The 72089-nt window shown below is 43.1% G+C and overlaps 1 protein-coding gene across 3 annotated transcripts; it reads left to right on the top strand.

Moving 5' to 3' along the window:
• The first annotated feature begins 24533 nt into the window (after positions 1-24533).
• On the top strand, positions 24534-58667 carry TMEM222 (transmembrane protein 222). Of its 3 annotated transcripts, none has more exons than XM_077481138.1 (7): positions 24534-24888; positions 39401-39526; positions 41980-42064; positions 47795-47826; positions 47923-48019; positions 53295-53422; positions 54302-58667. In XM_077481138.1, exons 2-7 carry the CDS (start codon positions 39435-39437, stop codon positions 54387-54389), a joined length of 522 nt encoding a protein of 173 aa, XP_077337264.1. In that variant the 5' UTR covers positions 24534-24888; positions 39401-39434; the 3' UTR covers positions 54390-58667. The 3 variants fall into 3 exon arrangements, with proteins under 3 accessions (XP_077337264.1, XP_077337263.1, XP_077337262.1); XM_077481137.1 differs by having other exon boundaries at positions 39356-39526; XM_077481136.1 differs by having other exon boundaries at positions 24535-24888; positions 39298-39526.
• The last annotated feature ends 13422 nt before the right edge of the window (positions 58668-72089 follow it).

The following is a 72089-nucleotide window of genomic DNA, read 5'->3' as shown; positions in this document are numbered from 1 at the left end:
CAGGTTAATTTGGTTGGTGAGTTGAGCTATGGAATTGTCTTTGTTTTATATGCAATAAAAAACACTCTGCGATGCATTTCAAAAATGTGCAGCAATGTATGTCAAGTCAGTGTAACCATTCAGGCTGTGTTTTCATTTACACAATTCCAAATGCACAGCAACCAGCAAAGAAAACACATGCTTTGTCATGATTTTGAAAAATGGCAACACATTCCACGTTTGCATTTCCATTAGTTTGCATCTGCGCACGTCAATCGACAAGAAAACACATGGCGCACTCGCGTTACCATTCATTTACATCTGCGCATTTCCAAATGTATGGCAATCCACAAGGAAATTAAATGCACACCATGTCATGCTTTTAAAAATTGCTTGCGTAACAATACGTTTGCATCTGCGCTTTTCAGAATGCACAGCAACCCACAAGAACATGTATACTTTTATGTGTGTTTAGAAAATTAGTGACAATTCCCAATGTGCTTTCATCACCATTTGCTTGCATCTGCGCATTTCCATCTGCGCATTTTTGGTGCAAGTTACCACGACACTATTATCCCATAGTTTTTAAGATCAAAGATACAACTATGTTGGTGTCCCTTGTTAATTTTACATTGTATTTTTTTAAATGTTTTTAAACTACCTACTCCCAAACTGTAATTTGAAGTAAAACACATAGCCAAGTATTATTCTCCACATTTTTTTTTATTGTGCATTAAAAAAAAAAGAAAACAAATAAAATTAGGTGCTATCTGCCAATAGAACTTAAGCAAAAAGTACATTCTATGCATCCAAAAATATAGAAGATATACCAAATCAAATAATTTTTCAACCAAAAAATTAAAAGCTTCTTGCATGCGTCCTGCTTCTTAACATAGGGGGTCAACAATGGCAAGAGTTGGTGAAAGCAGGGGTCTGTCATCCGGAGATAATTCCGAAAATCATCCAGGTTATTCTCCTGGAGCTCCCGCAGCAAAGGCATATGAAATTGATCACGATTAATGGAGCAACCGATTTTTGGTCAAAAAAATCCTCCTCCTGTTCCTGGCCAGGACTTGGGTCAAAGCAATAACTCCAAGGCCAATAAAAAAATAACACATTATCTCCTCCGATTCCACATCATGGCTGGTCGACGAATGGCCATTCAGAAACTAACCGAAGAGCGCAAAATGAAAAGAGCCAATCAACACTTACCAAACATCTACTAACATGAAATTAGCAGAAGGAGCCCAAAGGGTGGTGCTAAAGAGCAGAAAAAAACGCAGTACGTCACTACGTTCGTGTTTGTAGGCAAACCAAAATCCAGGCACATGCCTTCAGACAAAAGTCTGAGGTTTTGTCTGTGGAAAATCCGATCGTGTGTAGGAGGCTTTAGTGTCATTTAGTTCCCACAAAGTGTCAGTTAGTGTCACTATCGCAGTCCCATTATAAGTCATTGATCACCGCCAATACTAGTATAAAAATAATTCCAGTATATATCCCAACATTGTAGACGCTATAGCTTTCATACAAACTCAATTATATATACTTATTGGGATTTTTTTTTAACAAAGATATATAGCAGAACACATTTTACCTAAATATATATATATTTTATTATTATTAGATTTTTTTATAGCAGAAAGTAAAAAAAAAAAACTTTTATTTTTCAAAATGTTCGGTCTTTTTTATTCATAAAATAAAAAACCCAGTGGTGTGCAAAAACCCCCAAAAGAAAGAAAGGTTTATTTGTGTGAAATTTCTTTTGGGTACAGCATTGCATGACCGCAAAATTACCAGTTAAATTAGCCCATTTCTATATAGCAAAAAATGAACTGGCCATGAATGGGGTAAAATCTTTCAGCGCTCCAGTGGTTAATTAACCTCCTCCTTAGAGAGTTAAGCACTCCAGCCAGATCATAATAGGGATCGCAGACAACCCCATCAATGCTGGGGGTTAATATATAAGCTAGCAACATTGCTGGGTATTATTGTTGGGGAAACTGATGCAAATGCTGTGGGTTGCATATTAAATTATCAAGTCAAACCTAATTCAATTTATATTCAAGGTTTTTTTTTTTTAATTATATGGACTCTTTCTCTATGGGGGGGGGGGGGCAGGTTTTTTTTACATTTTAATATATACTTTTTTTTTTCAAAAAATGCACTGTTACTTTTTTTTTTTTTTTTATCATCTTTATTGCTATGACAAGGGATGGGAAAGAAATAAAGACTACAATGCTAGAGATATTGATGGAAAGAAATTTATACAAATTTATAGGGGTTGAGTTAGAGCTGCATAATTAATTGCAATCTCGATTCACCCCCCCCCCCGACGATCTCTCCCGCTGAGAGTAGGCGATTCTTTCATATAAACAAGTGTAGATATTATCTGCTCACTTGGCTGTCAAAAGAAAGCATCCCAGGCAATCTGCCAAGTGTAGAACTTGAAACATTGTACCTAACCCTTACTTCTTAGATCAAAGGGATAGAACTTCTTGTGTAAATAACAATAATCTGGGCAGTCTGCCAAGCTTGCCACTGTAAATGCAGGAAGTTTAATCACTTAAAGTCTAAATATTTTCTGACACTTGTTTCTTAAGTTAAAATCAATATTTTTTGCTAGAAAATTACTTGGAACCCCCCAAACATTATATTGTTTGTGTGTGTATCGTGCGTGTATGATGATTCTCTCCCGATTCTTGCGGCGTAACATCTTTCACATTAAAAGAAAACATTTTTGCTAACTTTACTGTTTCTTTTTTTTATATATATAAAAAAAAAAAAAAAAATATATATATATATATATATATATATATATATATATATATATATATATATATATATAATTTATTTTTAGCAGAGACCCTAGGGAATAAAATGGAAATTGCTGCAATATTTTGTGTCACGCTGTATTTGCCCAGCAGTCTTTCAAATGCAATTTTTTGGGAAAAAATACACTTCAATTAATAAAAAAAAACGAAACAGTAAAGTTAGCACAATTTTTTTTGTTTTAATGTGAAAGATGATGTTACGCCGCAAGAATCAGGAGAAAATCATGATCTATCTTCTAAACAAAAAAAATCATGATTCTAATTTTAGCCAGAATCGTGCAGCTCTAGGTTGAGTAAGAATGCTGCTGCTGACTTGCTAATAATATTACAAAGAAAGGAGGAACAGTGCAATCTTATGCTGTCTCAACCAAACCGATTTGACGCACTGCTAAACCTGATAATTAAAAACTGGTATGTAATAGACATGTGCATTCGTTTTCGTCCGAATGCATTTTCATCCGAATTTCAGGTATTTTCGTTTTCGTTTTGACAAACGATAACGAAAGTGCAGAATCCGAAAAAGGAAAGATCCGACATAAATAAATGCTTTATTTTCATTTTCGTTGTTACAACAGTTCGATATAGAATAGGAGATTCAACGTGACTCTGACAATAACAATCTGTGTCTATTGAACCTGTGGTCAAATGTGCCTAACCTTACCTCTATTAGTCCAAGATTATATAGAGAAAATATTCGACATAGAGAGAAAAGATTCTAAAGTGCTATTTGTAAAGGCTATTATGCAAGTTACTGTCCTAAAAAGTGTCTGGGGACCTGGGTCCTACCCCAAGGGACATGTATCAATGGAAAAAAAGTTTTAAAAACAGCTGTTTTTTCGGAAGCAGTGATTTTAATAATGACTAAAGTGAAACAATAAAAGTGTAATATTCCTTTAAATTTCGTACCTGGGGGGTGTTTATAGTATGCCTGTGAAGGGGCGCATGTTTCCCATGCTTAGAACTGTTTCTGCACAAAGTGTCATTTCTGCAGGAAAAAAAGTACTTTAAAATCACTCGCTGTTATAATGAATTGTCGGCTCCCGTAATACAGAGAACACTCATTAAAAGTCATTAATAAAAGAAAAATCTAAAAAAATAAATAAAAATGTGGTGTTCCCCCAAATTCAATTACCAGGCCCTTCAGGTCTGATATGGATATTAAGGGGAACCCTGCGTCAAATAAAAAAAAGAATTGATGTGGGGTTCCCCCTAAATACCCATACCAGACCCTTCAAGTCTGGTATGGATATTAAAGGGGTTGTAAAGTAAAAAATTTTATTTTTTTAAAATAACAAACATGTCATACTTACCTCCACTGTGCAGCTCGTTTTGCACAGAGTGGCCCCGAACCTGCTCTTCTGGGGTCCCTCGGCGGCTGTCTCAGCTTCCTCCCGCAGGTGCTTCTCACGTTAATGCGAGCTCCCTCGCATTGGTGAGAAGCACTGCGGGCGCGCTCCCGTGATACAGCCGGCGGCTATAGCCGCTCGCTGTATCACAAGGTCCCGCCCCCCGGCGCGCTGCATCATTGGATGTGATTGACAGCAGCGCGAGCCAATGGCTGCGCTGCTTTCAATCCATCCACTCCAGCCAATCAGCGGCCAGGCTGAGCGGCGAAGAGGACGGCGGGGGCGAGCGCGGGATTTTCGAGGGGTCAGGTAAGTAAAAAGGGGGGACTGGGGGCACTGGCAGTGTCAGATGTTTTTTCACCTTAATGCATAGAATGCATTAAGGTGAAAAAACATTTACCTTTACAACCCCTTTAAGGGGAACCCTGCATCAAATTTTTTAAAAAAATTGACGTGGGGTCCCCCTAAAAATCCATACCAGACCCTTTATCTGAGTACGCAACCTAGTAGGCCGCAGGAAAAGACGGGGGGGAGAGAGCACTGACCCTCTTGAACCGTAACAGGCTACATGCCCTCAACATTGGAAGGATGCTTTGGAGTCCCCCCCAAAGCACCATGTCCCCATGTTGATGGGGACAAGGGCCTCATTGCCGCAACCCTGGCAGGTGGTTGGGGGGGTCTTATCAGAATCTGGAAGCCCCTTTAACAAGGGGACCCTGTTAACGGAAACCTGCGTTACATCAGAGGGGGGCGGAGTCACCCATACGTCATTGGGGAAGTCCGGCTTCCCCATTCACCTGAGGGGGGCGGGGTCAGGTGACGGAAGGCCCCGCTCTCTGCATACAAGAAACGTCAGGCCGCTGGGATCCCGCAGTGTCTCCTCCGTGGAGACTGAAGATGGATAGATTTGCTGCGCTGGATCAGATCAGCCATCGCTGGACCCCGGAGAGATGATCATCCGTCGCTGGATAGCAAGAGTGGATTGCCACCGCTGGAATCTTTTTTTATTTTTCAAAAATGTGTTTTTCTTATTTAACTATTTTTTACGCTTTCTTTGTGAAATGGTAGGGGTACTTTTGTACCTGCCAGGTTGCTTGCTCGGATAAAGGGTCTGGTATGGATTTTTAGGGGGACCCCCATGGATTACTGGGACCACGCCCTGTGATCTGATGAGACCAAGATAAATTTAAACAGATAGTGTCAGCTGCAACCAGGTGAGGAGTACAAAGACAAGTGTGTCTTGCCTACAGTCAAGCATGGTGGTGGGGGTGTCATGCTTTGGGGCTGCATGAGTGCTTCCGGTACTGGGGAGCTACAGTTCATTGAGGGAACCATGAATACCAACATGTACTGTGACATACTGAAGCAGAGCATGATCCCCTCCCTTCAGAGACTGGGCCGCAGGGCAGTATTCCAAATTCACCTCCAAGATGATCAATGCCTTGCTAAAGAAGCTGAGGTTAAAGGTGATGGACTGGCCAAGCACGTCTCCAGACCTAAACCCTATTGGGCATCCTCAAGCGGAAGGTGGAGGAGTGCAAGGTCTCTAACATCCACCAGCTCTGTGATGGTGGTGTGTTAGAAGACTCCAGTGGCAACCTGTGAAGCTTTGGTGAACTCCATGCCCAATAGGGTTAAGGCAGTGCTGGAAAATAATGGTGGCCACACAAAATATTGACACTTTGGGCCCAATTTGGACATTTTCACTTAGAGGTGTACTCACTTTTGTTGCCAGTGGTTTAGAGATTAATGGCTGTGGCACAGTGGTGTAGTGGTTAGCACTCTCACCTAGCAGTAAAAAGGGTTGCTGGTTCGAATCCCAACCACAACACTACCTGCCTGGAGTTTGCATGTTCTCCCTGTGCCTGCGTGGGTTTCCTCCCACACTCCAAAGACATGCAGGTAGGTAATTGGCTCCTGTCCAAAATTGGCCCTAGTATATAAATGGGGACCTTGGATTGTGGGTTCCTTGAGGGTAGGGACTGATGTGAGTGTGAAATGTACAGGGATAGGGACAATTGTAGATACTCAGGTTGAACTGGATGGACTGGTGTCTTTATTCAACCTTACTAACTATGTAACTATGGCTGTGTGTTAAAGTATTTTGAGTGGACAGCAAATTTACACTGTAAAGCCCCATACACACTATCAGTTTTTCTGGTGAGTTTTTCCTTCAGGTTTACCAAAACCATGTAGTAGAATGGCATGCCTGATTGCATAAAAATTGAAACTCCTAAGGTTTGACCTCATATTATATGATTTTGGTAAATCTGAAGGAAAAACTCAGCAGAAAAACTGATATTGTGTATGGGGCTTTATACAAGCTGTACATTCACTACATTACATTTTACATTGTACTGTACAATGTAGCAAAGTGTCATTTCTTCAGTTATGTCACATGAAAAGATATAATAAAATATTTACATAAATGTGATAGTGTGTGTGTGTGTATATATAATTATATATATATATATATATATATATATATATATATATATATATATATATAATAAATCGAACAAAAATTGTAAAAAAAATAAAAAGCTACTGACATAGTCCACGCCTCATCAGTGTCACCAGGAATGTAACCTGTTCACGATTGAACTTGCACTTCTCCAGTTTACATTAGAGATTGTTCTCTCTTGGTTTCTGAAGTACACGACAGACATCTGTGTGGTGGCTCTCCAGGGACTTGGAAAATATGAGGATATCATCAAGATAAACCACCACACATAACTGCAACAAATCTCGGAGGACATTGTTAATAAATTTCTGGAAAACTGCCAGGGCGTTACAAAGGCCAAAAGGCATTACCAGGTACTCATAATGACCTGTTTTGGTATTAAACGCAGTTTTCCATTCGTCGCCCTCCTTAATGCGCACGAGATTGTATGCCCCTCTCAAGTCAAGCTTCGTGAAAACTGTTGCTCCCTTGAGGCGGTCAAATAACTCTGTAATCAACGGAATCGGGTAGGCATTCGTAATCATGACACGATTGAGACTCCTATAATCTATACATCTCAGTTCACCGCTCTTCTTCACAAACAAGAAACCGGCACCAGGAGTAGATGAGGATTTGCGGATGAAACCTCGAGAAAGTGCGTCTGCAACATACTCCTCTATGGCCTTATCCTCCAAGACCGACAAAGGTTAAACCCGGCCACGAGGAGGTATGGCACCAAGCTGAAGGTCAATTGCGCAATCATAAGACTGGTGTGGAGGCAAACTACTGGCTTGACCTTTGTCAAAGACATTGCTGAAATTCCGGTACTCCTCCGGCAGGGAGGAGAGTGAAGAGATGCACAAGACCTTGAATACCTTCAGGAAGCATTTCTCACTGCATTGTGGTGACCAGGAGAGAACCTCAGCACGAAGCCAATCAAAAGAGGGGTTGTGCCTATGTAACCAAGGATAACCAATAACCAGCAGAAACCTGGGTGAGGAAATAACTTGATGAGGATTATCTCATGGTGAAGAGCCCCTACGGCCATGGACAATGGAACTGTCTCATGAGTCACATGGGCAGGCTGTAAAGGTCTCCCGTCAAGAGCCTCAATGGCAAGTGGAGTGTCACGCCGCTGCAGCGGAATCGAGTGCTGCGAAACAAATGCAGCATCAATGAACAGGCCTGCAGCCCCAGAGTTGATTAGAGCCTATATCTCGATGGACAACTCAGCCCAAGAAAGGGTGGCCAAAACCAGGGGCTTATACTTCTGAATAACTGGGGATGAAACAATGCCACCTAAGGTCTGTCCATAACAGGACCTCAAGGCTTGGGCGTTCCCTGGACGGGTAGGACAAGAAGTGACCTGCCTGGTTACAATAAAGGCACAATCTCTCCCTACTCCTAAGGGAGGGAGAGATTGAGCCCAAGTGCATGGGTTCATCTTCACTGACCGACTCGGTACCAGGAAGCATGGGAGGTGAGGGAGGCATGGGTGGGACAGCAAAGCTTGGAGGCAAACGTACAGGAGGCTTCCACAAGCACTCTTTCAAAGAAAATCTTTCTCTGAGTCTGGAGTCAATGAGTATGGAAAACGAGATCAAGCTCTCCAGCTCAGTGGTGGAATCCGAGAGACCATGAGAAAAAGCAACGTGCGGGAACGTCAAATACCCTTTTAAAGGAGGCCACAAAGTCAGGGTAACGCAAGACAACAATTTTTGCGTCTCCCATAGAGGGTTTGCCCAAGCCAAGGCTCTTTCAGAAAGCAAAGATATCACGAAACCTACTTGCTTCTGTCTGTGGGAAACGCCTGGGGCAGCATTTCAAAGTAAATCTCAACCTGGCTGAGAAACCCTCTGCATTGAACTGGATCGCCCCCAAATCGCTGGGGAAGCGGAGCAGAAACCAAACATACCTCTTATAGAGGTAATACTCAAGGCAGGTGCCTGCACAGAGACTGGCGCAGCAGCAGGGATGGTTGTACCGGAGCAGCCAGTGGGGGATTCCAGGTGAGCCGTGTGACTCAGGAGCGTTTGTAACGCCATGGCAAACTGATCCATGCGGTGATCTTGCTCATCCAGTCTGGAAAAAATATTACCAACAAGTGGATTCACTGTATCTTCTGAATTCATGGCCTTCGCCTACTGTCAGAAACCATGAACCAGACAGAAGCACAAATAAATCACACTTGTTTATTAATAAAAAATAAAAAGGTAAATAGAAAAAGCGTAGTCAAAGCATAGCCAGAGTCCAGTAACCGGATGGAGTAGTCAGCCAGGCCCTAGTTCAATAACCAGATCGGGTAATCAGCCAGGCCAGAAGTCAGGGATCCAAGTAGAGCAACAGCAAGCAGGATAAGGAGCCAGAAGGGATGTCAGCAAGCCAGTCTTTAAACAGAACCGCAGGAGAGGGTTTCTTGTGATGTGACCAAGGTGAAGGCAGAGATGACCAGAGCTGGACAGCTTGAAGTAGGCAGGTCAGATGAGCAAGATCAGGAACAGCTGGGTGACTGTGGAGAGAGATGAGAGCTGGCAATTCGCTGACAGCTGAGCAGCCAGCTCAGAGAAGTAAAGGCTAAGCCAGCCCTGACACAACCCTACTATTTACTATTTCTAATGACTACATATCCCATGGTACCTTGTTGCCAGCAAGCAGTGATTCTTGTACTGACTCCACCTCCTGAAATTCCTCCTCTCAGCACCTCTGTAGATCAGAAGGCAGGCTCTGTGAAATGTGTGACACAGCAGTATCTACTCACAAGGTATAGCGAATATGCGTCAAAGAATTTGAGAAAGTAAATTCTTCTTCAGTAAATGGAGTTTAAAAACTTCAAGATCATTCAGAATAGGAGTAGGCTGGAAATACTTAAAATATAATGTGGAAATTAATATATTATTTTACACTGTGACCATAGATACACTTTAACCGCTTCAGCCCTGGAAGATTTTACCCCCTTCCTGACCAGCGCACTTTTTACAATTTTGCACTGCGTCGCTTTAACTGACAATTGTGCATTGTACAACGCTGTATCCAAACAAAATTTGCATCCTTTTTTCCCACAAATAGAGCTTTCTTTTGGTGGTATTTGATCACCTCTGCGGTTTTTATTTTTTGCGCTATAAACAAAAAAAGAGCGACAATTTTGAAAAAAAAAAACAATATTTTTTACTTTTTGCTATAATAAATATTCCCAAAAATGTTTTTAAAAAACACATTTCTTCATCAGTTTAGGCCAATGTATTTCTTCTACATATTTTTGGTTAAAAAAAAAATTGCAATAAGCAAATATTGATTGGTTTGCGCAAAAGTTATAGCATTTACAAACTAGAGGAAAAATGTATGGCATTTTTTTTTTTTTTTTACTAGTAATGGCGGTGATCTGCGATTTCTTGCGGTACTGCTACGGACATTTTTGACACATTTTTGAGACCATACTCATGTATACAGCGATCAGTGCTATAAATATGTACGGATTTCTGTGTAAATGTTACTGGCAGGGAAGGAGTTAACACTAGGGGGCGATCAAGAGTTAACTGTGTTCTAACTGTATGGGGACAAGACTGACTAGGAGAGGAAACAGATCGTCGTTCCTACTTTGTAGGAACATACAATCTGTCTCCTCTCCTCTGACAGGACAGGAATTTGTGTCTTTTGTGACAGCAGGCAGGTAAAATCACCTGGTTGCATCCAGGATGGAAAATATGTATGCCCTAGATTCAGGCTTTATGCTGACTTATATCACTAGGGGGAGTGATGGGAGTCCTGCAGAGTCAATGAGCCCAGCTGAAGTAAGTGGGCTCATTAAGACCTCTATAAAAAAAAAAAACCTGCATACTTAGGGAGATGCTCCACCCTGGAACCAGTTCTGTCTTTGTGTAGATGGGGAGTAAGGATGAGCTCAGGCGTGTTCGCATACTCCACGTGCACAGCCCGTCAGGAAGTCGGCACTGCACTAATCACAGGCAGTGAGACATTGCCCCGATGCGCGGCTGCAGAGATCGGGCAATGTCTTACTGCCTGTGATCAGTGCCGACTTCCTGGCGGGCTCTGCACATGGAGTATGCGAACACGCCAGAGCTCATACCTACTGGGGAGTATGGTAACTGTCCATGTGCGGTGAGTGAACACCTGTGTGGCAAACTTCTAAAACAGGGAGATAGGGACTGGGGCAGCACAAGGCTGCACCTAGTTGTTAGATAGGGAATCTACGTTTGTAGTAAGTGGTCAAGCTGACCGGGATTTCTTTTCATGTTTCTGTTTGTTGTGCTGTTAAATTAACACTGCATATAGTATAAATAAACCGCACCTTCGATTTTTTTTCACCTACAACGATGTCTGCTGTGCCAGATTTTGTGTGGTGAACCCATCCAGGGGGTCACACACACCGGCTGCCGAGCTAACCCCGTCACACTTTACACACACAAATCCCAAAGCTGGCTCTCGTGCATGCGATCGCACATAGGGTCCCCCCCATGCAGTGGGCACATGCTCTCTGGCGGCTCTTAAAGGGAAACCCATATATTATGTGATTTCACCCAGGAGAGCCATTGTGCTGCAGTAAATCTGCGTGAGCCAGTTGGGAACCAGTTAAAGAGGAGTTCCAGCCTGGGCAAAAAGAAAATCTTAAAGTTAGCAGCTACAAATACTATAGCTGCTGACTTTTAATATAAGGACACTTATCTGTCCAGGGAGCCCACATCGTCGGCACCCCCAGCTGATCTGTCCATCGGCTTTGGTTGCAGGCGCTGGCATTGCAAGTAAGGGAAACCAGCAGTGGAGCCTTCAGGCTTCACAGACAGCTTCCTACTTCACATGCACAAGTCGCACTCTGCTTTTTGACTGGTCCCATCATCTTCTGGGGGACACATAGGTCCCAGAAGGCAACAGGGGGTAAGGAGGAGGGCCGGATTAAAACCGCGGAAGTGACGTACCTCACCGCGGCATCATAGGACAGAAGTCCTGAAGAAAACATGCAAAAAAGTATGAAAAATAAAAAATCAGGTACCTGGTCCCAGCCAGGATTTCTAGATTTGTGCCAAACTACTCTCCAAACTGTTTCCGGGGGTGTAACGAGGTTGGCACACACCTTCATATTTGGTGGGCCTGCCCAGTGGCGACGGAATTTTGGAAACAAATTTTTATTATTCTATCCAGACTTTTACAATGTACTCTATCGCCAGATCCAACGATTGCCCTATTAAATCTAATACCTCGCAGGTTTTCCCGACCCCGGACACGGCTCCTTCTGCAGGTAGTTACAGCGGCAAAACAGACCATCGCAAAAGCCTGGAAATCTGCGACCCTTAGCATTCCTGAAGTTAAGAACCGGGTTACTCAGGCCATGATTCATAGCAAAATTCAAGCAATTATTTTAGACAGACTCCCTCTCTATTGTAAGATTTGGCAACCTTGGGTGGACCACTTCCTACCCCCAAATTTTGATCCCCACCTTTTAGTACTATAACTTAAATGTTAGCTTTTTACCCAATGGCGCCTCTATTTCTTACTGAGACCCTTGGGGACGTCGGGCCGCCCGCTGTCCCTTCCTTGTCCCGTTTCTTCCCTGTGCTTCCTTGCACTTTTTCTGTACTTCACTTTTCCTTGTCTCTATTTCTCTCTCTGTTTTTCTTTTTCTCTGTGGCTGGTTGACTTTATTAGTCTTTTTATGTTTTCATTTGTACTTAACCGCTTCCCACCCGCCCTATGGCCGAATGACGGCCTTAGAGCGGGCGGCTTCCTTCGCCTGGCCGTCCCTGGACGGCCTGGTGTTTACTTCCGCAATGCGCGCCGCCGGGGGCGCGCATCGCGGAAGTTTTGTATTCGCCGTGTCTCCCGGAGACAGGCAAATACAGATCGCCGTGAACGGCCAATCAAAGCGGCCGTTCACAGAGCGATCGAAGCTGCCAATAGGAGATGATCTCAAATGTAAACATATGAGATCATCTCCCATTGCCGTGTCTCTCCCTCCTCACACAGAGACAGCGTGTGAGGAGGGAGAGCGATCTGTGAGTGCAACATTGTATCTGTGTGAGTCCCAGTGAAAATTGTCAGCCCCAGTGCCATCTGTCAGCGCCAGTGCCATCTGTCAGCCCAGTGCCAGTGCCGCCAGTGTCACCTGCCAGCGACAGTGCCACCTGCCAGCGACAGTGCCATCCGTCAGCCCCAGTGCCGTCAGCGCCAGTGCCGTCAGCGCCAGTGCCTCCAGTGCCAGTGCCACCTACCAGCGCCACCTGCCAGCGCCAGTGCCACCTGCCAGTGCCATCCGTCAGCCCCAGTGCCGTCAGCCCCAGTGCCGCCAGTGCCACCTACCAGCGCCAGTGCCACCTGCCAGTGCCAGTGCCACCTGCCAGTGCCACCTGCCAACGCCAGTGCCATCCTTCAGCCGAAGTGCCGTCAGCCCCAGTGCCGTCAGCCCCAGTGCCGCCAGTGCCAGTGCCACCTGCCAGTGCCACCTGCCAGCGCCATCTGCCAGCCGCAGTGCCATCTGCCAGCCCCATTTGCCAGAGCAAATAGCCAGCACCATCTGCCAGTGCCATCTGCCAGTGCCAGCCCCAGTGCCATCTGTCAGCGACATCTGCCAGCGACATCTGCCAGCAACATCTGTCAGCCCCATCTGTCTCCAGTGCCATCTGCCTCCAGTGCCATTTGTCAGTGCCACGTGTTGTCAGTGCCACCTGCCACGTCAGTGTCACCTGTGATCAGCGTCACCTGTCAGTGTCGCCTGCCACATCAGCATCACCTGTCAGTGTCATCTGCCAAATCAGCGTCACCTGTCAGTGTCATCTGCCACATCAGCGTCACCTGTCAGTGTCATCTGCCAAATCAGCGTCACCTGTCAGTGTCATCTGCCAGATCAGCGTCACCTGTCAGTGCCATTTGTGATCAATAAAAATGTCACAAAGATTATATTCAGCTGAGGAGGCATATGATATCCTTGCAGCCGACGAGAGCAACGGGGAGGTTTCCGCTTCGGATTCCTCCTCATATTCAGATTGTGACTCTGACGTGGACTACGAGCCTGTCCTCAGCAGCGGTACCATGACAGCCTCAGAGGAGGAAGATGATAGTCCGCCCGTCAGACGAAGGCGCACTGGTGAGGAGGCGGTACCATCCACCAGCACCGCAGAGCCATCCACCGGCAACCCAGTGCCATCCACCGGCACCACAGTACCTCGGCAAAGGCCACGTACAAGTGGGGTGTCAACTCGGCCCCAAAGGGTTAGGTCCCATGCCAGCCTTCCCTATTCCCTCCAGAACCCCTTGTGGCTTCCTCCTAACTCAGGAGAAGCCAACGTTCCCCCTTTCACTGCCAACCCAGGAGTCCAGGTGGACACACACAATTTTTCCCTGATGGACTTTTTCCACCTAATTTTTACAGAGGACATGCTTGAATCCATTGTGGTCCAGTCCAACCTATATGCCCAACAATTTATTGAAAGCAACCCAACGTCCTCTTATGCCCGTCGCTACAAGTGGAGAGCCCTAACAGTGGAGGAGTTTAAAAATTTTTTGGGCCTCACATTTTGTATGGGACTAAACAATAAAAATGAAATATGTGCATATTGGTCATCCCGCCCCATCTATCACATGCCCATCTTTTCCTCAATAATGTCCCGGACCAGATATCTAACGATAATGAGATTCCTACACTTTAATGACAATACCCAGTGCCTTCCCCGGAATAACCCAAATTTTGATAAACTTTACAAAATTCGGCCACTAATAAATTATTTTTCTCAGATTTTCCCCCAGTTGTTTACCCCAGACCAACACATATGTGTGGATGAGTCCCTGATAAAATTTTCTGGCAGGCTGGGCCTAAAGCAATTTATTCCCTCCAAAAGGGCCCGCTATGGAGTGAAGATGTATAAGTTGTGTGATCGAGCCACAGCGTATACATATTCCTTCATGGTATACGAAGGGAAGGACACCCAGCTACATCCCCCTAATTGCCCCGAATACATCGGATCGAGTGGAAAAGTTGTTTGGGAACTCATAAACCCACACCTGGAGAAAGGCTACCATCTGTATGTGGACAATTTTTATACCAGTTTACCCCTGTTCCGCAACCTCCATAGAATGCAAACTCCAGCATGTGGCACCGTAAGAACGAACCGGAAGGGCTTTCCTCAAAGCCTCGTCAACAAAAGGCTAAGAAAAGGCGAAGCGGCGAGTTTACGGAACGAGGAAATTTTGGCTGTGAAGTGGAGGGACAGAAGGGATGTCTACATGCTTTCTTCGATCCACAACAACACTTTTGTTGAGATCACCAGGAGGGATGGCCCAATACTAAAACCCACTTGTATCCATGAGTACAACATGTTCATGGGGGGTGTCGACTTGAACGACCAGATGCTCGAACCCTATCTTGCCACGAGAAGAACATACAAGTGGTATAAAAAAATTGCAATTTATTTCTTTAATTTGGCCATATACAACACATATGTCATTTATCGTAAGTCCACAGAAAGACCCATACCCTTCCTTGGCTACCAGGAGGAAATCACCACTGCCCTTATATACCCCAACGGCCCACCACAAAACATTCGATCCGATGTAATTAGCAGACTCTCTGAACGCCACTTTCCTGACAAAATCCCTCCCAGACCAACAGGCCGAAGACATCAGAAAAAATGTCGGGTGTGCAGCAAACGAGGAGTGAGAAGAGACACCACTTATCACTGTGCCCAATGCCCTTCCCAACCAGGCCTCTGCATAGGTGACTGTTTCCGCCGTTACCATACTTCAGTGAATTATTAGTGAAGTATGGTAACCATAACCCTCACTTCCTGCCATTTACCTTCAAACCCCTTATGCCTCTGCTTGCTCTGTAACTGACCCTGGCTTGTTATTCGACCACGCTTCTGCCTACTGATTTTGTACATACCTCTGCCTGATCTGGAACTGACCCTGGCTTGTTATTCGACCATGCTTCTGCCTACTGATTCTGTTTATGCCTCTGCCTGATCTGGAACTGACCCTGGCTTGTTATTCGACCACACTTCTGCCTACTGATTCTGTTTATGCCTCTGCCTGATCTGGAACTGACCCTGGACTGTTATTCGACCACGCTTCTGCCTACTGATTCTGTACATACCTCTGCCTGATCTGGAACTGACCCTGGACTGTTTGACCATGCCTTTTGCCTGCCTCTTGGACTGATCTTGTACCCTCTGTGGACTAGTGGGATTCATAACAGGGGTCTCACATATGCGAGGGGCTCCAGAATAGTTTTTTTGGATGAAGAAGACAATTTCCTTTGTTTTCTCATTCCTAGATTAGGGTCTGGAGACTCGGAGGCTTCAAAGAGATTTGGGTGGGAGAAGCCTCTACCCCTATCCCCATTCTGTCCTGAACAAGGCCCTACTTCTGCCTGCTGCCTGTAGGACCTATACCATCATGCCTCTGCCTGTCGCATGAACTGACCACAGCACATGGATGGACCATGTTCCTGCCTACTACCAGGACCAATATTTTGGCAATGCTGACGATCTCTGCCTGCACTGACCTTGGACTTTATATGGACAGTATCCCTGCCTGCTGCCAATATTGACTATGGACAGTATACCTGCCTGTTGCCTGGAAAATTGTGTTCACTTTTGCTGACCAAGTCCCTGCCTGCTGCCTGGACCAGTGCTATCATCCTGTGGACAACTGCGCTGCTAAAACCACAGGTAATCTTTTGTTTACTCTTTTCTCAGTAGAATGTATTTTGGGGTGTAATTCTTGGTATGTGCATGCTATGTGTCCCTGTAACACCTGATGGTGTTCCTTGCATGTTGGGCCTCTGTATGTGGCCAGGCTGTGTAAAAGTCTCACACATTTGGTATCGTTATACTCAGGAGGAGTAGTAGAACGTATTTTGGGGTGTCATTTTTGCTATGTACATGCTATGTGTTGGAAATATCTTATAAATGGACAACTTTGCGTAAAAAAAATGCGTTTTCATTTTTTTTCCACATTTTCCCAAAACTTCTGGGAAAAAAATGAACCATTCAAATGACTCAATATGCCTCATAGATTATACGTTGGGGTGTTAGCTTTCCAAAATGGGGTCACTTTGTGGGCATTTCCATTGTCCTGGTGCTCCAGGGCCTTCAAAACTGTAATAGGTGGTTGAGAAATGAGATGTATAAATTGTGGTCAAAATTTATGAAAAAAAAATTATAATTTGCAAAATTTTATCACAGAAACAAAGAAATATGCGTTTTTTTTTCAAAATTTTCGGTCTTTTTTCATTTATAGCGCAAAAAATAAAAACCCCAGAGGTGATCAAATACCACCAAAAGAAAGCTCTATTTGTGGGAAAAAAAAGGACACAAAATTCATTTGGGTACAGTGTTGCATGACTGAGTAATTGTCATTCAAAGTGTGAGAGCACCAAAAGCTGAAAATTGGTCTGGTCAGGAAGGGTGTTTAAGTGCCCAGTAAGCAAGTGGTTAAACTATAGTAGGGTATAACTTCTTTGAATGGTTTCTGCTCCCCAGTCCTGGGGATGATTAACCCTACTTGGGGACCTCCTCTCAGTGGGACTCCCTTTACGGTTTACCCTTGATCCAAAGTGGCTATTTCTACTAAAGCGATCTGTTGGTATTAATGGATCCTGGATGTTTTCATTTGGTTTATTATGAATCATTCGTTGGCCTCGTACTGCAAGTGTTGCCTGTATATCTATGTTATAGTGACTCTCTACTGTGCGACCTTCTGTACTTGTGTATTGTTACTTTCCTGAAAGGCTCCATGGCAGCATACGTGTGGGTAGCCCCGCCTCCACGATTACCCAATAGGACCCAACTCCCATAAATCTTTGCTCCCGGCTACTATCAGTGTTCCTTTTTTGTCCTCCCCAGTAGGACCAGATGGTTTCTTTCCTGGAAATAAAACTTCACGACGATCGATTGGCTGATTGACTGAGAATTTTTCCTCCGATAGGCCCTGACTGTTAAGCAGGGTATGGAGAGTATTTGCAGAGTAGCGCTGAAGAAAGGATTTCCTACCTGAGTGCGCACGGTCTGTGTCCCGTTGCTATGGGTGACCATTATCTGCTGGAGGTATGGCGTGTGTGTTCCAGTCCGTTCGGCCAGGTGATCGTTGGTGGAGTGGTGAGCCTTTTATCTATCCATGGCAGCATTGTATTTGTGTGTATTTCTTTTGTTTGTCTTGCGGTCTCCTCCATGCCGTTTGCGTTCGCTTCCCCGTTCCAGCAAACCTCTCTCCTACTTACGGGTTATGCAGGCGTTCTGCGCATGTGCGAACCCGGTATGAGACCGAGGCTTGGTTCCCGCGCATGCGCGCGAGCGCCTCGCGTCTGACGTCGGCGATGACGTCACGGGCGCCAAATTTAAAAGGCTTTGGAAGCTGTCAGAACCCTGGGAATGTTTGCAGTGGTCGCAGCGACTTCCCGGGGCTGTCAGCGCGGCGGTTTAAGGTAAGAGCATGTCCCTTAGGCTGGGGAAATGCTTTTAAAAAAATAAAATAAAAAATGTGTGTTTTATTTTTCTCTTTGGTTGCAGTGTTTCTTAAACTGTGGGTTTATTGTGAATATGGACGCCTTACTGCCTCCTAGTGGCCAGCCCGCTCATGTTAGGTAGGTCTTTAGTATTTATGCTTTTTATATATTGGAGAGAGTGTTTGGCATAGGTAGGATTGACTGTTTATCCTTTTCTCTCTCTGTCTGTTTTACCCTTACAGCCCTTCTGGGTCTGATCCACAACCTATCACTTCTAGACGCAGTGGATCATCAAGATCACACCGCCATAAATCCTCCTCAAGATCTAGCCAGCATAGGTCAAGATCTGAACAGCATAATAAGAATTATTCTCACCCCCCTGCTGCTCACTCCAGCAAGCGTACGGAAAAATCATGCTGGGGGTGCAGGATGCCTGTTCCTTCGGACGTATCCTTATGCGATCATTGCTTCTCCAAAGCTGCAGATGAAAGGGATGGTGCAGACCAGCGTTTGGAGTCAATAGTAAGACGGGTTGTGAAGGAGTCTCTGCAGGAGAGGGATGCTCTACAGCTGTGTGAATCCCCGTCAGAATTATTGGCTCCTCCACCTGGAGAGAACCCATTGCAGGAGACATGGGAATCCTCTCAGCCAAGCCGCCTATCTGCTCCCATCTCAGATAGTGAATCTGACGGTGAGGATCCTGGTTTAGGTTTTGACTATGGACTGGTGCCTTCATTGGTCAAAGCAGTGAGAGAGGCTCTGAAGTGGGAAGACCCTATTACTTCCCCACCAAAGCAGAGAAAGTTCTTTAAACAGCTCAATAAGGAGCGACAATTTTTTTTTTTCCCTTCCTTTTAGAGTTGGGTGACATTATTACCGAGGAATGGAGCAAGGTGGATAAAAAGGGTTCCATGCAGTCAAAAATCCTGAAATGATATCCCTTTAAAGAAGAGGATGTGAAGCACCTGGAGTCAGCACCACTGGTGGATGCAGCACTCATGCGTTTGGTGAGATATGTAACCCTACCCTTAGAGGATACGGTATCCTTTAAAGATCCTTTGGAAAGGCGGATCGATTCAGACCTTAAGAGGATATATCTGACTTCTGGAATGGCTTGCAAACCAGTGCTTGCAATGGCAGCGGTATCCAAGGCCATAGAATCATGGGCTGACTCTGTAGAGGAATTCTGAGGGGTATTTCTATTGAATCAGAAAAAGACTCCCCTATTCAAGAAATCAGGATGGCGTCTGCCTTTTTGGGGGAGGCATCTATTGATGTTATCCGCCTGATATCTCGGGATATGTTAGCAGCAGTCTCAGCTCGCCGTGCGTTATGGCTCCGTCCATGGCTGGCGGATCCAGCATCCAAACAGGCCTGGTGCCGTATTCCCTTTGAGGGGTCATCTTTGTTTGGTAACAAGCTGGATACTGCCATATCCCGGGCTACAGGTGGGAAATCTGGGTTTCTTCCCCAGGACAGACGTCTTCAAAATCAAAGGCGTCCATTTCCTAGAAGACAAGGCCCTGATCGTGCCAGGGAGGCGCGGAGCTATAGACCTGGTCGAGAATTCTCAAGGTCATGGAGATCCAGGCAATCTTCTTTCAAAAATACCTCAAAAGGGGGTTCGTCCGGCAAGCAGGATTCCGCGAAATCCTTTTGAAATTGGGCCCGCTCAAACTTCTCAGGTGGGGGCTTGTCTTCTCCACTTCAGGCATGTTTGGGCGGCCTCAATTCGGGATTTTTGGACTGTAAAAACAATTTCCTCAGGTCACAAGTGGGGTTTTATCAGCACCCCAAAGCTAAGATTTATTCCCACAAATCTTCCAGAATCAAAAGAGAAGAAACAAGTCCTATTGACTTACGTGAACTCTTTACTGGATCAAGGCGCAGCTGTTCCCGTTCCAGAAGAAGAACGTGGAGAGGGCATGTATTCCCCTTTGTTTCTGGTTCAAAAGAAAAACGGCACATGGAGGCCGGTAATAGATTTGACCCATCTCAATTCCTTCATTCGCAAAGAGAAGTTCAAGATGGAATCTCTGCTTACCATCCAGCAGTCCGTGTATCTGGGGGACTGGATGATATCAGTCGATTTGAAGGACGCTTACTTCCATGTTCCCGTGGCAAAGGAGTTTCAACAATACCTCCGCTTTGCAGTAGGCATTCAACATCTTCAATTTACATGTCTTCCCTTTGGGTTAACAACGTCCCCACGGGTCTTCTCCAAAGTTCTTTTGGCAGTTGTGGCCTTTCTCAGAGTCAAAGGTGTTCGTCTCCATCACTATCTCGTCGACCTTCTTCTGCTATCCCAGAACAAAGATCAGCTCTTGGAGCACAAAGACCTAGTCATCTCCACTCTACAGGAGTTCGGGTGGCTTCTGAACTTAGAAAAGAGTCACCTAGATCCAACTCAGTCTCTTGTTTTCCTAGGGGCGCAGTTCAACACAGCAGAAGGTACTATCGCACTTCCAGAAGAGAAGGTTGGAGTCATACGAGACAGGATTCATGCAGCCCTTGCAGCATCCCATCTCTCGGCTCTCCAATGTCTGAGGGTGATTGGCACAATGTCAGCCACCATTCCCATGGTAAAGTGGGCCCAGTGGCACACTCGTCCCTTTCAGAAGGGGTTTCTACAACAGTGGGACTTATCCAGCCAGACACAGCGCATATTCCTCACTCCAGCCATGAGGACGTCTCTTCTTTGGTGGCTACAGGGGAAGAACCTGCGCAACCACCATTCAATCATTCCCATCTCATGGGTCACGGTAACTTCAGATGCCAGCAACCGAGGATGGGGCGCTCACTGCCTTTCGGAGGTCGCTCAGGGCAGGTGGACGTTTCCATCACAGAGAGTCGTCTCCAATGTTCTGGAGCTAAGAGCGGCCTTCCAGGCGCTTCGGTCATTCCATCATCTGACAGCGAATGCCTCGGTCATGCTAAGATTGGACAACACAACCGCGGTGGCTTACGTAAAGAAGCAAGGGGGAACTCGCAGCTGGTCCCTGTTACCCAGGGGTGCAGAATGTTCAGGCGGACTTCCTATCGCGTGTCGAGTTGGACAACAACGAGTGGTCTCTACACCGGGAAGTATTCGATTGGCTCCTGACCTTAGGATTGTCCCTGGAAGTCGACTTGTTCGCTTCCCCGTGCAATCGGAAGCTTCCGAAATATTACTCAAGGTTCAGGGATCCCCAGGCATATGGGATAGATGCCCTCACAGAACATTGGAAGTTCCAGACAGCTTACGCCTTCCCTCCAGTTCCGGTGATCCTGCAATTCCTTCGGAGACTCAGGTCAGAGAAGGCGGAGATTCTCGCAGTGATTCCTTTCTGGCCCAACAGACCTTGGTTCCCTCTACTGCTGCTCCTCAGTTTTCAAGAGCCAGTTCCCCTGCCTCTCAGGTCGGATTTGCTATCTCAAGGCACAAGGTTACATCCATGCCCATCATGTCTGAACCTCAAGGTATGGTTTTTGAGAGGGAAAGGCTAGAAGCTCTTGGTTGTCCGGAAGAGGTCATCCCAACCCTTCTCAATTCCAGACGCGGGAGTACTAATAGGGTATATGAGCGTATATGGTCCAAGTTTTCGGCCCATATGTCCACCAGAGAAAATTCTTGCAGTTCTCCAACAATACAAGACATACTAAGCTTTCTTCAAACAGGCCTTGATTTACCTCTAGCTATCAGTTCATTGAGAGTCCAAGTATCGGCTATTTCAGCCTTTACGGGTATTTCCTGGGCAAACCATGCACTGGTGCAACAATTCTTCAAGGGAGCTACCAGGCTCAGACCCCAAAGAAAACCAAGGTTTCCTAAATGGGACCTCCCTTTAGTGCTGGATTTTCTCTCAAACCTTGGAAAGGATTCTACGGAGCCTCTGTCCATAAGGGATCTCACTCTCAAGACCATCTTCTTGGTAGCTATAACCTCAGCCAAGAGAGTTTCTGAGATTAGGAATCTAGGTTCGGAAGAACCCTTTCTGACTTTCTTTCCAGATAGGGCAGTATTGATTCCCATGTTGGGATCGCATCCCAAAGTAACCTCGGTCTTCCAAGAGAATCAGGAAGTTGTGCTTCCCACTTTCAAAAACTCAGAGAGTCAGGATGTTCATCCTCTGGACGTAGGACACGCGCTTAAACAATATTTGGAAGTCACAGCTCCCTTTAGACAAACGAAATTTCTTTTTGTTCTCCCTCATGGCAAGAATAAAGGATTGCGAGCTTCGGCTAGATCTATCTCTACCTGGATCGTTCAGATCATTCAGAGGGCGTACAGAGCAAAGGGCTTGGCTCCTCCTGAGGCATTAACGGCTCATTCAACACGGAGTATTTCAACATCGTGGGCAGCTTCTCGCCATGTGGCGCCTGAAGTTATTTGCAGAGCGGCCTCTTGGTCTTCTATTAATACCTTTGTTTCTCATTACTGTGTAGAGCCAGCGGCTCTGTCTCCTGTTAATTTTGGTTTGCAAGTTTTGTCGGTTGACAATGCTAAATAAACTTTTGTTCTTTGCTCGACATTTTGCCCACCCGGGTGTGTTTGGCGAGTTATTTCCCACACGTATGCTGCCATGGAGCCTTTCAGGAAAACTGAAAATTTATATCAAATACTTACCGTAATTTTCCTTTCCTGATAGGCTCCATGGCAGCAGGAGTTCCCTCCCAAATGTCTGGAGTTGGCTAGTTACGGAACACTGATAGTAGCCGGGAGCAAAGATTTATGGGAGTTGGGTCCTATTGGGTAATCGTGGAGGCGGGGCTACCCACACGTATGCTGCCATGGAGCCTATCAGGAAAGGAAAATTACGGTAAGTATTTGATATAAATTTTCCGTTTTTTTTATATATTAATAAAAATATTTGAAAAGAGAAAAATTAAAAATCAATTGTCATTTGTTTGAGACTGGGTTCTCTTTTTGCCTGGAACTAACTGCTTCAGCCCCAGAAGATTTTACGCCCTTCCTGAGAAAACTTTTTGCGATTTGGCACTGCAACGCTTTAACTGACAATTGCATGGCCACAAATAGAGCTTTCTTTTGGTGGTATTTGATCACCTCTGCGGTTTTTATTTTTTGCACTATAAACAAAAAGAGTGACAATTAAAAAAAAAAAAAACGCATTATTTTTTACTTTTTGCTATAATGAATATCCCCCAAAAATATATAAAAAAAAGGTTTTTTTCCACAGTTTAGGCCGATATGTATTCTTCTATATATATATATAAAAAAAAATTGCAATAAGCGTATATTGATTGGTTTGCGCAAAAGTTATACCTTCTACAAAATGGGGTGATAGATTTATGCCATTTTTATTTTTATTATTTTTTTTTTATATTAGTAATGGCGGTGATCTGTGATTGTTATCAGGACTGCGACATTATAGCGGACACATCGGACACTTTTGACAATATTTTGGGACCATTGTCATTTATGCAGCGATCAGTGCTATAAAAATGCACTGATTACTATGTAAATGACACTGGCAGTCAAGGGGTTAACCACTAGTGGGCGATGAAGAGCTTAAGTGTGTCCTAGGGAGTGATTCTAACACTGTGGGGGGGGCTTCAAGTCACATGACTGAGATCACCGCTTCCGATAACAGGGAGCAGTGCAGGGGCGGACTGATAACTCATGGGGCCCTCGGGCAATAGGAGATTATGGGCCCCTTGGGCAATAAGAGAAGATTATGGGGCCCTCGGGCAATAGATTATGGAGCCCCCAGGCAATAGGAGATTATGGGGCCACACAGTATACACACACACATATACAGTATACACACAATATACACACGCAGTATACACACACAGAATACATACACATACTGAAAAGGTACCGGAGAGGCGTGGCAGCTATAATCTTGGGATTTAAAAAAAAAAACACAGATTTTTACATACTGTTCCTGGTTTTATTGAGGCTGGCAACCCTGATGGGGCCCCTTGGTGGCATGGGGCCCTCGGGCAGTGCCCGAATGGTCAGTCCACCCCTGGAGCAGTGATATCTGTAATGACACAAGCCAGAACAGGGAAATGCCTTGTTTACATAGGCACTTCCCCTAAAGCTAAGTGACACGATCGCCAGACATAGAGTCTGCCCGGTCCCGCGGGCACGGTCATGCTGTAGGTGGTAGGCGTGCCTGCTATACCTGCCTCTTAAAGGGGACGTACAGGTATGCCCATTTATCCACTGCTGCCATTGTGCCAACCTATTTTGGCATGCAGCGGGTTGGCAAGTGGTTAAAACAGCTTTACTGCTGCTGTAGAACAATCCTTTGCTGAACCACCATCGCTAAGAATGTGGATCTGCTGTGCCCCCATGAGAAACCAAACATCAGAGCACACAGTTTTCTTTTTCTATACATGTCTGGATTATTGGAGGAACTTTGGTAAAGCACCAGGCACTTTAAGAAAATGGGCGGTCAGAAAACAGCATTATAATACTGTAAAGGACACGCAGAATAGCGTGAGGTAATTCCGCTACCTCACATAACAGCACTGCAGTAGCCATTTTGTCATATCCTCGGCCACAAACAACTTTCACTGAGCTTTATTTACTCCACACATCGGCGGCTCCTCGCCTGACACTTGTCTTCTACACTGCGGGAGAGGAGAAGGGAGACTTGGTCCCCCCCCCTCCTCTCGCCAACGACCGAGGGCGAACAGCTGCTTCCACGCCCCCTCCTCCTTCTGAATGGTTTCTCCCAGAGGTTGCCGGAAGTTGTGCGGCGCTGCCATGTTTTCAGCTGCTGGTGTCATGTAGGATTCTGTGTTGTTGTTTGTTCTGTTCTAGAAGGTGCACTCTTCCTCCTTCCGGGAATCACAATGGAGGCCATCTGAGCTGCTTCCTTATTCCAGGTGAGACCTAATGACATGTATCTAAGCACTGTCCTGCTTTCTCCTATGGGCATCTTTGTGCTGTCTGTGGTTCTCCTCACTTCCTATATGGTCTTACTATACAGTTTAGAAGTTTCTCCTATCAATAACTTATTTAGAGAGCCAATCAGTCTGCAGAAGGTTTCATGGTATCCTCTCTGATCCTTTCATCATTTTATAGGTTTAGACCAGGGGTCTCAAACTGCCCCCCCCCCCCCAGCTGTGGCGAAACTACAGGTCCCATGAGGCATTGCAAGGCTGACAGTTACAAACATGACTCCCTCAGGCAAAGGCATGATGGGACTTGTAGTTCTGCAACAGATGGAGGGCCACTAGTTTGAGACCCCTAGTTTAAAGCATATGTAATCCCAACATTTCATTATCCTGATATATGCCTTCTGTACTATGTGCTTATATGAGAAAGTATCCCGTTCTTTGTGTGAAATCCCTGGTGTTCCGTTAGTCCCCCTGCTTTCCTATTAAAGTGATACTAAAGTAATTTTTATTTTTTTTGTTTAAAAATAACAAACATCTTAATACCTACCTGCTCTGTGCAGTAGTTTTGCACAGAACAGCCCAGATCTTCCTCTTCTCTGTTGCCTTGCCAGTGCTCCTGGCTCCTCCCTCCTGTTGGGTGCCCCGATAGAAAGCAGTATGCTATGGGGGCACCCGAGCCAAGCTGCAGCTCTGTGTGTCCATTCAGACACTGAGCTGGCGCTCTCCCCTCTTCATTGGCTAAGTGACTTTGACAGCAGCAGGAGCCAATGGTGTGTGTCTCAGCCAATCAGGAGGGAGAGTCCTAGAGGGCTGAGGATTTAGATGGGGCTCAGGTAAGTATTAGGGGGGCTGCTGCTTACAGGTGTTTTTATCTTAATGCATAAAGATAAAAAACCTTCTGCCTTTACAACCACTTTAACTACTTCCTGTCTGGCCATAGTACATAAACGGCTAGACAGGATGCGTGCTGATGTGGACGTATCTGTACCCCATTTTATATTTACATATAATTGAATTTACAAATGTGACACACAGAGACAAAAGAATTTCATGTGCTACGATTACAGGTGTTAACCCCATACAGTTACCAGCACTGATGAGCTAAGGTAGGTTTGGACACAAGTCCGAAACAGCCTCAGGCATACCGGCGAAAAGCTGTCAAAGCCGACAGGCAAATCATTCCCGCCCCTCAGCCTTATGTATATACACCCCTGCATACATGCGGCTACAGGAAATGCCTCTGCCGCCTATGTTTGCCTGCCTAATTTGAGCTTCCCAGCAGTATAGCTCAGGCAGGTTTGGACTTGTGCAGTGGCAGCCAGTCCATTAGGGGTGCAAGGGCATCGCCCCTCCCCCCCCAATGCATGCGCCCGGCCCCATGCAGAGCGCCAGATGCATGGATTTCAATAGGGATTTTTGTGATTTTTTTTTTTTTTTTTTTTTTTTGCTTGTTTGTTTTGCACATGATTAGAGCCTGAGGCTCTAATTGGCTTAAGAAAAGGGTGGGCCCATTACTAAGAGCACTGAGCCCACCCAGTTATGTGACCATACCAAATTAATATTCACTATTGTCTTCCTGCTTCTCCTCCCAGCCAATCAGGAAGCGGGTCCTGAGACCCGATTGGCCGAGAGGAGAATCAACAGTATTGGCAGACACTGGGGGAGGATGTATGGGGAGATCTGGGAGATGGCCACCACCATCCTCGTCGGAGTAATCTCTCTGCATTGCCGCCAACACCAGAGAGGATGTACGGGGAGATCCAGGTAATGAACGCTGCCATCCTTATCGGAGTGTTCTCTCTGCATCGCCACCCGTGCCAGAGAGGAGGGACAGGGAGATGGCCGTCCTTGTGAGCCTGACCGCGTAAGTACCCATGGGGGGCGGAGTCCACCACTGGACCCATTTATGAACCTGCCTGAGCGCATCCGTAGTTGCACATGCCTCACTCCTCATTACCACAGTTGTCGGTGCTACACACGTATGTTATATCATTCATCCTGCACCTTCATCTGTCTCATTTGATCCTGGGTGCATGGCCAGTGGAGACGCCTATAAATTTGTGTACCTGTGCGGAACAGGCAGGTGATGGGCAGCACTAAGACTTGGCATTACTGAGCTCCCTGCTTCGCCAGCACCTATAAGACAGACAAAGTTTGTAGATTTCACCTCCGTAACATCTCTAAAATTCGCCCCTTTTTAACAAATGAAACTACCAAGCTCCTCATTCACTCCCTTGTTATATCTCGCCTTGACTATTGCAACTCCCTTCTCATTGGCCTGCCTCTTCAGTCTATCATGAATGCTGCTGCCAGACTTATCCACCTTACAAACCGCTCAGTGTCTGCCAACCCTCTCCTCCAATCCCTACACTGGCTCCCAATCACCCAGCGAATTAAATTCAAAATAATAACCACAACATACAAAGCCATTCACAACTCTGCCCCGAGCTACATCGCCAATCTTGTCTCCAAATATCGTCCAAATCGTCCCCTCCGTTCTTCTCAAGACCTCCTACTCTCAAGCTCTCTCGTCTCCTCCTCCCACACTCGTCTCCAGGATTTCTCCAGAGCCTCTCCAATCCTCTGGAACTCGCTACCTCCACTGGTCCGGCTATCCCCTACTCTTGCTACCTTCAGGCGATCCCTGAAAACTCATCTATTCAGGGAAGCCTATTACATCTCAAACTAATCTCCTACCACTTCCATCAGCTCATTCCCAACAGTTATAACCTTTTGTACCACCTGCCCCACCTTATTAGATTGTAAACTCTTCTGAGCAGGGCCCTCTTAATCCTCTTGTATTTTATTGTATTGTAACTGTATTGTCTCCTTTTTATATTGTAAAGCGCTGCGTAAATTGCTGGCGCTATATAAATCCTGAATAATAATAATAAGGACACCAACAGAAAATAGAGACATTTCAAGGCCATTAAGAGCTTTTTCTTCAGACAGCAGTGACAGCCATGAAGATAAGGCTCTATGTGGCCTTAAATGCCGTTTCCTGTTGGTGACATTAAAAATGTCCAGTTTGTTTATCTGAACGTGGTGTGCTGGTGATAACTTGGACCAGTGTTAATTTAATTGGCAAAAATATTTTCCATCAGCTGCATGTTTTCAGTGATGAAAGTCAATTGACGATAATCTATTCCGTTTTCATTCGATGACAAAAGAAAAAACTGAAATGAAAATGTAAGGGAGGGATGTTTACCCACCTGAACTTCCACTTTCTCTAGAGCCCCCGCTTGTCTGTTAAAGCACCAGCCTCCTGACTTTATAAGCAAGCTGTATTGGCTGAGAGATGCAGGTTCCCATCAATCTTTTCCCTTTAGTATGGAATTCCACACATTACACTCATTCACACTATCTCTTTGGCGCCCTCTCCTGGCCTTTTCTGTATTGGCAACACAATTCCATCCCAGCCTATAATAGCACATTAACGTTTAAACATGTATTGCATTACCATATAAGAATAAGTAGGGGATATCTACTAAGCTATTCAAAGAAAAAAGTATTATTATTATTATAATATATATTTATTGTTCGTGATGTATTTAGGTAATATGTGCAATGGTATTACAGCCAATGGACTTTACAGTTTTTTTTTTCTTTATATTCTGTTAGTCAAAAAGCTATTTTTTTTGTATGTTTATGAAACTTTGGTTTTATTTATAAAAGACTGTATATTGGGGCTAAATTTGCATCTATAGTGCATGTTCAAATCTTTATACCATAAATATTATATTCTATATAGAGGTCGACCGATATGGGTTTTTCTCTGGCCGATGCCGATATTTAGAAATCATGGCGGCCGATAGCCGATATATGATGCCGATTTTTTTTTTTTTTTTTTTTTTTTTTTGTTAGGCCGATTTTTATTTTATTTCTTTATTTTTTTCCTTTTTTTATATATTATTATTTTTTTTTTTTTTAATCCCCCTTGATCTAACACACCTTTCCCACTGGGGCGTTTTTCAGGCTCTTTTGGGCTAAAAATAGCGCCTGTAAAGTGCCTGCAAAATGGCTCCCCTGCAGTCTGTGTGAAAGACAGAGTGCTTTCACACTGAGGCGATGCGCTGGCAGGATCTTAAAAAAAAGTCCTGCAAGCAGCACGTTTGGAGTGGTGTATACCGCTCCTCCACCACTCCTGCCCATTGATATGAATGGGCACCACTGCCGAAGCGCATGCAATGCGATTTGGCAGCGGTGCTTCATGGGCGCATTTAACCTCTTCCTTGGCCGCTAGCTGGGTTATATGTGCCCCACTAGCAGCCAAATAGCACCGCTAAAATGATGGTAAAGAGCCGCTAAAACTTGCGTTTTACCATCAACGCCTGCCCGCTCCAGTGTGAAAGCAGCCTTCATAAGTGATACAGAAAATTTCTTACATTTAAACATTTATTAAACAAAACAAACCTCCAATCAGTTTACTTGTATGTATGATTTAGATAAAAAAAAAAAAAAAAAAAAAAAAAAACCTATGTATTAAATAAAAACAGGTAGTCAAAACTTTTGGACAAAAAAAAAAAAAAATGGGCTAACTTTACTGTTTTTATTTTATTTTTATTTTTTAAATTGTGTATTTTTTCCCCAAAAAAATGCATTTGAAAGACCTCTGTGCAAATGCCGTGTGACATAAAATATTGCAACAACCGCTATTTTATTCCCTAGGATCTCTGCTAAAAAAATATACATAATTTTTGGGGGGTCTAAGTGATTTTCTGGCAGAAAATACAGGATTTTTACTTGTAAGCAACAAGTGTCATGAAAGATTTAGTCTTTAAATGGTTAAACTGAGAACTTCTACACACTGAGATGACTTCATTCATTCAAGTGTAAACATTGTATCATTTTGTTCTTTTCTTGGCAGCCTGCCCAGAGAGGAGGAAGACGTTTCTATGGCAACTTACACTGGCTTCTATACAGAAGTCATTTCAAAGTCCTGCTGCAGTTCTATATCGGCTTTTTACCAGCACAATCGGCCGATGCCGATTAATTAAAAAACGGCAAATATCGGCCGATATATCGGTCGACCTCTAATTCTATATAATAATATTTCTAGACAAATGCTTAATAAATGCATTACAATTTAAAGTCTGCCTCTGTACACCAGTCCCCCATTGGCACTCTGTGCTGTTCTACTTGCCAGTTCCCTCTTAGCAAGCCATGTACTATGGGGCCACTTATGTCCATGGACACATACAGCACGGCTCAGCCATGCACCCCGCTCCCTCCACACATGATTTGACTAACAAGAGTATGAGCCAATGGCTCCAGCTGCTCTCAAAGTCTCTTGTGAGACCAGTAAGAGAGAGTCAGGTGTGTGTGTGTGTGTAGGTATTTGAATGTTTCCATTTCAAAGCAGAGAATGCATTATGGTTAAACACCTTTTGGGTTTAGAACTACTTTTAAGTAATGCTGACTGCGCCATATAAACCACTTTGTGTTAATTGTAGAGTTTACACATATTGCTTATAATGCAATTTTGTTTTGCATAAAACATCCTTGCATAACATTATGCATACTTTCTGCCATTATAAGTCAGCCCTCAAAATTTACACTCACCTGCTCACATTAGGCGAGTGTAAAAAAGCTGGAAGTGCTCCGCCCAGGTCCATCTTAATGAGCGGGCCCCCCTGGGCTCCAGCTGCATCGGGGGGCCCTACACTTTCCCTGTCCCTTTTCATCTTGGCCAAGTCGATTGGTGGCTCGGCGGTGCGGGGGAAGCAGCCTGTAACACTCTTCTGTCATCCAATCAAGTTAGGCTGTCCCTCACAGATCTTTAATATCTCTCGAGACAGCTGGAGTTGGTGGGCGGAGCTGGGGTGTTGCTGCCTCTTTCACTAATCCCAAAGACTCGTTCACTCAAGCTGAGGAGGAGATACCACAGAAGCCCCAGGAGTGCTTATATCCAGCTGTAAGTCAGGGGTGTCCAAATTTTTTTCAAAGAGGGCCAGATTTGGTGAAGTCAACATGCACAAGGGCCGAACCAATTTTGCCTGACATTCTTTGAACCATTAAAATTAAATGCAAATTAAATAATACACTGCCCAACAAGAATTCTCTTGCCTTTTGTGGCTGTGTGGTGAAGAGTCTTAAGGATGAGCTTGGGCGTGTTATTTGGATAGACCGTATTTATCTGCATATAACACACACCTTCACTTTAAGAGAGAATTTTCAAGAAAAAACTTAAATGTTAAAGAACTGTGAAGAAAAGGATCAGTGCCCATCTGCAGCCTCACCATTGCCATGAATGCAGCCTCACCAACAGATTATGTACAGGAGAATCTCCTGTTCACTCAGCAACCTCTTTATTACAAAGTCCCGCCTCCTATGATGCCAGTGCCAGCCAGGACTTCCTATTACAGAGGCCGCCGAGTAAATGGGAGATTCTCCTGTATGTAATCTGACGACACTCATCCCACCCCCTCCCTGTGCCCTCAGAGGAACGATAAATAGGGTATATATCTTTTGTGTCCCCGAGTGTTGCGGGTGTTTAAAGATTCGTTGGGGGGCCACAAAAGATATACAATATATATCCAAAATACCAGCCGGACTTTGGACATGTCTGCTGTAAGTGACTGAACACATGGCATATAGCCCTAACCTGCCATTATACCGCACTATACTGCCCAAACCTGCCACTATCCACCCTATCTCGCCCAAACCTGCCACTATACCGCCCTATACTACCCAAACCTGCCAGTGCCTATAGTATCCAATCATCATTTTATCCTTTTATTTTTTATCACTTTAAGATCAATGAAATATGCTTATGTTAATATTGTTAAAGTTATTGTTGTTGATATTTATTTCTCTAAGCATCTTCCAGGACAGCCCATGAGACCTAGGTCTCCTCCTACCAGGACAGGACAGGAAACACATTAACCCCCACCAGGCGGAACTGGTTCCCCTAGGTCTCATGAGCATTGCTCCTGTGGCGTTTTAGAGTGGTATCCCTACCTTCTTCTTAGGTGCCAGAGTGACACATCCACCATAAGAGTAGGCTTGTGGCTGCTGTCCATGCTTCTCACTGCATGGGGAATGCTCGCACCACGGTGTACGTCTGAGCTCTAGTCCGCAAGCAGCATGGCGGCAGTCGGCTGTTCTCTCCATGTTAAACAGGGTGGCTGGAGTGTGCAGGTGAAGACGGGAAGCCGTGTGCGTGAAGGGGCGGAACTTATGTGTTCCAAGCTGGCCCACAGGAAGTACCCGCTGGGGTCACTTCCAGGGCATGTGACTTCATCAGAGGGCACCAGAGACGCATGTTCCTATCTCTAAATGGAGCGAACAGGGACGCTGGGAAGCTGATGTTTAAATGAGTGAAACCTGGCAGAGGCTGCAGACCACTACAGGGCGGGATGGACTCCTCTACGATACCCGCGGAAGCAGGCCCTAACACCAGCACCTCACAGTTAAGCCTGAAGTGTATTTTATTACTTGCACATCCTGTTAGTGTTCTCCCCCTTGTAACCAGTAGGGACCAGGTGAAGGGGGCACATATTTCCTTTCCTCCTGCGTGGAGTGTTATGTAGTGTATGTGGCATGAAATTGATAGGGGTCATTTGTTCTCTTGCAGGCCAAGACTCAGGACAAGGCCCAAACTCAGCCACCAAAAAAGGAAATGTGCGGTTTGCGGAAACAAATTGGGCTCCTCATGGAGCAAAGCAGTTTGCTGCACCTGTATATACAGCCTAGTTAAGGATGACCCCGTAGTCTCCTGTCAGAAAATGCTGACTTCTGTTAGAGATGCGCTTACATCTATGTTTAGCTAGTTTTAAAATGCTAATTGACAATTCAAGTCCCCTCAGAGGGTCCATCTCCAGTTAGGACTTCAGCTGGTCCTAGCGCTCCACAGCAGAGTGAAGACTCTGAGGCTGAAGCTGGATCTGCCCAGTCTTCTCCAGAAGAATCTGGGTCAGATACAGGGCCCAGGGATAAAGAATCTGCAAGGGGCTTGAGGTATAAGTAATCATTGGAAGATGTAGGTGACTTATTAAAGGCTATCTATACGACAATTGATAGAAAAGAGAAGGTACAATTGTCTAAACATAAACTTGCGTACAAAGGTTTGCATAAGAAAAAGGCTAGAGTTTTTCCCGTGCATAGTTCCCTTCTTGATACTATCAAGCTGGAGTGGTAAAATCCAGAGAGAAATCATTTTCTTTTATGGTAACCTTGGAGGACACAGCACAGCCTTGGAACAAAAATCCTAAGTTAGATGCACCTCTTTCAAAAGTTTCAAAAAACTTGGACCTAACGTTTGATATGGGCACGCTTGGGGATCCGATGGGTAAAAGAGGAGATGGCCTTCACAGTGCCTGGAACTCAGCCATTGGGAATCCTAAACCAGCTCTGGCCTCCACTTGTGTAGCCACAAATTTTGAAGTATGGTTGAGGCAAAAGCAAACACATTTGACAGGTACTTCCTAGAGAGCAGATTCTGAAATCTTTCCCTCTCCTCTTTCGTGCAGTGGAGTTTTTGGCTGATTCTTCCACAGATTCGGTAAGCATGACAGCTAGGACCTCGGTCTAGGAATTCGGCCAGAAGAAGCCTATGGCTTAAAACCTGGTCAGGCGACTCTGCCTCCAAAGTTGCACCTATGTGGTCTTTGTGTTTTTTATTTTTTTGTCTGGCACAATATAGAGTATGGGATTTTGGATCAGCTGTGCTCAGTCTTGCCACGAATAGTTAATCCAGCTCTGAGCAATCCTCATCTTTTTTTTCATTGAAATAAAATGGACAAACTGTGAAAACTTTGTCCGTTATTCCCCCTTGCTGTGATTGACAGGTGATTTACATATTTCGTGCACTAGCCTAAGACATGCATTATTTTTTAATTCCTACCCCCATTCCTTTCTTCAGCAGCTCTGTAAGGATTGGCTTTTCCCCACCTCAGCATGATTTGGCATGCTGAAGTCATGTGGGGACTTTTCTGGGTTTTGACTGGATGTTGGTGATCATAGCAGGAGTTCAGTGTAAGAAATACACAGGAGAAAATGCATGTTGCTAAGGGGAGTGTAGAGGTGGGCGGCGTGTCTACTGACATCACGACTCCACCCACTGAGCCCTGGAAAACAGACGGGGGTCATAAGATCCAGACTCTATTCGACAATATCGCTATGCTTGCGTAACCCTGCAAACAGGGAGGTACGAGGAGTCTGATACTTCAATATATTGCACAGGAGATTTTATCATGGCCAGATAGAATTCTAGCTTCAATTACATCAGTGCACCTGAAGGGGACACAAAACTGTCTGGCAGATTATCTCAGCCACTACTGGGTATGTCAAGACAATTGGTCCCTTCATCCCAAAATCTTTGCGGGTCTCACCGATAGATGGGGATGCCCCGAAGCAGCCCTGTTCGCAGATCAGAACAATCGCTAGACAGAGAAATTATTTTCTCTGAACTCAGCGGATCGATCATTGGGTATCGATGCTCTGGTGAATCCGTAGCCATTCGGCCTCTATTACACCTTCCCGCCGATCAGGCTAATTCCGGAAGTTTCTTCTTGAAGAAACCGGTCTCATCCTAATAGCCCCTTTCTGGCCCAAGAGGCCATGGTTTTCCCTGTTACAGACTCTGGTCTCGGAGCCTCCACCGAGTCTTCAGAAGAAAGAAGACTTATTATCGCAGAGTCTAGTGTCGCACCCACAGGTGGTTTCTTTTAAGCTTGACAGTCTGGTATCTGAAGAAAAGATACTAAGCGCCATGGGGTTCTCTGACGAAGTAATCAAGACCCTGGTAAATTGCAGAAAACCAGTCACTAGAGCCATATATTCCAAGGTTTGTAAGAAATTTTAACTCATGGTTATCTGAAAATCCAAAGATTAACCCATGATGTTCCTTCAATTTTTGAATTTTTTTTTTTTTCAAGAGGGTGTTGACAAAGGTTTTTCAGTTAGTATCTTTTAAAGGTACAGGTGACCGCTATCATCAGTGTTTTTTTTCTCCAATTTTCTCTCTTGGAAAATCCCACTATAGCTAGATCATTTAAATAAATTTCTAGGTCCAGGCCAGTAGTGGTTAGAAGTTGTCCAACCTGGGACATGTCCTTGGTGCTTCAAGCTCTGGTAGAATTCCCTTTTGAGCCTCTAGAGGATATTTTAGTTAAGTTACTTACCTTAAAAACAATTTTTCTTGTGGCAATTACTAGAGGTCGACCGATATGGGTTTTTCTCTGGCCGATGCCAAGCCGATATTTAGAAATCGCGGCGGCCGATGGCCAATATATGATGCCGATTTTATTATTTTTTTTATTTTTTTTTCCTTCATCTCATAAAATTTAAGTTAGACACATTTCACACAGGGGCGTTTTTCAGGTGCTTTCGGGCTAAAAATAGTGCCTGTAAATTGCCTTCAAAACGGCTCCCCTGCAGTCACAATGAGGAGATGCACTGGCAGGACGTTAAAAAAAAAAAAAAAAAAATCCTGAAAGCGGCATCTTTGGAGTGGTGTAAACTGCTCCTCCACCACTCCTGCCCATTGAAATGAATGGGCACTACTGCTGAAGCGCATGCAATGCGATTTGGCAGCAGCGCTTCACAAGCGCATTTAACACCTTCCTCGGCCACTAGCTAGGTTATAAGTGCCCCACTAGCAGCCGAATAGCGCAGCTAAAACTAGCACCATTTTACCGTCCAAAAAATGATATCGCCTCATACAGTATTTGTAACCAAAGTTTAGTGTAGGTACCATCATCCCAAATTAGTATAAAGATCAAAAAATAGCTCAAATAAGGGCAACTCCAGGGAATATCCTTGAGCAGGAGAAAAAAGGACTAATACAGTACCCATATGTAATAAACATCATTGATAAAATTATATTTATTTAACATATCAAAGCAACAATGACACTATTTTAAAAAAAGAATTATCAAAGACAAACACAGCAATAGACAAAACATTCAATACAGAATGATAGGGTTTACAGTTGTTCCAGGCACCCCACAGGTAGGGGAAGGGCAGTTGATGGAGGGTTAAACATATTCCTCGACCGGTTTTGCGGCAAAGAGCTGCTTCCTCAAGAGGCGTCACCCACAAAATCTACCAAAGAATGTAAAATCTTTTAGAAACATTGCAACACTATTTCAAACTACAGTGTTTAAAGGTAGCTAATGATACATATTGAATTTCATAAACCTCATTGTTTCTCAAACATTATACAACTGGAGTGTTACAAAGAGAACCTGATGACTCACCCACAGAAAAGCAACCCTTGATGGCATTTTGCCATCAACGCCTGCCCGCTCCAGTGTGAAAGCAGCCTTCAGTAATAAGTGATAGAGAAAATTTCTTACATTTAAACATTTATTAAACAAAACAAACCTCCAATCAGTTCACTTGTATGTAGGGCTGCAACTAACGATTATTTTCATAATCGATTAATCGGCCGATTTATTTTTTCGGATAAAAAAAAAAACTGAAAAAGGGGAGAAATATATATACACACGTGTACGTGTGTCTCCCTCAGTATAGATGACACATTCCTCCCCTCTCACATGGTGTCACTGCCCCACCTCCTCTTAGTGCTCCCCTCCCCCCTCCGGTGTCTCGGGTTTTCTCACCCCTTCATGGTGACAGCGGCTCCTCCTCAGTGTGCCGGGGTGGAGTCTCAGTCCGGACCCGCCACACGTGACTCGGCCGACTCCTCCAAATGGAGCGAAGGGCTCACCGAAGCCGGGAGATGGATGCACGCATGTGCAGAGCACAACCTCCAATCACAGCAGCGCTGGAAAGCGGCCTGGCGAGGGCTTGCCGCACCTGCGCTCTGCGGCAGGTCTATCGGAAGGCTGCTGGGTAGAGGGGGGAGGAGGAGCCGAAAGCAGCGCAGGCGCGTTGCTGGCGGGACATCAGCTGGGTGGAGAATGCAAGCAGCCGTGGTGCATGCGTAGGACACGGGAGGATACACAGGATTCTAACGGACCGGCAGGGGGAAGGTGCGGACTAGGGGTGCAACGGATCAAAAAAACTCACGGATCGGATCGTTCCTCGGATCAGAGTCACGGATCGGATCAATTTTCGGATCAGCAAAAAAAAAAAAAAAACACTATCCCCGCCCCCCACAGCCACATTGTTTATTTAAATAAAAGGTATAACACCATCTACCCCCAATAAAATGCAGCTTATTACAAGCATAAAAACATAGTCGGCATATCACTGATAATTTGTGCCAAGCTCACCACCGATCAAAGTTCCTCCAAACAGACCGCCGTGATGAGTCCCGGGATGCCTATTGGCGCAAATCGTCAGTGATATGCTATGTTTTTATGCTTGTAATAAGCTGCTTTTTATTGGGGGGGAGAGATAGTGTTGTACCTTTTTTATTTAAATCAACAATGTGGCTGTGCCGAGCAAGTGGAAAGGCTTAGATAGGATTAGATAATAACTAACTACTATCTAATACATAGTAGTTATTAGGTTAGATTAGGTAATAAATGTGGTGTTACCTGCATAAAAGAAGTTTTTTGAATGAGGGCAGGCAAGGCATCCAGCGTGACTCCTCCAGAATTCCTTCACTTGGGCTGACACAGGCTGAACAACGCAGTGCGCAGCGCGCAGCTCGCCACCGCCGGGTGTACCAAGATGGCCGCCAGCTCCGGAGCTAGGCCGAAGCCGCGGCCCGCTCCACGGATCGCATGGTGCGGACCAACTAATCGATAATGAAAATCGTTGACAATATCGATTATTCGTTTCAGCCCTACTTGTATGTATAATTTAGACAAAAAAACTAACAAACTATATATTAAATACACAAAAACAGGTACTCAACTTTTGGACGGGGGAAAAAAAAGCTAACTTTACTGTTTGTTTATTTATTTTTTTCTATCTGTGTATTTTTTTCCAAAAAATTGCGTTTGAAAGACCTCTGCGCAAATACCGCGTCACATAAAATTGCAACAACCGCTATTTTATTCCCTAGGGTCTCTGCTAAAAAAATATATAATTTTTGGGGTTCTAAGTGATTTTCTAGCAGAAAATACAGGATTTTTACTAAGCAACTAGTGTCAGAAAAGATTTAGTCTTTAAATGGTTAAACTGAGAACTCTACACAGGGAGTTCAGTCCATTAAAGAAGAAACCTTGTATCTCTTTGATCTTTTCTTGGCAGACTGCCCAGAGAGGAGGAAAGTTGCTTCACTGATTAACTTCAGGCAACTTACATTGACTTCTATTACAGAAGTCTTTTGCAAGTCCCGCTGAACGGCCTTTTTATCAGCACAATTGGCCGATGCAGATTAATTAAAAAATGCCAAATATCGTCCGATATATCGGTCGACCTCTAGCAATTATCTCCGCTCATAGAGTGAGTTACAGGCCCTACCATTGAGGGAGTCTTTCCTCCGAATTTTTGAGGATCAGGTTGTTTTGAAAACTTATCCAGGATTTCTGCCTAAATTGGTCAGTACATTCCACAGATCCCAGGACATTGTACTGCCAACCTTTTGTAGTTCACCAAAGGGCGACCAAGAAAAAAAATTACATTTTTTAGATGTGAGAAGAATTCTACCTTGAGGTCACCAAGACCTTTAGAAAAGCAGATGACTTGTCTGTCCTCTTTTCACGAGCACACAAGGGAAAGAGTGCATATAAAGCCACTTTGGCGAGATAGCTTGCTTTATCCATTTCTGAAACTTACAAAATTAGGGAAGTTCCTTCACCTTTTGTCACTGTGCACTCGACAAGAGCCTTGTCTGCATCTTGGGCTAAGAAGGCTGGAGCCTCACCGGAACAAATTTGCAGGGCTGCCACCTTGTCTAGTTTTTCGACCTTCATTAAACCATTATCGCCTGGACCTCCTATCTGCTCAGGAGCAGGGGTTTGGTCATAAGGTCCTTTCAGGGAGTTGTCCCTCCCTAGACTGGTAAGTTCTGGCTCATCGTCTCATGGGCTGTCCTGGAAGATGCTTAGAGAAAAGCTGAGTTTAGACTTACCGGTAACTCACCTTTCTGAAAGTCTTCCAGGACAGCTGGATTCCCACCTGGTTTTGTCTTCAAGTTGCTTGTATTATGCATGTGTTTTACAGGGACATCCTATGGTTCTCGAATACTGATATGGGGTGGAGGACTGCCCTTTTATCTGCTGGGGGTTAACGTGTTTCCTGTCCTGGTAGGAGGAGCCCTAGGTGTCATTGGCTGTCCTGGAAGTCTCAGAAAAGGAGAGTAAGTCTACCGGTAAGTCTAACTCTGCTTTTTTGTAACTTAATTCTGCATTAAAAATTTAACATGAGATAATTTGAAGAGAACATGTTTAGGGGTGGGACAGGGTAGGGGTTGGGTGGCATAACTGGTTCAGAGTAACTTTTAAACCCTGGCTAGTAGCACAGGACTTGAAATTTTGAGCCCTGATATAAGTAATCTCAAACTTGAATATAACCATGTGCTTTTGTTTACAGTTGCAAGCTAAATGACTGAAATAACATTTGAATGTTTTATAATACTTATAACCATAAGTATAAAAGACTACTGGCAAGTGAATCTGTGACGGGTGTTTGACAGTGTTGGCGGAAGTAGCTGTGCTGTTGCCCATTTTATGGAGGAAGTGGTGGAGGAGAAAATGAAGCCGGACCTGGAGCGAAGCCGTTTCCCTCACTGTGTTGTGTGGACACCTATCCCAGTGTTAACGTAAGAATGTATATAACTCGGCTAAAGAAAATGCTTGCAGAGAATTTCACACACACACACACACACCCCTCCTTTCAGCAGGAGCATGAGGCCTTCAGAAAATGGCAAGCATTTGTTGTGTCTGATGTTTTGTCTGTACAACTTGATTCACCGTTGATCGTATATGATATCGTGCAATATAAAAACATAAATAGGAGTTTATTATTTTATTTTTTTATATATATATAATCAATACCTTAACCACTTCCCGCCTCGCCATATAGCAGAGTGACGGCCGAAAAGTGGTTGCATTATCATATGACCTTCAGCAGGATAAGCCGCTAGCATGCGCCAATAGGTGGTATGGTGTGTCAGTCTGACACACCGCATCTCTGATCTTGATAAAGAGCCTATAACGTAGGCTCTTCAGCATGTGAGCAGCTGTGTTCAGACACTACTGATCACATGGTAACCAGGAAGTGCTGTTTGTCTTTTCCTCTACTCTCGCTGACAGGTGCAAGTAGAGGAGAGACAATCTGCAGCTCTCCTGACGGGCAGGGGGGGGGGGGGGGGGGGCTTGCGCTGATAAGTATCAGCGCATTGATTATCCATGCAGACCCTTCGAGGATGCCCACTGGAGACCACCAGATATGCCAATCGGTGCCCATCAGTGATGCCTGCCAGTGCCATCTATCAGTGCCGCCTATGAGTGACCATCAGTGCTGCTTATCAGTACTGCCTCATCATTGCCCGTCGGTGAAGGAGAAAACATACTTATTTACAAAGTTTTGTAACAGAACGAAGAAAAAAGTTTTTTTTTTTCTTCTTCAAAATTTCTCTTTTTTTTTTTTTTTTTGCAAAAAATAAAAACCCCTGTGGTGATCAAATAAAAGAGCGCTCTATTTGTGTGAAAAAAAATAACTTTTTTTTTTTTTTTATATAGTTTGCTATTTTGGTGTGTTTTAGGCCCCTTTCACACTATGACTTCAAAGTCACGCAATTTTGCAGCAATTTCAGAAAAAGCCTGTGTAAACTTGAGGTATATGGACCTCAACTCTCATGAAAGTCAGACCAAAGTAGTACAGGGACTACTATGAAGTCGGCACAACTTGAAATCTCACATATATGAATGGTTCTCATTGGAAATCATGAGTAAGGATGAGCTCCGGCGTGTTCGCATGCTCCACGTGCAGAGCCCGCCAGGAAGTCGGCGCAGTGCTGCGCTTATCACTGGCAGTGAGACATTGCCCCGATGCACAGCTGCAGAGTTCGGGGAATGTCTCGCTGCCTGTGAGCATGCGAACACGCCTGAGCTCATTCCTAATAATGAGTAACGACTTGTCATGCAACTTTGCAGTCCCAAGTCGCAGGACAAATCACACAGGTGTGAAAGGGGCCTTACTGGGGTATTGTGCAATGAGAAATTTGATAATGGGAAAAATAACATTATTTTATTTAGTGCAGCATTGTCATGGTGATATCAGCTAGCATTTTTTTTTTTTTTTGTTTGGGGAGGGGGATGGGGTTTGGGGAAGGGTATTTTCACTTTAATGAGCAGAGGTTGCATTTTTAGAGAAGTACCTCGCTCACAGTATTCCCTTGAATATTACTTGGACCACAGGTCTGGTAAAACAGACAGCTATGAAAGTTTTACAGTGCATCTAACATAGTGATATTTTTTGCAAATCAAGATTGGTATGCTTTTTCCCCTCGGCATGCATAGCCAGCGGACTTGCTAGGAGATTCTTGCAAGAGAGTCGGCAAAGGCAATTGATCTTATGGCAGGCACCCCTCTACCAACTCCTTGTTTTCTTACTCAAATAGGGGATGTGATTTAAAGTGCATCCTTTCCAGACTAATCTCCATGAGTTTTTAAAAAAGCTTTAAAACAAGCCGTTACTGATCTTTGTAGCTGCATGTACTATAAAGTAATTCATCCTCAACTTAACACGAAAGACTCTAAAGTTGGGCTTCAGTTAGTATCCAACAGGTTAAAAGCAGCCGCTGTTTGTTTACATTACAAGGCTGCCATAGAAAATAAGGGTAGAATAACTGTTATTTTTCTGCCTGCTCAGAATATGTAAATGTTTTATGGCCAATTCACACCAGTGCGTTGATCTGGTCTGCTTTTTAGCTCAGCTGTAAAATGCAGATCAACGGAAGGACATCTGAAAAACAATTTCCAATGTGTTCTATTCACACCATAAGGCTGCGCATGCATGCCAACGGATGTTAAAATGTACGTGAGTGGAGCGGACAACGGCGCACATTAAAACGCAGCTATCATGGATGGATACATGCAATACATACATGCATACATTTTAGCGCAAGTGAATCAGCCCTTACTGGACAGTTTGGGTACAAGTTCACCTTGAGTGAATACTAAGATGTTCTGAAAAACATTTACATGGACATTTAAAAATTTATTTGGTATATTTTGGTATATACAGTACCTGTGTGTTTCTTTTTTTTAGATGGTTATTTCCCTTCATTGGTCACATGGGAATCTGTACATCATCTGGTGTAATCCGAGACTTTGCCGGACCTTATTACGTGTCTGTAAGTACATCTGTTGTATATGTTATAATTCATATCCTGGGCCACCACTTTGTCCTCTTATCAAGATGTAATGCACCCAGGTATAAAACATATTCTTGGGGGCATATGCTTACAGTCAGAAATCTATACTCCCAAGAATGCTTTTGCCTGGAATTATAGGTTGCTGTTTTAGATTCTGCACTGCCACACATACAGTTTCATATATATATATATATATATATATATATATATATATATATATATATATATATATATATATATATATATATATAATAAATACATTATTTTTGTGGTTTTATTTACTTTACTAGCTATGAGGTTTTCTTCTCTGAGAATAACTCAACACCGAGTTCACTATATGGACCCCTTATATATTTGAACATGTTGATCATATCCCACCCCCTTATTCTCCTCTTCTCAAGAGTGAATACATTTAGTTTCTCCAATCTTTCCTCATAGCTGAGCTTCTCCATGCCTCTCATCAGTTTGGTTGCTCTTCTCTGCACTTTCTCCAGTTCCCCAATTTTATCCTTTTTCTGAATTGGTGTCCAAAACTTTACTGCATATTCCAGATGAGGTCTTACTAATGATTTGAACAGGGGCAAAATATATTCTTTCTCTTTCTCTCTTTCTTTCTCTCTTTCTCTCTTTCTCTCTCTCCTAATATATATCTATCTGACTGCTAAACTGGATCTAAGGTGTCCGTTTTATGAAACTGAGGTCATTTACTTCTATTCAGATCTCAGCAGATCTCCAAACATCTCCTTTGTTGGCCTGTTTATGAAGCCGAGCACATCTGTTCCCAGGAGAGAAGAGATGTTTTTCCTCTGCGAATGGTTGTCATCTAAGGAGAATGGAGAAGGTGCCAATGCTCTCACAAGATATTGGGAGAAATAAGCTGCACTCTAGTTTATTACCTTGCCGCCGTCTGCACACAAGTGGCCTCACTCAAGTGGGTTGTTCTTCCACGAGACCACATATATGCGTACATGTGTTTCTGCTAGAAGTATGCTCCTAGCACAGAGATTAGGCTGTCACCAAGAGCCCCGGGTCCTGTACTAATGTTCACGAACCCAGAGGCCCACCTGATCACTTTGATAGCATCTGATTGGCTGTCACAATGATCAGTCACTGTTCAGCCCACCCCTGTACATTGTATCTTTTTCTTTCCTGCCAGAGGAAAAAAAGGTACACAAACAAAAGTGTATAAAAATAAATAATAACCCTAAAAAAAAAAAGATGGGCTGGTTGTCCTAAAGTTGATCAATCTACTCCAGTACAACCAGCCTGCCCATGGACGTATTGAAATTTCGATCTTTCTATAGTTGGCTTATAGTGGTTGTTAAGCCACTTTATGCTGTTTATAACATACTGCCTGTTTAATACTCCTATGTGTGCCTGTGCTCTATAAAAATAAGCTATTCTTTACCAGCGCTTGCTCACGTGATCTGCCAGGTCTCTCCTCCACCCGTCTGACAGCTGAAGGATTCCCTGCTGATGTCAGTTGGGGGGGGGGGGGGGAGGAGAGAGCCGGCGGGTCACGTGAGCAGCGTCCGCCGCTCCGAGAACTGGAGGGAACAGGATCGAGATTTTCTTTTTTGGATTAAATGCTTTAAAGGGGTTGTGAACCCTCAAGGTGAGCCCGATCGTTCTAGCGATGTGGTTAAGTACAGCCGCTGTCTTGGGTCCTCATTGGATAGATTGATAGCAGCGGGAGCCTTAGGCTCCCTCTGCCATCAATCAAATCCAGTGACATGGGAGCCAGGTCCGAGTCCTGTCTGTGCCAATAGACACAGCAGCAGGACTCGGGGAGCACGCCTGCACGAGTGCCCCATGGAGTGCAGCTCTCTGTGGAGGCACTCGAGAAGAGGAGGAGCCAGGAGTGCCGATTAAGGACCCTAGAAGAGGAGGCTCAGGGCCACTCTGTGCAAAATCCTTGCATAGAGGAGTTAAGTATGACGTGAGTTATTTAAAAAAACCTTTACAATCACTTTAAGGTTGAAACTGTACTGCACACTGTGACATGGGTCTGTGGAAGAAATAGTTGTGTAAAGGTGCTTTGATTTCATGTATTGACATAACATAAAGAGGAGGTCAAGCCTGTATTAAAAAAAGAAAACTCAGCAGTTACAAATACTGTAGCTGCTGACTTTTAATATAAGGGCACTTACCTGTCCAAGGTGAATGCGATGTCGGCACCCAAAGCCGACCCGTCCGTCTGCTTCAGGTACAGGTGCCGACATCCTTACTAAGGGAAACAGGAAGAAAAGCCTTGCGGATTCACAGCCTGCTTCCTACTGCTCATGTGCGAGTCGCATTGCGCTTTCTGAATGGTCCCGCTGTGTTTTGGGACCTGTGTGCGTGTCCCAGAAGGCAGCAGGGGGGAAGGAGGAGGGGCCGCAAATGACGTAGGTTGCCATGGCGCCTCTACACGGAAGTTATAAGGGGTACCTGTTTTTGATGGGTACCCCCCCCCCGAAAGGTGCCAACCATGGCACCGGAGGGGGGGGGGGGGAGAGAGAGAGAGAGGAGAAGATAAGCGAAGCTTCCACTTTTGGGTGGAATTCTGCTTTTAGTATTTTTAGTACATGATGGGAAGAGTAATTGGGCATAGCAAAAACATTATAGCAATCTGCAAATTGTAACAGCGTATCGTATTGCACGTGACTAAGGCTTCATGTTCACATAGACTACTTTAACATGGAAAGGAGAGAGTTTGGGACTTTAGATGAGGTGTTCAACCAACAGTTGATATATGGGAACGTAGTAAAAATGCATATACAAAGTAAATGTACATGAGGAACAGTCTTTATTAAATTATCCATCGACAATTATAGTCAATATTAAAACATGGTAAAACAATTCATAGGTAAACTACCCACAGCAACAATACAATGATGAATGAAATTAAAACAAGACATTGGTAAATAGATATATCCTTCTGGTTTTATACTATCAGAATCTCATTGAGTATTTGGATCTATATATGGATAAACTACTGTTGGAATCTCCCAGAGGGGTGGATGAGAAGTGGGTAAGGTATAGCATGTAATAAAGTGCCTGTGTATATGGTGTAGGAATGACCCTTAGAAACTTAAAACCATGTGAACCAGATGCCAATGTGCAAGTAAGATGGCACCGATATGCATTGGAACCAAAAAATGTAATATAGTGGGTATAGAAACCCATGTGGGAGTGATCCCACAGGCATAGAAAAGGAGACTAGTGTGTGTAAAAAAAAAAAAAAAAAAAAAAAGGGAAAGAGGCAAAAAATGGAGCCAAGTACCTTTTAAATTTTGCTGTTATGTGTGTACCAAAAATGGTGTACCCAAATGGGACCAATAGTAGAACCAAACAATAGTCCTCTGTAAGGGGGATTGATGTCATCCACCATGAGGTGTGCATGGAAAATGGCCCCCAGCTTCACACTGTGCACTTATGAGGCAGTGCATCATCACTTGATCGGCACAAGCCGATCAGGTGTGTGACGCCAGGATTCCCTCATGAAAGAACTGCCAGACTGCAAACCACGTGTCGGCATGCAGATGCCATGTCAGTGATACTGCGGCGCAGCTGAACCCGCCCCCACATGGGTATTGGGAAGGGCAGCCAGGACGCATAGCAGTACCCAAAAGTGGACTAGAAGCGGGCAGCCTGGCAATCGGTGCCTTGCAGAACTTGAAGCCGGCCATGAAACTTGGACACAAAAATTGTAACCAAAGCATAAAGAGTGAACAAATAAGCAGGTATTGCGGGAACCCATTGTAGATGGGAACAGCACCCTAGATGCCTAAATAGTGAAGACATCAAGGGGTATGTCACTTGGAATTGACTCTGGTAGCACACCTCCATCCCTATATAATTAAAATGGAGAAAGTTTGGGACTTTAGATGAGGCCCACATAGACATGTGCCTCCATCCCTGGAAAGGAGGGAGTTTGGGACTTTAGATGAAGTGTTAAACCAACAGTTGATATAGTGAATATAGAAATAGTATAAATGCATATACAAAGTAAATGTACATGAAGAACAGTCTTTATTAAATTATCCATCGACAAATATAGTCAATGTTAAACATGGTAAAACAATTCATAGGTACAGTACCCACAGCAACAATACAATGATGAATGAAATCAAAAACAAGACATTGGTACATAGTATAAAACCAGAAGGATTGTAGCACAAAATGCTCTACACATTTTGTGAAACATTACTTCTTATTAAGTCCCAAACTCTCTCCTTTCCATGTTATTGAACAGGGATGGAGGCACATGTCTATGTGGGCCTCATCGAAAGTCCCAAACTTTCTCCGTTAATGACAGCCTACTTTTGCCGGCGGTCAAACATTCCTATCCTAAATATGATTCTTCCGCGTTCGAGAGGACGGTTGAACTTCCCCTATCCCCAGCAGCTCCTAAACTATCCTAAAAAGCCTATGGGGGTTATTTACTAAAACTGGAGCATTTAGAATTTGCAGCTGTGCAGAATTTGCACCCTCCAGTTTTAGTAAATAACCCTCACATGTACATGGACACAGGCTTTTATGAAGCTTGAGTTTAGGAGCTACGGCAAAAGCTCCTAAACTCAAGTTTAGGAGCTGTAGTGTACATGAAGCCTGAAAGGGGTTGTATGGGTTCCTTCCTTTGTTAATAAAAAAAAAAAAAAAAATTTTTATACTTGCCCAAATTCTACTGTTCTGGGGTCCCTCAGCGGCTGTCTCGGCTCCTCCCTAAAATAGCTAACCCCCCTCTGGGAAGCTCTATCCCGAGGGGGTTAGCACACAGAGTGTATGACTTGGTTTGGTCCCACCCCCTGGCGGCCGCATCATTGGATGTGATTGACAGCAGCGGGAGCCAATGGCTGCGCTGCTATCAATCTATCCAATCAATAGCCAGACTCCATGGAGAAGAGGATGCCAGAGGACACGCACAGCTGGTGAACAGGCTCAGGTAAGTAAACTGGAGGCTGGAGGGGGACCATCATTGCCAGGTGTTTTTTCACCTTAATGCATAGGATGCATTAAGGTGAAAAAGCGCAAACCTTTACAACCCCTTTAAACTGTTTAGAAGCCAACAAAAGCAGTACTGTGGCACTTTGCTTGCAGTAACAATAGTATGGTGTTTCTCAAAGTGTTTGATAATAGTGATCGCATGCTCACTCTGGATCGTCCATATCAGGTATCTTAAAGTAATACTGCATGAAGTCCATAAAATAGGACACTTGTGGCCCACAGTGTACACGTCCTCCATGTCATATCCTCTAACCAATAAAAATGTAGTATTTATTCTTGAGTGCAATTATGTTCTACCAGCTGCTGCACTGGGTTTCAGTGGTATTTTTTTAATGTCAGAATTGCTTCAACCTTTTAGGGAGACAGGGAAACTGACTTGGTAAGATTCAAATAGGAGTGAAACCTACTTTTGCCACAATTTAGATGGCATAATTAGGTCTGCAAATTATGAACATAATAGTTATAGTTGGTACCTAAAGGTTTTAATGGTTATGGCACGTAGTTGTCTATGGGTTGGTTACTCATTTTTATCATTACATTTTTTTGTAAACTGGAGGGGAGTCAATAGCAGCTAATTGTAGGCTTTTTGTTTCTTACATAAACTAGAAAATGACAGCTGATTTGGTGTAGGTTATTGAAGTCATCAAAGATATTTTGGTGCTGATAATCTTGACTTAAGGGATGACTACAGTTATATGTAACATAAATCTTTGTTTACAGGAAGATTGTATGGCATTTGGGAAACCAGTCAAGTAAGTGGCTTATTTTACAGTAACTATATTCCTCAGTTAATTTTATTATTATATAACTCTAATTTTCACCATTCTGCAAAAAATCTTCATATTTAGATACTGGCAATTAGATCCTAATCTTGTCTATGCCAATGGCCCCAATCCATGGGATACAGCTGTCCATGAAGCTTCTGAAGAGTATAAACATCGCATGGTGAGTTTTTTTTTTTTTTGTTTTTTTTTCACATCAAAGTTGCATCATTTTTAAAGCGTAATTCTAGGCAAATATAAGGAATACACATAGCCATGCAGATTATGTATTCATTAAAAAAAAAAGTATGTATTTTTAAATGCAGCTAATATAAGAATCTGGGTTGACTAGGTATTTACCTCCTTTTAATTGACTATAAAGTAGCACTTGGACTGAAAGGTGCAGTATTAGGAGCCAATCGGGCTCTGCTGCATTGCACATAGTTACATAGTTAGTCAGGTTGAAAAAAGACAAGTCCATCCAGTTCAACCTTAAAAACAATAAATAAATACAAAAATATCGTACAATCCAATATACCCAATTTTATGCCCACAGTTGATCCAGAGGAAGGCAAAAAAAAAAAAAAAACACAGCAGAGTATGCTCCAATTTGCTACAGCAGGGGAAATAAATTCCTTCCTGATCCCCCAAGAGGCAATCGGATTCTCCCTGGATCAACTTTACCTATGAATGTTAGTACCCAGTTATATTATGTACATTCAGGAAAGTATCCAGGCCTTTCTTAAAGCAATCAACTGAGCAGGCCATAACCACCTCTGGCGGGAGTCTATTCCACATTTTCACAGCTCTTACTGTGAAGAAACCTTTCCGTATTTGAAGATGAAATCTCTTTTCCTCTAGACTTAGAGTGCCCCCGTGTCCTCTGGGTTGACCGTACAGAGAATAACTCAACACCGAGTTCACTATATGGACCCCTAATATATTTGAACATGTTGATCATATCCCCCCCCTTATTCTCCTCTTCTCAAGAGTGAATACATTTAGTTTCTCTAATCTTTCCTCATAGCTGAGCTTCTCCATGCCTCTCATCAGTTTGGTTGCTCTTCTCTGCACTTTCTCCAGTTCCCCGATTTTTATCCTTTTTCTGAATTGGTGTCCAAAACTTTACTGCATATTCCAGGTGAGGTCTTACTAATGATTTCAACAGGGGCAATCACGGGGAAGACTGCTGTCTTAAAAGTTGTCTAGAAAACAGTCATTGACACCCGCAAGGAGGGTAAGTCACAAAAGGTCCTTGCTAAAGAAACTGGCTGTTCAGAGTGCTGTATCCAGGCATGTTAATCATATCTCGGTAACAGCAGCAGCTGCTGCTGCCACAACCGAGGTAACCATCTCTTCAGGCGGCAGTTTGGTAAACGATAATTGTGGTCTCTCTCTCGGATTCGCCGCAAGATCACCGTTATCGGTGGCGGGAGAGGTGCCACCCCCCTCCCGCACCCGTCGCCGCTTACCGGAGGCGATCTGGTCATGTCACTTCCTTGGTATGGAGACAAGAGAGGCTAAGATGGCCCCCAACTGTCTCCATACCATAGCGGAAGCGACGTCAAAACGTCACTTCCGCCCATACCTCTTAAAGGCACATTTTTTTTATTTTTTTTCAAATTGCAATCTTTTTTTTTTATTGCATTTAAGTCCAAATATGAGATCTGAGGTCTTTTTGACCCCAGATCTCATATTTAAGAAGACCTGTCGTGCTTTTTTTTTTTTATATTACAAGGGATGTTTACGTTCCTTATAATAGGAATAAAAGTGACCCAAATAAATTTTATTTATTTATTTATTTTTGTAAAAAAAACTGCGTAAATATAAATAAGAAAAACTTTTTTTTTTTTTTTTAAGTGCCCCATCCCGACAAGCTATGGAGATTTTTAAGGGTAAAAGTTTGACACCATTCCATGAGCGGGCACAATTTTAAAGCGTGACATGTTGGGTATCAATTTACTCGGCGTAAAATTATCTTTCACAATATAAAATTAAATAGGGCTAACTTTAATGTTGTCTTACTTTTTTTTTTTTTTTTTTTTTTTTTTTTTTCTCCCAAAAAAAGTGCGCTTGTAAGACCGCTGCGCAAATACGGCGTCACAAAAAGTATTGCAATGACCACCATTTTATTCTATAGGGTGTTAGAATTTTTTTTTTAATAATATTTGGGGGTTTTAAGTAATTTTCGAGCAAAAAAAGTGTTTTTAACTTGTACACCGAGTCTGAAAAAGAGGGCCCGGTCCTTAAGTGGTTATTGAAGAGTTGAGTGGAAGGAAAAAGTGTGGTAGAAAAAGGTGCACAAGCAATGGGGATAACGGCAGCCTTGAGAGGATTGTGAAGCAAAGACTATTCAAGGATTTGGGGGAGATTCACAAGAATAGGACTATTGCTGCTGTCCATGCTTCAAGAGCCCACCATACACAGACATATGCAGGACATGGGCTACAACTGTCCCATTCCTTGTGTCAAGCCACTCCTGAACCAGAGACAACGTCCGAATTACCTTACCTGAGCTAAGGAGAAAAAGGATTGGACTGTTTCTCGGTGGTCCAACCGAATGAAAGTAAATTTTACATTTCAGTTGGAAATCAAGGTCCCAGAGTCTAGAAGATAAGTGGAGAGGCACAGAATCCAAGTTGCATGAGATCCAGTGTGAAGTTTCCACAGTAGGTGATTGATTATTTGGGGAGCCATGTCTTCTGCTGGTGTTGGTCCACTGTTTTAACAAGTCCAAAGTAAGCACAACCCTCTACCAGGAAATTCTAGAGCACTTCATGCTTCCCTCTGCTGACCAGCTTTATGGAGATGCTGATTTTTGTTTCCAGTAGGACTTGGCACCTGCCCACACTACCAAAAGTACCAATACCTGGTTGAGTGATCATGTTATCACTGTGCTTGATTTGCCAGCAAACTTTCCTGATTTATACCCCATAGAGAATCTGTGGGGTATTGTCAAGAGGCAGATGCGACACCAGACCCAACAATGAAGATGAGTTGAAGGCTGCTATCAAAGCAACCTGGGCTTCCATAACACCTCAGCAGTGCCACAGGCTGATCGCCACCATGCCATGCCCCATTGATGCAGTAATTCATGCAAAAGGAGCTCTGACCAAGTATTGAGTGCATACTATAGTGCACATAGACTATATACTTTTCAGTAAGCCAACGTTTCTGTATTAAAAATGTTTTTTATTTTTTTTGGTCTTGTGTAATATTCTAATTTAACTTTGATAGTGTTTTTTGGGTTTTCAATAGCTGTAAGCCGTGATAGTCAAAATTATAAGAAAGACCAGCTTGAAATGTATTTCTCTGCATAGAAACCAATCAGTTTTATTGTCAAAGCTTAATTAAACAAGCTGAAGTTAGAAGCTGATTGGTTACTGCATAGTTGCACCAGATTCTGAGTCCACCAGTTTAAATAAATCTCCCCTTATGTGTAATAAATCTATAATAATACAAGTTTCACTTTAAAAAAAATATTTTCACAATTTTTTTCGTTTGTATAATAAAAAAACGTTGCTGATCAAATACCACCAAAAGAAAGTTGAGTACTGATTGGACCTTGAAGAAGGGGACATACCCCGAAAGCTTGTCCTAGAAAATAGTATGTTAGTGCAAATAAAAGTATCGCGGTCAGTACGCAATTTTCTCTGTCACAATTGCACGAATACGGCTACAATCACATTAAGTATGTGGAAAAAAAAGATATAAATTTTGTTTGGGTACAGCGTTGCATGACTGCGCAATTACCAGTTAAAGTAGTGCATTGCTAAAACAAAAAATGGCCTGGTCATGTAGGGGTAAAACCTTCTGGAGCTGGGGTGCTTAATAGGCTGCTGCTTTTCCTTCACTGTCCAGTCACAGGCTAAGGGTGGGGAATGCATAACAAAAGTGGAGAAAAATCAGGTGCCTATTCTGACTCTGTTGGTTGGTAGAGTTGTGCAAATCTTAGGACTGGCCAGACAGAATTGCATAAACCCTTGGCAGGTTAAACTGCTTCCATAAATCTGTTTCAACTGCGTATTTAGCTGTTTTCCTGAAGTCTTTAATGACATATCTAAAACTAGCAGAAAAGGTGTTGATTTACTAAAATAATGACTGTTAACTTGGCAAAGTGAATACAAAGAAACAGATTTTTGGGGACTTTTTAAAGCACGACTACATCATTATTGAAAAATATAAATTTTAATACAATTTTGAAAAAAACATAGAAATATATAAATGAGATTTGATACAATAAAAATAGCACAACACGAATATAAACAGTTATAATGCGCATAACGTCTCAACATGTTTCTCCGTACATCATAAGGCTTCTTCAGGAGATCTAGTTTATCTCGCATAAATGAGTATTCACTAAAATACAAAAGAAAAACATCAAAACACATAAACACTAAACAATAAATTTACAGTTAGCCACTATATAGAACATCATGAGGATCACAACCCAACCCCTAGAGCTGACCTGTGCATCTGTGATCCCTGTTTATCCAACCATTGGTGGAATATTTGTACAGTTTTGATCGGATGCACAGGTCAGCTCTGGGGGTTGGGTTGTGATCCTCAAGATGTTCTATATAGTGGCTAACTGTAAATTTATTGTATAGTGTCTTTTATGTGTTTTGATGTTTTTTCTTTTGTATTTTAGTGAATACTCATTTATGCGAGATGAACTAGATCTCCTGAAGAAGCCTTATGATGTACGGCGAAACATGTTGAAACGTTATCCGCATTACAACTGTTTATATTCATGTTGTGCTATTTTTATTGTATAAAATCTCATTTATGTATTTCTATGTTTTTTCAAAATTGTATTAAAATTTATATTTTTATATAATGATGTAGTCGCGCTTTAAAAGTCCCCCAAAAAAATCCCTTTCTTTGTATTATATAGATAATGGGATGTGGCGCAAAACAGCTTTTCAGTATTTTAGCTCAAAATAAAAAAAATTCTCCTTAGCAAAGTGAATGTTTACTTTGCATAATACAGCTTTACTGAGTTTAGTAAATAAAATTAACCTGCATTGACAACAGTCGACCTATCTTGTGCTACCATACATTTTTTTTCAAATCCTTTCCCTTACCTGGTTGGATATGAACACAGACTCACTTTCCTCATTTTATTACGCATCTACTTGTGAGCATACATTTTTGAAGGGAACAGCTCTTTAGTTAAAAAAAAAAAAAAACTGCTTTTGAAACTGTTCCTTATCCCTCCTAATTGTCAATTAGTAATCCTGATGTCAGAAAGACTATCAACTGTAATAATTGTCAGGCTGCCATGCACTGTCAAATGTTTTTGAGTGAATTTTGATACCCGTTCTGCCTGATTTTATATCTAGGCAGCTTTTAAGGTTTAATATCCTCCATCAAAATCATTATATACAGTTTGGTATGTATACTCCTTGAACTCTGATTCACATTTTTGTATGTACATTTTTGTTTTTCTGTTCTAGCACAATTTATGCTGTGATAACTGTCATTCCCATGTGGCTATGGCTTTGAACCTTATGAAGTACAATAACACAAACTGGAATATGGTGAAACTCTGTATTCTGAGCTTGGTTTACAGTAAATATGTTAGGTGAGTTTCTTTTTACTGCTTAAGTCCTTGTATACTCAACTATGTTGTGTGTGTGTGTGTGTGTATGTGAATCAAGCTCAAAGATACAAACAGTAATCCTAACAGCACTTTTTCCCACCTTTTTAATGTGACCTATAGACTGTACAACTCAATTGAAAAACAAACTGAAATCTTTTAAGGACAGAGGGGGGGGGGGGAGTAAAAAAAATAAAATGTGGTTGCATACCCTCTTATAATTGGGGATGTAGTTCAGAATTAATCATTCAAACTCGTGTTAAATAGGAGTCATTACACACCTGCCATCATTTAAAGTGCCTCTGGTTAACCCCAAATTAAATTCAGCTGTTTTAGTAGGTCTTTCCTGACATTTTCTTAGTTGCATCCTACAGTAAAAGTCATGGTCCACAGAGAGATTCCAAAGCCCCCATGTTGGGGATCTTTATGCAGGCATAGAGAGGGTGGTATACAAGTTGTTGTGGGAGTTAGTTTGGGAGAGAGTGTCCAGCAAGTTTGTGCTGTGCTTGCCTTTGGATAGTTGGACATAGTTGGCTCTTTATGACAGACTTTGGCCTCAGTGCAATTTTGCGCTGCATTCTGACAGAAACCTATGTTAAGACAAAACACCAGGGCCATCCTAATGAATTCCAACTGCAGCCTTTTTACTTAAATTTCTTTTAAATGCTTTGATACTATGTAACTATGCCCACCCAACCTATTCAATCCAAGATACTAATACTTTGAACATATCTGTTCGACAGACTGAAACAAAGATGGAAACTGAACTCTGTTTTACTTCTGTATTCTTTTATACTATCTATAGGATAGATCTAACTGTATGTACTCTGTAATGTTCATTTTGAATACTTCATGTACTTTTAGTGTCGGTGGCTTCCTGAAGACCTGGGTCCCCTTCCTCTTGTTGATAGGGGCAGTTATTACAATTGTGCTCACTTTACATCTGCGGTGAAATTTGTCATGGACTCTATCATTATCGATCAGCTTGATTCTATCCGCTACTTGGATTCAAGGAGAAATTGAGCAGAGGACAGTATCTTCACGTTGCAGGAATTCTTTACTAATACTAACTTTCATAAAGGCTTGCATGTTCCCCTGTGTCAACAACTGGCTTTACAGGAAACGTTTTAGTAAACCTTTGTTCATTCTTTCTTTCATATCCGAAAGTACCACATCTAATCTCTTATGGGATCCAGACCCTCATATCATATAGCCAAACAAAAATGGTGTCAAGAATGCATTCATAAGCACAGTAAAACTGTAAATACAATATGGAATTTGATTCCATGCCATAGATTTTTTTTACTGGTATAGTCAATTGATTATGTAACTGTGGTGTTTGCATACATTATATATTAATAAAGTAAAATAATATGGTTCTACTCAGGATTCAGGCAATCTGTGTAGGGCTTATAATATTCATGGATGCTCACATTTGATTCATGATGGAACAGAGCATAAAATACCGAACCTGGTAAGCAGAAATGTAAACGTGCACTGTGTTTCATTCCTTTTGTGCATATTTAAGGATTTCAGTGAAGTGGGCTGTAAAAACCTACAATCAGATACAGTTTTTTGTACGTTTTTAGTGCCTCTAAGAAGACATCCTTAAAGGTCTACATGGTTTCCAAATGGAGTGGAAGTTTGATTATAATAGCCTTTTTGTGTGAGCCTGTATAATTGTTCACTCACTAACTGATTGTCTAAATGTTGTAATTATTATTATTATTATTATACAGGTTTTTTATAGCGCCAACAGTTTGCTCAGCGCTTTACAACATGAGGGCAAACATTACATTTACATTACAATTTGGTACAAGAGGAATCAGAGGGCCCTGCTCGTTAGAGCTTACAATCTAAAAAGGAAGGGGCAATTGATACAAAAGGTAATAGCTGTGGGTGTAATTGGTCAGTATATGGTTGTGCCCTTAAAGCGGGACTGTACTGCGGAAAAAAATATTAAAAGCCAGCAGCTACAAATAATACAGCTGCTGACTTTTAATAAATGGACACTCACCTGTCCCGGGGTCCCACGATGCCGGCAGCCGAGGCCGATCGATCTCTCGGCTGCTGCCGCCACCATTCTAGGTGAGGGAACCAGAAAGTGAAGCGAATCTGCTTCACTTCCCGTTTCCCTACTGCGCATGCGCGAGTCGCGCAGCGCAATAGGAATTGTCCGCGCTGTCTCTGGGACCCGTGTGTGTCCCAGCAGACAGCGCGGCAGGATAGGAAATGGCGTAGACTCCCACGGGAGTCTAAGCCCGGAAGTGGGTGTAAATACCTGTCTTTGACAGGTATCTGCACCCCCCTCCCCCCTGAAAGGTGCCAATTGTGACACCGGAGGGGGGGAGGGTTCCGATCAGCGGAAGTTCCACTTTAGGGTGGAACCCCGCTTTAAGATGTCTTAAAATGGTCCTAAAATTTTAGGTCTAATGCACTTTAATAGACAAAGCAATAGAGCGGAAAATCTTCCTTTGTGATCACGAGTGTCTCCAACCACTGTAGAAGCTTGTCATCACCTAAGTAGGTTTGAAATACCCAGTTAAAACAAGCGGTGCTGGAAATTGCTAATTACGAACCCATTTTTGGCTACCCTAAAGCACAATATTCATGCAGCACAACAAACTGAACACAGAAACATGAGTTTGAAAACCTTAACACCCGCCGCTAACATTGTTTAACGTAATCTAGTCTTTATGTATAATAAAGACATAAAAAAGACTAACGCTTCTATATAAGATTGCTCCCTATTTCAAAACCAGTAAAAGATCCTACAGGAGTTTCATCCCTATTATAACAACATTTATAATGCTTCTGTTTTTCGATCACTCCCATCTCCATACATATCTGACTCCTTATAAAACTCCCGACTTTACTATCTCACCATGCATAACTAATGGATGAACTGTTCATGGTGACCGAGATTTTTAAAGTTATCAAAAATGTTAAATGAACAAGTCTTATAGGTCTGATTGCTTCCCTATCAGATATTACAAACAATTATTAGTTCCTCACATGGCTTCATATTTTATTAGCGTGATAACCAAATTTAACAAAGAACCCACCGATGTTTCAAATTCTAGGCCCAGATCAATAATAAATTGTGGTCCTAATCTTCTTATTTAAGCTCTGGCCATTCGGCTCGATTCTTTTTTTAGAATGATATATTCACAAAGATCAATTGGGCTTCATTTGCCAACGACAAGTTCTTTGGACCTAATATCAGCTGTCTGCACTTGATAGGACACTCCTATCCATAGGGAAGCTATGCTATGCTTCTTTCTGTAGACTTTTATAAAACATTTGATAGCTTATCCCGGGATTACCTCTTTTACGTTGTTGAGCCTAGATTTAAAACCCCCTTTTATGAATATTTTATGGACACTGTATAAAACCTCCATGGCACAAATACTTGTTAGGGGATATAAATCCCTGCTTCTAACTATTCACAGAGGTACAAGAGAAGGGTGTCCACTATTGCAATAGAGCCTCTTGCCCTTCCCAGTCATTTCAACCCTGATATTAAGGGAGCCACAATGTGTCTCTCTAGCAAATTGCGACCTCTCATCAAATGTCCAGCACTTCGCTTGCGGTCTGGGACAGACAAAGGGCTAGGAAAAGCTTCCTTCACCTCATCCCCTTTTACTCTGCTAAACAATCTGCCCCCTAATGAAATGTTTTTCTATTGTCAAATCATTTCTAAAAATGAAATGTGCTGTTAGGCCCTTTACTTTATCACTATTTAAATTATCCTGCAGAACTACCACCCATTCAAAGGGCCATACTCCATACTCTATGAGCAGACTTCCTTATATGGCTCAATGGAAGGAGATTTGGAATCTACATTTGACCTAGATGAATGGCAAGATATAGCTAATAATTTGTCATGGGTTTCTTCGAATATAACCCTGGTGGAATCCAGTTATAAATTATTCATGCATTGGTACATGGTACCCACTGAAGTAACTATAAAATGTGCCCAAGCATCCTACACCTGCTTCAGGCATTGGAGCCAGCTGGAAACCATGTTTCACATTTGGTGGCAATGTCCTAAAGTCACTAAATTCGGGATCAAATTTTTCAACCTGATGCAATCTGTAACTGCAGTGAACTTCAGGAGAACACCACCAGAAATGGCTCTAGATAGCACTAGATATAGAGGTCCCAACTTAACACACAAATGTATATCTTATAATATTCTCCATATAATATATTATTCTTACAGCTAGATATTCAGTCAAATTTTGATAAAGTATTGTAACCAAGAATTCAATTTTTTATCAAGGAGGGCTAGTGGGTCTTATCTTGCCTCCTGACTCTTTAATCCTTTCTTCCCCCACACATATTGTACATATGGTGACCCTGCGATGCTCTGTTAGCGTAGGCACCAGCCAGAAGAAAGATGGTTGTTAAAAATGTTGGCTAGATAACTTTTATATACCGTAGCTTGGTTACATTCCACTATTCAAATATTATACCACCACATAACTTACAGAAAACTAGACAAACTTCTTGATTGGTTCTAAATATCTTTTATTTTTTTTATTGTAACATTGGTACCTCTTTTATTGTTTCCCTCCATGGGAAGTGCTGCTTAATAACTACAATAAAAAGATTGTAATAATAAATGGCCAGGATCAGTAACTTTTTGGCACAGGACTCCAACTAGCCCTGAAATTCAGAAGTGCAATAAACACTTACCCACAAGCCAGAACTTCATTCCAGTTAAAAAAAAATAATAATAATCTTGCTATTGTTGCAATGTTGTATTTCCATTTTTCTAGCTATGCCTTTAGGGCCCGTTTTTATACTTGCACTTGGTGTGACCATAGAAACATGTCACCTTTTATGCTATATTGCCAGCTGGATGGCGGTATAAACAAGCCATAATGCTTTGGCTCACAGGCACAGCAAATATGATACTCCTTGTCACATTTGGCGGGCAGTACTGCCATCAAAATGTAATGCACATGGTTGCAATGAAGTGGTGTAACATTTACAAGGTTAAAACAGGCACTGAAGAGGTGACGTATTTCGTCCTCAACGCCTGTGAAACGCATCTGAAAAGCAATCCACCACAGATCTCTTTTTAAGAGGGGTGGCAAAATCTATCACACATCTAAACTGAGCCTTACAAAAGCTTTGCATGTCGTTACAATGTTTTAAATTACTTGTATGTAATGTCATTTTGGTCTATAATATAAGCATTTCCCCTTCCCCATTGTATGAAGCCAGTCTAATGTCTCTGCTTTAACTTGTTTTGTTCATGTATCTTTTTTAAAAAATGCAGATGTCTCTGTTTTTTTATTTCATTGCATTTATCTGGGAAAATTCACAAGACACCACATCAGAGGTCAGTGGAGTGGATTGTTAAAGAGCTATTATACCTCAACAGCAGACTACACACTTCCCAGAAATGATCAGACACAATACAGTATGTTTTATAAAAGGTTGTTTCTTTAAATGTAACTATGGCCAAAATAGAAAATTACGTGATACAGTCTGTTATATAAGTTAGTTATAAGTTTCAGGACCCTCTCAAGCAAATTGTTAAATACAGATTAAAGTGCTGATCTTATTTGGTCTAGTGCAGCAGGGGTCTCCAAACTTTAAAAAAAGGGCCAGTTTACTAGTCTTTAGACGTATGGGTGGCCAGTGGGAGTAGAAAATGCAGCAGAAATGGTGCCCCATCATTGGTGTAAGTGGAAATATTAGTTCTGTATTTTATGGTATCAGCAGGAGGAAAAGTGGTGCATCTTTAGTGTTAGTGAGAGTAATAATGTTCTATAGGTTATATCAGTAGGAGAAATTATTCCCCAATATTGGTGTTAAGGAATGGTGCCTCATCTATGGTGTCAGTGGGAACAATAGTGCCCCAGGGGCTGGATAAATATACTAGAAACAAAATGGCCTAGTGCTAACAGCACACCCAATACCCCTAGGGATGTTTTAAATAAGATGGACCAGTCCTTAGATAAAATGTAACTAAATATTTTATTAATGGTACAACTTCAATACATGTATGTTCATGCCGACATGTTTCGGACCATCCGTCCTTTTTCCTAGGCATACAATACATCTCATATATACATAGTCTAGGGTATAAGTATAGTCACATTAGTATAAATATAACAAAAACAATAAGTGCATAGCTCTACAACAACCATAGTGGTAATATAAAAAAAAAATCTGATATACTCACAAGCCTGAACCTGTCGCCAATAGTAACCAGTAGGAGGTAACTATATTGAAGTAAAGGCCAGAAGAGGCTCACTATGGTAGTAGAAAGATGCTTTAAGTGCCTTTTAAAGAGCTAAAAATGCTGAGTACCCTGGATAGAGCATTAAACCAAAGCGTCCCAAGGGCTAGATAAAGGCAAGTGAAGGGCATTTGGCCCGCGTGACACAGTTTGGAGACCTCTGGTCTAGTGCAACAGATTCTAGCATTCTTCACACTCTAAGGTTGCATCTGCAACCTCTAAGTCTTGCCTGTGCATTTCTACAAATTGAGTATTGTAAGTTGCTGAGCCTCACATTTTCTCCTGACACCCACTTCCTCCACTTTTCTCAGTCTTGTGGCTATGGCATGAAAGTTTTCCTTGTGGCTGGTGATTGCTGCTTTCAATGCATTTTTAATATGTTACTGTCTGTAGAATGGTCATAAAAGGCTGACAGATACTAGCAGGTTGGATTTTCCCAGGATGAGGTCTGGAGTGTTGTGCTTGATTCCTCAAGATCTATTTGTCTGCCATGTTTTGTGCATTGAGGTCTGAAATGCCTCCGGATACTCTTTAAGATATATTTGCCAAACTGCGTGCGTGGGTCTCCTAGGGGTTTGCACGAGGACATGCTGCAACTAATTTTCACAATTTGCTATGCTGGAGTCTTGTTGTGAGAGCTTGTTTCTTTATCGTACATCATGGGACACAAGCCATTACTATGTGTGTTATATAGGCCACCTTTAGGTGATGGACACTGGCACACCCTAAGACAGGAAGTTCACTCCCTATATAACCCCTCCCATTACTGGAAGTACCTCAGTTTTTTTCGCCAGGGTGTTAGGTGTTGGTCACAAGTAAAGATATGCTATGCTGAACTTCACTGGAGTAATCCTTTGCTGGGGCAAGCTATGTAGCCGGATCCATTCAAAGTGTCTTTTCAGGCCGACTTGAATGGTACCTGGGCCTCGTGGCGGAAGAAACGAGGATTAGCCCATAACGCCTTTTTTTTTTTTTTTTTTTTTTGAGGGGTGGACCCCGGGATCCAGTACTTTTTTTAGTTTTTTTTTCAGCCATAAAGCTTCCTGGCGGAGTGCTATACGGGTCCAAGGAAGTGGAGCCCCCGATAAAGAGCCCCGGTCCTTGAAGGTTTTTTAATGGAGCCTGCCGTGAGGGGTGAAGATTGGATCTCTTTGGTTTCCCACAGAATCCTGCGGCGGGATAAGGTAACTGGAGATTCCTAAGGAATTTTACATTTTCTTATGGATTTTCTCCTTGTAGTAAATGTTGCCATGCTTAAAGTCGCCACCAGGGGCTGTAAAGAGCATGTACCTTGTTCATGCTTCCTAGATTTTGCACTGTGTCAGCAGAAGCTACGAACTTCATCCAGCTCTCCCCTCTCCCGGGATAGGCAGGGGGAGCACAGAACAATCGGCGGTATGCCACTCCACTCCCTCTTCCACCGCCTCAGCATGGCATTTCACCATCTGCTCTCCTCCACTACACACCCCACCCCCACCCGCCGATTCCATCGGATCTGAGGCCCACTCGTGTGGGAAAATATATATATTTTTTTTAAAGGGGCACGTGGCAGGAAGACAGAGGGGGCGTGGCTTTGCTCGGCGTTGGGGTGCCTCAACGTTCACAGCGCAGGACTGCTAACATACAACTCCATTTGCAGGCTGATGGAGGGACACAAGAGCAGATGGGGGCAGGTAAGTGGTGACACAGACATTCCCAAGGCACGTTTACTAAGCATCAGGCTGAGCATTAAATAGCAGCAATTGCTGGACTATTTTCGCAGCAGTGGGTGCAGTTTTTTCTGGGAGTACCTCTGCGTTTGTGCATCAGACTATGGTCAGAAGGGGAGGTGGAAACACCCCAAAGAAGGGCCCAAAAGTGTGTCCCTCAAGCTCTGAGGACCCTAGTCTCACCTCTACAATGCCATCCTCCCCTGAGAAATGTGGGGTGGCTGGTCAGGGTGAACCATCGGTGTTGCCAAGTGTTGCAACTGTTTCCAACATTGCAGCCCATGTCTATATTACTGAGGAGGTTTTTTCCTCAGCTTTGGTGGGGCTGGAAGAAAGGTTAGCAGCTTCAATCGCATCTTCGCAGGGTACAAGAAAAAGCAACAGGTCCCCTTCTACTACACAGAACCTTCAAACAGAGGAACTAGGTGTAGAGGAAGATGAATTCCCCTAAGGGGACTGTGAAGAGGCCGATGACTCCTCTTCTGAGGGGTCATTTGTGGAAGGACCTCCTTCAGCTTCACAATCTGAAATCTGTAATCTCTTACTGAAATGGTCCGCTCCACATTTATGCTACCCTTCACTGAGTCGGTTGCTAAGCCCACTTCTTGTTTGGGTTCACTAAAGCCACCTCAAGCCGTGAATGCCTTTCCTGTCCATTCATTGCTGAAACAGCTTATGTCTTCTGAGTGGGATCACCCAGATAAGTAGGGGTGCACCGAATGGGTTTTTTGGTGCCGATACCGAAAATGAAAAATACACTAGGCCGAAAACCGAAACGGCACCGATACCGAAACATATTTAAAAAAAATTTTTTTTATACAGGAGATGGTCAGAGACTGGGGACACGGTACAGGAGATGGTCAGAGACTGGGGGCATGGTACATGAGATGGTCAGAGACTGGGGACACGGTACAGGAGATTGTCAGACAGGGGACACGGTACAGGAGATGGTCAGAGACAGGGGACACGGTACAGGAGATGGTGAGACAGAGGACGTGGTACAGAAGATGGTGAGACAGAGGACGTGGTACAGAAGATGGTGAGACAGAGGACGTGGTACAGAAGATGGTGAGACAGAGGACTTGGTACAGAAGATGGTGAGACAGAGGACGTGGTGCAGGAGATGATCAGAGACTGGGGACGTGGTACAGGAGATGGTCAGAGACTGGGGACGTGGTACAGGAGATGGTCAGAAACTGCACACATGATACAAGAGATACAATGCAGCCTCACCAGTGCCCGTCAGATGCAGCCAGCCAGTGTCCCCCCCCCATTGCAGCCAGAGTGTCCCCCCCATTGCAGCCAGAGTGTCCCCCCCATTGCAGCCAGAGTGTCCCCCCCCATTGCAGCCAGTGTCTCCCATTTCATCTAACCTGTGAAGAGAGGAGAGGAGAGCCGCCTCCACCACCTGTTTAATCACAGCGTCGGGAACATCACAGCTTTCAGTTCAATAGCTGTGTGTTCCCGGGCCATGCACCATCATGTACAGCCCCTCCCCCTTGTCCGGGCATTTTGATAGACCGATCACCCGTCCAATCCTGCGGGTGATCTGTCTATCAAAGTGCCCGGACAAGGGGGAGGGGCTGTACGTGACGGCGCGCGGCCGGGAACACACAGCTATTGCACTGAAAGCTGTGATGTTCCCGGCGCTGTCATCAAACAGGTGGTGGAGGCGGCTCTCCTGCGCTATACACCCCCCATAATGGGCAGCACCAGGGGTGGGGGACGGAGCCCCGCCCCCCTACCCAGGCCATGCCCCATTTTCAGCTCCATTATCGGCCATTTTTCTCTTTCGGCAAATTGCCGAAAAGGGTATTTTCGGCCGATATGTTTCGGCGGCCGAAATTTCAGTGCATCCCTACAGATAAGCGTTTTTTTTCCCGCCTAAAAAAATTCTCAGCACTTTATCCCATGGAGGAAAAGGTCACAAAAAAGTGGGAGATACCAGCAATTGACGCTGCTATATACTCTGTGAATAAAAGTTTGACTTGTCCGGTTGACAACACTCAAATGGAGTTCCTGTTAAACTCATTCTCTTTGGCAGGTTCTGTGACTCAACCTGCAGTGGCTGCAATTGGTGTATGTCAATCTTTGAAAGACCAGTTGAGACAGGTGCTCAAGGTTCTCTCTGATCAGCAGGCCCAGGATTTAGCTGAGTTGCCAGGAGCTTTGTTTTGCAATTGACACAAAGAGAGAGTCTATTCTTCAGGCCTTACGCTTGGTCTGGTGCATATGTGTAGAATCCTATGGTTGAAAAATTGGTCAGCCAAAGCGCCATGCAAAAAAACTCCTGGCTGGTTTTCCTTTCTGGGGGGAATGGCTGTTTGGGGATGATTTTGATTTTGAATTTTCAAGTGGAAAAAGTGCACTTTTGCCGGTTAAGAAAAGGAGTAAACGTCTTTCATTTAAACAAGCTCCTTCTCCAGTACCAGGGGCATCAGCCTCCAGGCAGTCACGACGGCCTCCGCCATCAGGTTCAAGAGGTAAACCTCAGGATTAACCCCAGGGACAAAAGTCCTGGGGAAGGAAACCTACAAAACAAAATACTAAAGCCTCTTTATGAAGGGACGCCCCCGCTCGTTTGAGGGGGGGTAGGAGACGTCTGCAGTTCTCAAGGATCTGGCAGGAGGAGTTTTGAGACAGATGGGTGATCTCTACAATAGCTCTAGATTACAAACTAGAGTTCCGAGAGTTCCCATCTCCTCGTTTATCAAACGTTCCCAAAGATCCAGAGAAAAAGAAGTGTCTTTCAAGCATTAGACCGGCTTTTGTCTCAGAGTGATCATGGAGGTTCCCATGGAAGAGCAGGGGTAGGGGTTTTATTCAAACCTCTTCACGGTGCCAAAACCAAATGGAGATGTCAGACCCATCCTAGATCTCAAGGATCTGAACCGATTGCTAAATATCCGCTTGTTTCTCATTGGAATCAGATCAGTAGTCTCCGTCCTGCAAGAAGGAGAACTTCTGGCATCAATCGACATCATGGATGCATAACTCCATGTGCCTATTTTCCCCACTTATCAGAAATATCTACGTTTTCAAGGTAGAAAAGCTCCATTTTCAGTTTGTGGCTCTGCCTTTTGGTCTAGCTACTGCACCACAGGTATTTACAAAGGTCCTGGCCATATTAAGGGCTCAAGGTATAACGATTATAGCTTACCAAACGACCTGTTCTTGATAGACCAGTGGGTAGCCCGCTTAAAAGTATGGTCACCACAGTCGACTACCTGGAATGCCTAGGTTGGATTCTCAACCTAGAGAAATCTTCCTTTAGGATCAAATGCTAATGGGAAGGTGGAGCTACAGAAGATGGCGCCACACACCAGCTGAACGCCGTGGCCAGAGGCGCACCTCCCCCGGAGGCGAGCTGAAAGCATGTGGTAGCTACTGACATTGCCTATGCTACTGAAGCAACGATCTCCTGGAGCCCAAGTATCCTGCCGTCAGGCCAGCGGACGGAGGTCCGATCCGGGAGCTCCAGGTCTGGGACATGGTTCACTGATTACGGAAGCGACTGCTTGCTGAAACCTCCCCCAAGAGAGAGAGGACGCCGGTGCGGCCGATGGTGAGAGGGTTTCGAGGGGGTAAGGGATAGAGAGAGCGGCTATAGTCATACGGCTGCATAAGTTGTGGAACTGAGACTACTATCCCCGCTTATCCCGATGACCACTATGAGAAGTCTGTTACAGTAAATCACTCCATCTGAAAATACCGTTGGTTTGTAATAGCTGTTAAAACCAGCCTAAGCCTAAGCTTATATTTCCAGCCCTCCTAAGTATCAAATCGGATGAAAGATTTGCTGTTTGGCTTGTGTATTGAGGCTAAGGCAAAGGGAGAGATGAACTGGATCGGACTGTAGAAGTAAGAGTGGACTGCTCCAAATAAAACGTCTCTCTTTCTTAGCAGACTGAATGATATTTTAGATGATATTTTAGACAATACGATAGAGTTCTGGGGGAACATGAAATATGGATTCTATATGAATGTATGAATTATAAATGAGACAAAATTTTTATAGATTGAGACAAATTTTGAATAGCTGCTATCAAATCAATTATAAACAGCGAGAGTGGGGTCCAGGAGGAATTATTGGACTGTTTTCTTTCTCCTTTTTTCTCTTTTTCTGATTGGATATCGATTGGACATTAAGACATATGTACTGGAATCCCCTCCTCTTTTTGATACAGCTGAAGTTAAAAATTGTTGGACACTGTGTCTCTCTCTGTAGTGATTAAGAGACTAGGATTAGGGTAGACATTTGCATACCCGATACAACAGCCCGCTTGTTTCCTCCTCCCCACGCTGTCACCTGCCCCCCCCCCCCTTTTTTTATTTTTTCTTTTTTCTTTAGGGGTAAATAAAAGGGATACATGGCTTGGATATGTTTTGGTAGATAAAAAAAATAGTAAATAAAGTAAGAAATAATACCCCTTGTAAGTGCCCCCCCTCTCCAATCTCCCTGCTGTTGAGTGTATCCCACCCCCTCCCCCTATATTTTTTTTTCTCCCCTTTTTTATTTTTTTATTTTTTGCAATATTTTGCAATCTTAGCATTTTGTGCACTTTTTTGTACCCTTGCACTCTGCACTTTTTTGTATTTGTACCCCCCTTTTTTTAGCATTTTTGCACTTTCGCAATTTTTGTACCTTTAGCACTTTTTGCATTTTGTGCATTTTTTTGCACTTCCTGCATCATTTGCACTTATCTTAAAAAATTTTTTTTTTTTTTTTTTTTTTTTTTTCAAGAGTTGGGACACACAATATATATAACGTATAGTTTTGGAAAATTGTATAATATTAAGATTGTACTGTAATTGAAAACGGATTTGCACATAGGTATACTGGGGGGAGTGGAGAGGGAAGGGGAAAAGAAGAAGGGAATAAATAAGGAAAAAGTGCCTGCTTCTCAGAAGGAATCATAATCTGGGGGAGACTAGGTTGGTTAATAGAGTTAAATAATATCAACGCTTATTAACGTAAATTTCAAAAACTAAACTGAAGGGGAAGGGGTAAGAAAGGATAATGGTAAGGAGGGGAGCCAAAGCTGGGCAAATAAAAAGTGGGAAAGGGAATTCTATAAAAACTTATATGGCCCAGGGCAGAGTAGACCAGAGGGAGGAAAAGGAAGTGGAAAGGGGAGAAGGAACACCACCTGCCCGGGAAGGACAGACAAGCAAAAAACCTAATATAGAAGAAGGTGTAACTCCACAGAAAAGCTCGAAAGAACGATATCAACAAAAAGAGTCAGGAAAGATGTGGGAACCAGAAAAAGAAGGAATTAACCCCCAATCACTCCCCACTAAACAGGACATGGCAGAAATGATGTCACATCTGGAAGGGATGATTAAGGGCGAATTAAAGGCAACTCGGGCAGATATTCAAAATGTATTAAAAAGGGTAGAAGAATCGGAAATACAATTAGAAGAACATAAAAAAAGCTATTTCTGAATTACAGAAAAGGGCGGATATGGATTGGATAGAAATTAGAAATATCAGATATAAACTGGAGGACCAGGAAAACAGGAATAGGCGAAATAATTTAAGAATTCGTGGCCTACCAGAATCCGTGAAAAGCACTGAGTTAGAGACTGTGCTTCGAGAAGTCTTTGATAAAATAATGAAGTAACATCTCATATAGCTTTTGATAGAATACATAGAATTCAAACAAAAGAGAAGCCGAGACGGAGAGAGATTGTGAGATTTACCCAATATGAAACAAAACAACAAATCCAGCAAGATGCAAGAAGCTCTGAAACCATTAAATACGAGGGAGCTACGTTGCTTATCTTTTCTGACCTCTCACAAGAGACACTGAGCCGTAGAAGGGCATTGAAACCCCTAATAAATCAACTACAAGAGAAGAAGATCACTTATAGATGGGGCTTCCCTGCATGTCTGATAGCTAAAAACCAAGGAATATCAGCTACCTTAAGATTCCCAGAGGACTTGAAAGAATTTTGCAATAAATTGAATATGCCATGTGTTAACTTAGAAAATTGGGAGAAAAAACCCCTAGACTGGACGAAATTGAGAGACCAGCCTTGGAATAGAGTGTAGGGTTTTTTTTTTTTTTTTTTGATTAAATGGGAGGAGAGGGGGGTGGAAGTGGTAAAATTGGGGCAAATAATAATAAATAACAGGTTGTTGGGCAGGAATAAGGGAGGAAAAGTAAAAAGAATAACGTTTTTGGGCAAGGATGAATTTGAGTAGGCTCGCTAAGTGGGGAGGTATGTGCCGGGGCTGAGCGGTGCCCGCATGCTCCCCCGAGACCACCTCCGAAAGGGGGTGAGGCTCGGGGGCCCATGCGGGCACTTATACTCCCTCAAGGAAGGTCCAACCAGGGCTGGGGTCTGGTAAATAGGCGCTAGCCTGGAGGACGGTAACATTGATATTCAATGTGTAAAGGGTGGGGGGGCGGGAAGGGAGGGAGCAGAATATCGATGGGGAAGAATACGTTTTTTCACATTGATTAATGTAGGGTGTACTAACTGGATCGATCTAGGTAAAAAATATATGTTATTTTTTGTTTTTGATTTCACGATGGAATGTCTATGGCTAGTTATAACCGATCTCCATGAAAAATGGCCCCTTTGAAGATTGTTACATATAATGTTAGAGGGCTAAATAGTCCCAATAAGAGATATCAGATTTTGCAGGAATTGAAAAAATGGTCATCAAATATTGCTTTCCTACAGGAAACTAATTTTAAATGGTCACATAATAGTGGTTTGAAGTCTAAAAACTATCCAACTTGGTTTCATGGATACTCCTCTAGTAAGAGGGCAAGAGGAATTGCTATTGGGTTTGATAGAAATACCCCTTTTATTTTAAAGGCTATGGAATCGGACTCTGAAGGGAGGTATCTATTTATCAAAGGTTCTATTTTTAATAAAATGTATACGTTGGTTAATATTTACTGCCCTAACTATCACCCTTGTCCCTTCTTTGGGAAAGTATTGAATAAACTAGAATGTTTTAAAGAGGGAGGGGTGATTATGGCAGGGGACCTTAACTTTGTATTTGACCCTACCCTGAATGCCCAACCCCCATCCCTACGCTCAGAAGGTAAATACCTTAAGATAATTAAACAAAAATTACATCGGCAGCAACTAGTGGAGGTTTGGAGAATTGCGCATCCGGGGGAAAGGATTTTACCTACTATTCCCAGGTGCATCACTCTTACTCAAGAATTGATTATATCTTCTTAGATCATCAGCTCCTGGAGGGGCTAAGGGAAGTAGAAGTGAAATCAATAACCCTCTCAGATCACGCCCCCGTTATGGCTGTTGTGGATTTGGAGGACATACCGGTCAGGAAAAGAGTATGGAGGTTAGATGAATCCCTTTTACATGATCATAAAATATTTGAAGCTCTGGAAAGGGGGATGAATCTATTTTTTAAAGAAAATAATGTAGAGAATATTACATCAACTGTTTTGTGGGAGACCCATAAGGTGTATATGAGAGGGAGATTGATAGCAGAAGCAGCCAAGAGAAGGAAAATAAGGTCAGCACGAAAGTTACTGATCCTACAGGAAATCCAGGAGTTGGAACAGTTACATAAAGGGTTAAATGACCATAAAATAATGGCCGAACTTATGGGAAAACGGGAAGCACTGAGAGATCTACTGGAGCAGGAAACCAGGCAGGTCTTTTTAAAGTCAGCTAAAAAGCAATATGAATTTGGTAATAAACCGGGGAGAATCTTGGCAGGGGTAATTAAACCTAGAAGAAATTTTAATTATATTGCAAAAATTAAAGATAAGAAGGGACTAATGAAATACTCAACAAGAGATATTAGTAACATCTTCTCAGAATACTATCAGCTATTATATAAGGTAAATGATAACCAGGACCCCAAGGACAAACAAAATAGAAGGGAAAAAATTGAACAATATCTCTGGAAGGTAGAACTACCGAGGATAGCAGAGGAGGATGCTGGCATACTCGATAGGGATATCTCTATGGAGGAAATAGAGAGCGCAATTAAGGATAGTAAGAATGGGAAGAGTCCAGGGCCCGATGGGTACACATCAATATACTATAAAAAGTTTATGGGACCTCTGACACCTTATTTCCATCAGTATATGAATTCAACTGGGGAAGGAAGGGAGATACGTAAGGAAGCTTTGGGGGCCTTTATAACTATACTAGCAAAGGAAGGGAAAGACCCAACATTATGCTCCAGCTTCAGACCTATCTCTCTGATTAATGAGGACGTAAAAATTTATGCAAGGATCCTAGCTGAGAGATTGAAACAGCATATGCCAGATTGCATAGAAGGAGATCAAGCAAGTTTTGTACCTGGGAGGGAGGCGAGGGATAATATATTGAGGACAACCCTCTTAATGCAGGAAGTTAGGAAGAGGAAGCAGTCTTCCCTTTTCCTATCAGTAGATGCGGAAAAGGCCTTTGATATGTTAGAATGGGAATATATGCTGCAGACACTACATAAACTTGGTTTAGGCCCAAGAATGTTAAGGTGGATAGAGGCTTTATACTCTAACCCCACAGCTCAGATTTAGGTGAATGGGACTCTATCAAATACCTTTGGGCTTTATAACAGTACACGTCAGGGATGCCCATTGTCTCCCTTACTTTTTGTGTTCTCTCTGGAACCTCTTTTGGCATCTATAAGAGCGAATCATGAAATTGAGGGAATAAAGGTTTCAGGGAATGAGCATAAGATATCTGCATTCGCAGATGATATTATGCTTTATATAACGAATCCTAAACAGTCCCTCCCTAGGATCCTGCAGGAGTTGGAGGAATATGGGAGTGTCTCGAATTTTAAGATTAATAGGGAGAAAACAGATACTAAATGTCTATACTTCCCCAAAGGAGAGAAGGGAACTTAGAGCTCTATTCCCCTTTGTGTGGAAAGAGAGGGGCCTGAAGTATTTGGGAGTATACTTATCAACATCAGTTGCAGACTTATATCAAGATAACTATCTCCCTCTTTTAAATAGAATTAAACAAGACCTTAAAGGATACCCCGCACATAGACTGTCATGGTTTGGTAGGATAAGTGTAATTAAAATGATGACCCTATCAAAGGCATTATATATTTTTCAGAGTCTCCCGATAAAGGTCCCAGGGGCCTACTTTAAAATGATTAAATCCCTGATCCAGAAATTCATATGGAATAAAAGAGGAAGTCGCGTTCCCTATAAGATAATGAATAGACCTAAGGATAAGGGAGGGGTATCCCTTCCAGATTTTCAAAAATACCATTCCGCAGCGGTAATGAGGAGAATTCTGGATTGGGTTTACAATGCCCCATATAAAAAATGGGTACTACTGGAAGATAATACGAGTAAAGTTGCCCTGAGTCAGACCATCTGGATTCCAATGAAGTTTAGGGGTCTCCCTAGAGGAATATCCCTGATTACAATGGAAACATTAAGAACATGGGATGGGGTACTTAAAGGTACAGTAGGACAAAATAATAGCCCCTTAATGCCCCTGTCAGGAAATAACTATTTTCCCCCGGGGAAAGAAAATAAAATGTTCTTGAAGTGGACTCATAGGGACAGATTGAGATTAAGGGATGTGATAAAAGTAAATAGCTTATGCTCACTAGCGGAGCTACGAGAGAAATATGGCAGAACACCATGGGATGGATGGAGATATAGACAACTCCAACACTTTGTAGAGTCCCTCCCTAAACCTCTCCACTCAGGCAACAGTTTAAATCCCTGGGAGAAATTGATTGACCGAGGAGGAATGGGCAGACAGGGGATTTCTAAAATATACAGGACCCTAATAACTTCGATGGAGGATGAGGCGATGCCCTCCTTGGGGAGATGGGAAGGTGAACTGAACCAATCAATTTCAGAAAAACTGAAAGGGAAAGTTATAGATTACACCCATTCCACTTCAATGGATACAAAGATACAAGAAATGAACTATAAATTATTGGTTAGGTGGTATTATGTTCCATCTAAAATGCATAAAATTAATCAAGATTTATCACCCCTGTGCTGGAGAGAATGCGGTAAGGAGGGAACTCATGCCCATATATGGTGGCAATGCAGCGCAATTCAGTTATATTGGGAAAAAGTGGTGGGCCTAATTAAAGAGATTGATGGGACGGAAATAGAACTGGACCCCTGGAAATGTTTGTTTCACGCGACTGAGGACCCTAGGGAAAAATATAGAATAGCATTAACTCCATTTCTGCTGAATGCAGCGAAAGCACTGATCCCGAGATATTGGAAAGTAAAGGAAATACCAGGGATAGGAGACTGGTTCAGGGAAATAGACAGAATGAGGATTATGGAAGAATTAATATGCCTTCAAAGGGGAGTAGGAATGAGATTCCAGGATACTTGGAGGAACTGGATGGAATTCAGAAAGTCTTCAACTTATCTTGGAACTATGGGGGATGGAGTGTGCGTCTAGGGGTGTGTAGCTGGAGGTTATACTCCATAACCCATGGGGGGTGGGGTCTCTCCCCCCCCTTTTTTTTTTCTTTTCTTTTTCTCTGTCTTTTCTCAGGGGGGGGATGGGGGGCCCTCTTTTTTTTTTTTGTTTTTTTTGTTGTTTGTTTTTCTTGGGAGTATTCACATAAATTTACGGCAGGGAGTGGGGATTGAGGGAGAGGAATCCCCACCTTATATATATCACAAATTTAAATTTAGAAAAAGAATCACGGGGGAGAGGCAATAGTAAGGGTAAGATAAGA

Source organism: Lithobates pipiens, unplaced genomic scaffold (assembly GCF_037356315.1).
Source record: "Lithobates pipiens isolate NorthernLeopardFrog02 unplaced genomic scaffold, aLitPip1_a1.2 Scaffold_16, whole genome shotgun sequence".
In the NCBI taxonomy this organism is placed as follows: Eukaryota; Metazoa; Chordata; class Amphibia; order Anura; family Ranidae; genus Lithobates; species Lithobates pipiens.
This window is presented reverse-complemented; position numbering and strand designations above follow the sequence as displayed.

Excerpts from the sequence above, each read along its gene's own strand:
- TMEM222 (XM_077481138.1), top strand. The coding sequence starts at position 39,435 with ATGGAGGAAGTGGTGGAGGAGAAAATGAAGCCGGACCTGGAGCGAAGC. Across the intron at positions 47,827-47,922 it reads GCATTTGGGAAACCAGTCAA|ATACTGGCAATTAGATCCTA; the intron begins GTAAGTGGCTTA and ends CTTCATATTTAG. Across the intron at positions 53,423-54,301 it reads GTTTACAGTAAATATGTTAG|TGTCGGTGGCTTCCTGAAGA; the intron begins GTGAGTTTCTTT and ends ATGTACTTTTAG.